At 44.7% G+C, this 72,089-nt stretch overlaps 1 long non-coding RNA gene and 1 pseudogene across 2 annotated transcripts; one reads left to right on the top strand and one right to left on the bottom strand.

Moving 5' to 3' along the window:
* Positions 1–26,153: 26,153 nt before the first annotated feature.
* On the bottom strand, positions 26,154–31,641 carry LOC144341358 (uncharacterized; annotated as a pseudogene). The gene is made up of 4 exons (XR_013418229.1): positions 31,634–31,641; positions 31,344–31,543; positions 30,975–31,258; positions 26,154–30,737 (listed from the first exon to the last, which is right to left on the bottom strand). The product of XR_013418229.1 is annotated as an uncharacterized LOC144341358 (transcript).
* Positions 31,642–49,406: 17,765 nt separating this feature from the next.
* Positions 49,407–63,953, top strand: LOC709820 (uncharacterized). Its single transcript, XR_013418150.1, has 2 exons — positions 49,407–51,650; positions 63,424–63,953. It is a non-coding gene; the product is annotated as an uncharacterized LOC709820 (long non-coding RNA).
* Positions 63,954–72,089: the final 8,136 nt, after the last annotated feature.

Below are 72,089 nucleotides of genomic sequence, written 5' to 3'. Positions count from 1 at the left end.
TCACATCCAGAAGCCAGTGGCGCTCAAGATTGCATTCCAGGAGCCGCCCATGTGAGTCCCTCCAAGGCTTCCAAGTCCCACTTGATTGTTTTCATCGTATCTCTATAACATCAGAGACATTATATCTCACGGTATCTATGAGATCGTCTCCACTTTTATGAGCACATATGCTCCCTGACTTACCATGGGATGAAACTGTTCCAATAAACCCAGCGTAAGCTGAAAATATCCTAAATAGAAAGTGCATTTGACATAATAGTTTCAACTTACAACGGGTTCATCCAGAGGCAGCCCATCTTGGGCCAAACAATGCACTGAGTGTGACTAGTTCACACCATCACAAGGTTGAAAAAAAAAATCAGAAATGTAACAATTGGGAGCCAGGGACCATCTGTATTGGGGCTCCTTTCTTCAGAGACAACAGAAACCTCTTCTTAGACAAGAATCACAATTTATAATCCTCAAAATGTTAAACTTAGTTTAACAATCTAGACGTTCAAACAAAGCCAAAGTAGGCCCACAAGGCCGTTTGTGCCCTTCACTAAGACGCACGATTCTGTAATAACCCTCACCACAGCCCCTCAGGGTGGGTCCCAGAGGCGGTTGAGGCTTGTGGCTACGGACACTAACGAAACCAAAATCAGAGTATGCAGGTGCAGTCAAGTCATATGACTTCTCCACTAGCATATGCACAAATGTTCATCAGCAAATCTCATCTTCGCTTTACCTCCCTCCCATCACCGAAAAAGGAGTCCACCACACACACCCATACACACACACACCACTTCAAAAACATAATTAGTACTTGCATTCAATTCTGGGCATTCGAAGTAGACCTAATGGGTGATTAAATCTCTCCTCCAACCCATTGCTTAGTCTTCTTAGAGGATGAAGGATTTTGCATAACACAAGTCAACATATAAAAGATCTGCTATAGAAACAGACTTTCAAGTGGTCCTCATTAGAGTGATTCAACTAATATACAAAGGACCCAACACACAGCACAGTGTATATTAGAAGAATGATTAATTTGTTCCCCTAAAAATCCTAATATCTACACAGAAAAAATACCCAATACACATTTTATCATTCTTTACCAGTATAGTCATACAAAGGAGTATCACAAAAGCAAAAGAACACATTTGGTTTGACTCACAGTTCTAAGTTTAATATAAAATTGCTAAAACCACCAAGACAAACATGACTATGAAATATTTAACGATCTTCACCTAAATTCAAGTCACCATTCAACCACCAATACCTCTGCTCTCCTTACGGGAACTTTCCAAAAGTAAATTCTGGAATTAACAGGACAAAATTTTCTGGTGATAGAAATTAGGAAGAAATTGGTTGAAGGCCGTTCCTTGGCTGTCAAACTTTTTCTCAATAATATTTTGTAAAATAAAAGCGTCAAACAGATCTTTACATTAACTTACAATCTATCAAGCAATACTGGAGCAAGCTTTAAATATTAGCCACATTCTGTCAGGGCTGACTAACATTAAATCAGTATCAGTCTCATGTCTTGTAGGATCCACAGCTCATCTTCTTAAAACCACTTAAGATTTCATAATTAACTCAATTAAACAATGTAAGTCATCTCCTTGATCTTTGACATGAAGGGGTAATTTTCCCCCAAAATAGTACCTCTTTCCTTGACATGATTTAATCTGTGGTTAGAGTATTTAACAGGATTTCTTTCCTTCTTAGAAAATAAAATATACACCTTTCCAATATGAAAAACTCTAACTGATAATGCCATAGCTTACCCAGGTCAAAAGCATTTTTTTTTAAGTTAAAAAAAGAACCTAACTGCATCTTTGGACCTTATGTGAGGTAGTGTCCAGGGTCACTGGGACCCCTACTTGGCCAGTGTAGCTGGGTACCAATTAAAGACAGAAACCCAAGCATTCACTCAAAGCCCCTTCCCAGCTGTTCATCCTAGTGGAAGAAGCCATGAGTACAAACGAATGCGGCATTCTACGGAGGGCTTTGGGGATAGGCTGCTTGAGAACATCAAAGTGGCTCACGTCCCCCGAGTATAAAGCCAGTGACTGCTCTCAGCTTCCATCCACAGTAGCCAAGGTCTGGAATCACCTGAGTGCCCGTCAACAGGGGATGAAGGGAACGTGGCCCGAACACACACAGGAGCAATACTCCACCACACAGCGGAGAGCCCTGTCATCCGCGGCAGCGTGGATGGAGTTGGAGGACATTACGTTAAGCAAACGAGTCAAGCAAGGAAACGGCGCATGTTCTCACTCATAAGCAGGAGCTGAGAGCAGATCTCATGGAGGCCAAAAGTAGGTGGTCAACAGGGCCCAGCAGAGCCCACTCATAAGTAGGATGGGCAGAGGCTGGTAATGTGCACAAACACACAGCCTAATGGGAACACGAGACCTACTATTGATAAATCAGCAGGGGGATGGCAGTGGGTCATCTACCGTGTATTTCAAAACAGCTAGGAGAGAATAACTTAACATAACCAGCACAAGGAAAAGAAACTATTTAAAGTGAAAGACATCCCAAGTACACAGATTTCATCAATATAGGGGTGAATCAAGGTATCACATGCACTCTGAAAATATGTACATATATTATGTATCAACAGAAACAAAATCCAATGACAGAACCATTTGCGAAGCACGTGCAGGAGAAGAATGGGAAGCCTGACATGCTGTGGCTGTGTGTCCCCACCCAAATCTCATGCTGAACTCTAACCCTATGTTGGAGGTGAGCCCTGGTGGGAGGTGATTGACTCATGGGGGTGGTTTCTAATGGTTTAGCATAATCCCCCAAGTGCTGTCCTCATGATAGTTCTCCTGAGATCTGGTTGTTTGGAGGTGCATGGCACCTTCCCCTTCACTCTCTCTCCCCTTCCAGCCATGTGAAGACATGCCGGCCTCCCCTTCACCTTCCACTCTGATTGTAAGTTTCCCCAGATGTAGAAGCCTGTACAACCCACAGAACTGTATGCCGATTAAACATTTTTTTCCTTATTACCCAGCCTCAGATAGTTCTTTATAGCAGTGGAACAACAGTACAGCCCTCAGGACCAGCAATGTTTTCCTTCCACCCAGCGGCCAACAAGGTCCTACACCGTAGCTGGTTTTCCAAAGCTTTGCCAGAATGCTGAAGCTGTTTTGGGGATACTAACTTTCCCCATCTCTGGCAAACCAGATGGGGCATCCTATTTGGCTCTTACCACCTTTCTCAGAGAAACCCCACCTCTGAAACAGCCTCCACCAGGGGCCTCCTTCAGCAGCAACAAAGCTGAGTGTTCCTTGCACTTCCCTTCTTCTGAACAAGTAAACATCTTAAGCTTGTTTTTCCATCTTCCCAGCTCATTGAAAAAATATCTTATGCTTTCTATTTTCCTAACACACACACATGGAAGAGAAGTGCCGTGAGGGCAGGGGCTCTTGTTTTCCCGGATCTGAGCCTGGCCCTCAAACACTAGCCGAATACTAACACGATATCCAGAGGCAGAAATGCAAATATCCATATGACTTCAAATACCCTAAGGACCTAACAGACCGAGTGGCCCATGTAACTATGGTGTGCTGGGCCATTCAACTGGTGTCCAAATCCCTGTCCAAGTGAGCTCTTTAATTTCGAGACTTTTCAGACAGCTGTGTTGTTGTTGTTGTTGTTGTTCTGTTTTGTTTTTATTAAAGGGATATGTTACAATTATAAGCAAGAATATCCCAGGCCGAGTGTGGTGGCTCGTGCCTGTAATCCCAGCACTTTGGGAGGCCAAGGTGAGCGAATCACCTGAGGTCAGGAGTTCAAGACCAGCCTCCCCAACATGTTGAAACCCCGTCTCTACTAATACAAAAATGAACCGGCCATGGTGGCAGGCACTTATAATCCCAGCTACTCAGGAGGCTGAGGCAGGAGAATGGCGTGAACCAAGAGGTGAGGCTGCAGTGAGCCAAGATCGTGCCACTGCATTCCAGCCTGGGCAACACAGCAAGACTGTCTCAAAAAAATAAAAATAAACCAATACTCCCAGTTAGTTCTTCACCAATGTCAGATACATCAGTTTAAAGAAAAATATGAAAGCATGTTTTTATATTTCAGTGTTGAATTTAACCATATCTTTTAAGAAGATATGAAGATAGAACTTCCTCAAGGATTGGGGGAGAAAAAAGCAGTTAAGAAAATCTTAAAACCTCAGGAGAAAAACAAGTATGGGTTAAGACCTCAAGGCAAAACTTTTTCTTTGCACTTTGATTTCAAAAGAACAGAGATGCCCAAATTATGAACTCTCCCATCTGCATTTTATATTCGTCTGTGTCCTTTGAAAGGCTGGAGATGGGATCCCAGGTTCCAAAGTGCCTGGCCGTGGCTTACATCAGGCGGCATCTTTCACAGCCGTTTACTCCCCTGACTGTGCCTAGAGAGCTCTGTGGCCCAATTTACAAAAAAAAAAAAAAAAAAAAAAAAAAAAAAAAAAAAGTCCTAATTTACTCACGTTCATCACTTTGAGCAGAGTCTCAAGAAATGAGACAAATATTGAGACTCCACAGAAGCAAGTACTCTCTTCCAAAAAGTCAAGTGTCAGGTTCCCATGAGCCAGGCAGCTTGCTTACAGAAAGCACTGGCTGACTTGCTGGTTGAATGTTAAATGCATTTAAAATGTTAAGTGATCAAACGCCCCTCCTAGTGGGTGTGCGCGTTGAGCTGGCTGCAGTAGTGATGCAGACCACGTTCTTTCCTTTGGTTTTGCTTCAAGCAGAGCACCCCACACCCAGGAAGAGGCCGAAGGATGGCATCGAGGTCTAGGACAGATTTAAGGAGAGCTGCAGGCTGACTGCCTCATCTGCAAAGTCTCTCATTTCAGAGAAAATCACTGAACAGAGTTCATAACACGTGAATTTTTAAAATTCATATTTCTAATTTCATCCCATTAGAACTTTTGAACCTCCACCTCCCACCTAGAGAACGTCAGCTCAAGCCGATCACAGCGCAGTGCGATTTTCTATAAATAATGTGCACGCCTGCATCTGAGCTGAGATGTGAATGTCTGGAATGTGCCTGCCAGGCCCAGGAGGAACTGCAGCAAGTGTGGGGACACAAGCCGCTAAGGAATCTGATTTGGAGGGAACTGGAGGCAACTAAAACTAGGTCCACTGGTTTTTCTTGGTAAGGTTTGACCAGGCAAACTGTTATCACTGTTGCTAATTTATGGTAATTGGGATGGGGACTTAACAGTAAGTAATTAGAGCAACTACAGAATTTGCTACTCAATTACAATGGCACAGATTCCTGAGAATGGAAGGACTGTTGCCCAGGAATAGAGTTCAAGAGGTCCTCCCCATGCTCCGAGGAACATGGCATTTCTACGCACCCCTGCTTTGGTCCCTGGCCACCACCATCCTGATCTCGGCCATCTGATGGCATCAGTCCCCAAAGCTGGAAACACCTGACACCTCTTGTCACCCTCCCATCTGCCCTGCCTTCCTCCAGTCCAGGATATTCAGGGATGCCCACATACAGGACCAGGAAACCAGGGTTATCCCAAACCAGTGCCTGCATTCAAAGTCCTCCACGGCAGCACAATCACCAATGCCCAATACTCCCAGAACCTTCCACCTCAAAACGGGAGCACATCTGGATTCAAGCTGACAATGCTGCATTCTCTTTGCCATGTACACATGGAGGCATGTCAGGTTCCACCTAAAGGTATCAGGTTCCACGCTGGTCAGGAGCCCAAACCTAGTCACTCTGCATGATCTCAATTCACCATCCACAGAGAAGCCTGCAGTTTTCCTCTGGTGCACAGTGTGGATGCATTTCCCCTGAAGACTCGGAAACAGGAGCCTGGCCAAGGAGGCCAGTCACCCCAGCCCCTGCAAGGCCCGGAAGTGACCCTCTGCTGTCTGCACACAGTACCCAAGTTTAGCAGTGCTGGCTCTGTGGTGGGATCCATCTGGGCCTGCAGAGGACCCGGGGCACAGGAACCGTGCAGCCTGGCTGCAGCCAGAGGCCTAAGGGATCCCCACGAGGCTCTCCAGCCTAGGTGCCCTCACCACAGGCAGAGCCATGCAAGAGAGTTGCCTGCTGAACTGGAAACGCCCCAATCTGCTCAGCCAACACAGAAAGACAACAGCCACCTACAGCTGCTGAGCCCCGAAACGTGGCCACTGGGCCTGAAGGGATGAATCTGGAATTTAATCTGTGAAGTTCTTTTCAAATGTGTTTAGCTATGTAATCAAATCTTTATTCTAATTAAATTTGAAGGAGCCTCTGGCTATGGGCTCCCCTCTCGGGCTTCACAGCTCCAGGGAGTAAGAATGGGAGAGAGAGAGGCCCAGAGCCTCTCTGCATTCTCCACGTTAATTCAACAAGTCATCATAAGGAAAGGCACTCCAGCAGGAGAGGTGTACACGGGAAGAACTGGGTTGGCCCTGACAAGCATGACCCCCATGGCATCACAGCTGCCTCAGGCAACAGGCAAAAGACAATGATGCCCACCTGGACAGGCCACCGGATGTGATGATGCACCCCCAAGCCCTAGTCCCACAGCAGCCAGAGACCACCCGCTGCTCATCCCGGCTGAAACAGGCAGAGCTACCCGAGCTATCAAAAGCAGGAAGAATTAAGGAAGCGATTCCCACGACACACGTGACACTCCTTGGAGACAGACACAGGCTTCGCTGTGAAAGTGCAGAGGACAGTGGAGTCCCTAAGGCAGGCTGCTTCTTCCAACGATCAGGAAGAAACCAGGTCCATTTCCTTGTAGGAGAATCATTTGTACCGTGATTAGACAGAAGACAGAAGGTGGCTGATGTTATCAAATCATCAAGCACCTCACGGCTGCTTCTCCAAGGAAGGCCTGGAAACTTGCAGCCACCCGCGTAGGGGCCGCAGTGTTTACAATGGAGATACGGGTGACCGAGGTCTGGCTTCCTCAGGGAAGCTACATTTGAACTTTCACCACTGAGGAATCGGTCATTTACAGTCACTCACCCTCAATGCAGAAGAGGGCTCAAGACACTGCACCAGACTTCAACACTCAGGGTTGGGGTTAGGGTCAGGGTCAAATTCACAAGTTTTACAAGATGTATTTACTTGGGATGCCAGAAGAGATGCAGCTTCACACCCCCGACCTCCATGGTTTGCTTAGCCCCTTCACCAGTGGATCTCACCAACAGATGACACATCCACGCCTCATCCATGGCAGCACAGAAAACCACTTGGAAGACAGCCACTCCCACCAAGCTTCCTGATTTTGGTGTTTAAAATCTGCATCATTTAAAATCTGCATCTCATACGTGAGATTACACTCCTCCGAACAACGACATTGCCACTGTCATTTCACCCAAAAGGGCTTTAGGAAGTGACACGCGGTCCAGACGCCAGAGGTCGCCGGCCGCCTTACTCTAGCCTAATTCCTTTGTGCCTGTATGGAGGCTTCACAGATACAGCCCATTAATGACTGTATGAGAAGCTCAGGGCATAGAGGAACTCAGTGCTGAATTTTCTCCATTTATCACCCTTTGTTTTGTCCAGAAGACAGCTGAGAAAGGCGGGGGCAGATCATCTCCTCGAGTGTAATGACTCTAGCCACTTCTCTTCACCCCAGGTCACCACTCAGTCAACACCCTTTTGAGAAACCAAAGCAATTCCGTTCCCTTCACTCTGGGTTCCAAGCACTAAATTCCTCCATTTTATCAATTAGATTATCAAGCAGCCGTTTGTAATCTGGACTGCAATCTGATACGAAATTTAAAGCTAATTTAAGTTGCGGTAATAGCTCCTATTCACATTATAGATAAGGCATGAATGAAAACTTTAATCTGTTCATAGGACCAACTTTGTAAACAAACCAATTATTCAAGCAATGATTGTCTTCAGTTAGATGCAAATTACTTTGCTCATAAAAGATTTTCCAGTAGGAATTTTTAAATCCATGGTCTGTCTTTTCTGAGCCTGTCTCTGCACCTTCCCCTGAGTGCACAGCAGGACTTCTCAGGGCATCCCATCAGCAGACCCACTGAAGAGAATAAGCCCGCAGCCCCCAGCCCAGGAATCAAGTCCGAGCCCCGGCAGCCCCTCGTCCAGCCGGGGCTTCCTCACCAGCACAGCACCCAGAGGTCTTCCAGGTTTAATGCCAGGTGTGCGTGGAAAGTAGAGTGCTGGAAGGAACACAATAGACATTCAACAATGCAAATTCCCCCCTGGAACAGCCCAGCAATCCTCTGTACCTTCCCCCAAAGTACCCATGCTAGGCAGGCGTAGAGTCCAATGGGGGTGCCTAGGAATCGGCATTTAACACTATTCTGATGAATAAAAGTTTGAGAGGTCGGTCAGCGAGAGGCTGTCGTGGCCTCCACTCATTTGCAGGCTCTGAAGAGACACAGATTCAGGTAACAGGCCAGACAGGACAGGACAAGGATGGGGAGGTGGAGGGCAAATTCCATGGACCACCATCCGCCCCGCCATCCCCACTGAGACTCCGTGATTTAAAGAGAGGCAAAGCCAGGGAGAAAAGATGCCCGCACCACACGAGCGACTGAGATTTCACCTAAAGCACGCAGCATGTGGCTGAGGGCCAAGGTTGGGCAAGCCAGGAGCACAGAACGGGGTTCACAGGCCCAGAGGTGTCTCCCACACCCACTCCCCGTGCAGACCTCCCAAGCACTGCCTGTGTCTCCTGCCTGGTTTAGTTCCTCCCCGCCTTCTGTGTTGGTTTCTCAGCCGCCACCCACCACCACACAACCCTCTCTACAAGCTTGGTGGACTGAAAAGAGCGGGGGCGGGTAAGATCTGGGCTCTGGGGCCAACGTCCTGCCTGAGACATTAGTTCCAACCCACCTAGCTGTGATGTGAGCCCCCGAGATTTCTCAAATGTGAGATGGGAAGGTAACTGAACCCACTCACCAGGACGGCTGTGCAGACTGAGATTACATATAGCCACACCTCGGCATCCACCACACGTGGGACCCCAGTCGTGTTGCCCCTGATGGGAATCCCTCTATCTATGCCCCTTCTGCTACCAGAGCCAACTCCCAGCAGTAGCTGTGGAGGGTGCATCCTCTATTCCCACTCCACTCACCTCCCATCGCTCCACGCAGTGACCTGCCACGCAGCGGCCACCAGCAAATCCGGCCCCACTGGATAACCGACCACCAGCCCCCCCCCTCACTTTGGGGCGTCTTCCACTTGCAGTTCCGAAGCAGGCCGAGAAACCGCCCTCAAGGGCAGTCACCTGTTCCTTATTGCATGTAATGACCTGCCACGCAGGACTACCAGCAAACCCAGCTCCACCATCCAGGCTCCTGTGGATTAACCGAACCCCCACCCCCCACCTTGGAGCGTCTTCCACTTGCGGTTCTGAAGGGGGCCGAGAAACCGCTCTCAAGGGCACTCACCTGTTTCTTATTGCACGTAATGACCTGCCAAGCAGGGCCACCAGCAAACCCAGCTTCACCGTCCAGGTTCTGGTGGGTAACTGCCCCCGTCCCCCGCTTCCTCCTGGGGTGTCTGGGAGGCTCAGAAACTGCCCTCCACGGGCACTCATCTGTTCCTTATTGCACTAATACCTCATTTACAGAAATCCACTTTGACTTTCCAGCACTGCAGTTGTGACAATTTAGCAATCCTGCTTGCAAGCTACAAGAGCTTGAGGTCACGTCCACCTCACCAGTATCCCAGAGACCCAGCACTATCCCACTGTGTTTAAAATTCCAAAATACTCCTTCAAAATGCTACTGGCATTTGCTTTGCACATAAAATGTTAAAAACCTTCAAGTGAAACAAATATCTTCAACAGTTTGATACAACGACATGTGAGTTACACATCTGCCAAGTTGTAAAGCCTCATGCATTTACAACATTTTATGTACGGTGAAATGGTTCATTAATATAAATTATGAGAATCTCTAAGAAACAGGTTTTTTCTGGCATTAGATGACCAAAGGAAAACTGGGTTCTGGCTGGCTTGCGGGCCTGTAGAGGCAGACATATCTGCTGACACAACCAAGCTCCTTCCCACTGATGTGGCCTCATCCCAGGCCCCTCACCCGGATGCCTGCAGGCCCCTGGAGGAGCAAGCTGACCTGTCCACATTTCTCAAATGCACAGCTGTTGCTCACACTGCAGATAGAGTTCAAGGCACGAGCAGGCCGCCACGCTAAAAATACCACGCAGCGTCCACGCCAGGTGACGGTGGTTTTCACTCCATCCCAAAGCCCCAGGTATGAGTTTACAGCCATGATTACCACATGGATTTTTGGACCCTCAAGACATACTTTGTTTCCTTTTATGCAACAAAGTTAAAAGACTATCACTCAGATATAGGCTCTGAAACTGTGGAATAATTATTTGGGAACAGAGCCTCTGCCAAATCAGGATTAGCACTTGGGACAACACCCCGTGACCTCGGTCCACACAAACCCATCCAGACCAGAAGCCTCCCGCACTGTAATTTCTGTGGATTTCTGTAAACGAGGTATTACTGCAATAAGGAATAGATGAGTGCCCTTGGAGGGCAGTTTCTGAGCCTCCCAACCACACGGCCACGTTCAGGCTGAAGCCGCACCACCTCCAGAAACATTGTCCCTCGCCGAGGTGTGCCTGGCTTCTCCCTTTTTCCAAAACTTAACAAAACCTGAAAAGGACAGGTCTGTGTAGAAAAACACAAACTACTTGCGATTCCTCTTCCCAGTTCAGGCTGTAGGAAGCTCGTCTCGGCCCTCACCGTGTTCTGACTGAGGCTTGGTTCCCATAAGAAATAAAGTCAGAATTCTAGTCCCTGTCTCCTGGGCAGTGCGGCAGGCATACATACCTTCAGTTATATGAGGAAAGGCGTGGCGAGCCCCCTTCCTTCAGTAAAACTGCACAGTTCCCAGAACCATGATGCCATCCCCCTCACACCACTGTGAACACCTGGACAGAGCACATTTCAATGCGTGCACCTTTGTGGGCTAGTTTTCTATTTCTCCACTAAATCACCCCAAATTTAGCGCCCTAAACACTGACTTATTTTCTCACATTTCTGGAAGCTGGATTCCAAAACAGGTCCCACCAGCTAACGTCGAAGTGTCGGCAAGGCTGGCTCTGGGGAAGCGACCGTCTCCTTGCCTCCCGCAGCCTCTAGAGGCTTCCGCATCCCCTGGTCCATATGGCACCCACTGTCTTCAGGACCCACAGCGGCTCTGGCGGCCCCTCAACTGGAAGACGCAGAAATGTCAGGAGACCGGGATCTAGTGCTAAGGCCAAGCCTCCCCACCCTCCCAGCTCCTCACACACTCCCGTGTGAGCTAATATAGATTCCACTTTAACTAGTGTCACCTGTGTAAGGGGTAAGTGCCCAGCTGTGAACTGCTTAACCTCGCCCACACAAACCCCGAGAATAAACTCACAGGCCATGGACCACTCCACAAGCAATAAGTGACCACCTGCTCAGGGACCTCCATGCCCCAGCAGAGCCCTCCAGTACCTCCTTGTGAGCTCAGAATGGCGGCAGGGGTCTGCAGCGCCACAGGGCCCTGGATAAAAAAGACAGCTCCCATGTCGGGAGGCAACCGCCCGCCTTTGGGTTCCCAGTACTTTAATTGCCCAGGTGGACCAGCCGCGCCGCATGCAACCCCATCACCAGAATAACGGCTGCACGTGGCGAGTGCACGGGTGGCCACCACTCAGCCCAGCTGGCCGCGCTAAGCACATCACCACCGTGACGCCCAATCAGACTCAACTGCTGGAACAGTCCCGGCATCGGCCCCCAACAACATTCTGGATCACAATTCAGAGTAGTGATTGCGATCAGGGCCACACGTGGCTGAATGTTTTTACAGGAGGATGCCACAGCTGGACTGACGCCACAGCTGGATCTGGCTGGACTGAGAGCATTTCCCACTGGACATTCTTACAACACCATTTTATTTGCGCTTTATTAAACTTCTATGGCTTTTTTCTGCTTATCTACTTTATGGGAGTGTTTCTTGTTCTTATGACTGCGGTGATACTTCAAGCTACAACTATCAATGTGTAAATTAGTTTGGAAGTCGCCTTATCATTAAACATTTCACAAGCAAGCAGTCAGAGACACCTAACCCGGAGGCCTCTTTTCTTCTCTGAGCCAAACCTACCTTGGACTCAAAGAAAACGGCACATGGAGAGGGGCTGGATCTCCAGCGCCCATTCCTAGGGAGCCTCCTGGGGAGCAGATATGGAGGGAGAAGCCCTTGGTTATGGCACTGTCGTACTAAAGAAAAGTCTATTTGGGTAATGTAAGCACCAGACTTAAGAGATTAAGCAAACCATGAAAAGAAACCACTAACCACAGCTTCTCCAAAACAGAACTAAACTCCCTTTCGTTTGAATTGGAAAAGCAGAAGTGATGATCAGGATATTAAAAAAAAAAAAAAATGACACAGTGTCTGAACACAGGAGAATAATCAAGGGCCACTGTCTCTTCCTGTGTCAGTGGGAGCCTCGCATTTAAGCTGGATTTAGAAGGTTGCTACTTTGGACTGAAAGGTATCCCCAACCTTAGTTTGTAAGCAAGTGGAGCAGAATGCTTCAATTATTTCAAGGTTTAGCGGTAAAGCTCTGCAACTCTCACAACCATTTTAATTGGTGTGAATTTTAAAGTGACTCAATCTGTTGGCTGGAGTATCTAAAGGCTTAACCAAGGGGTCACGTTGGAAAATTTTTCCAATTGCTTTTGTTTTTCCTACTGAAGATGCATTTGAACGTTCTTGTAGTTTGCAGTTGGCTGGTTCTGATGTTTGGTCCTGAGGAGGCCCAAGTATCCGTAGAGGAAGAATCTGAAACCTCAAGCCACTCGAGTGCTGTCTGGGCAGATGGAGACCCCAACCCGAGGGCCACTGACGGGCTCAGCATGGGCGCAGGGCCGCCTGACGCAACGGGCCACGTATTTGCCGGTTACAAAACAACATAAGCACACACCCCCACGTGTGCATACACGCTCTGAACACATCTGTCCTTGTCAACACCAGCACACACCCCCAGGTGTGCACACACGCTCTGTACACGCTCACGTCTGTCCATGCCAACAACAGCACACACCCCGAGGTGTGCACACACTCTCTGTACACATCTGTCCCTGCCAATGCCAGCACACATCCCCAAGGTGTGCACACACATTCCATACGCGCTCACATCTGTCCCTGCCAACGCCAGCATACACCGCCAAGGTGTGCACACACGCTCTGTAGACACTCACATCCCTCCCTGCCAATATGAGCACACATTCCCGGGGTTCACACAGGCTCTGCACATACTCATGTCTGTCCCTGCAGCCTGAGTCAAACAGTCACAGAGAGGCAGAAGAGGAGGAAGAAGGATGCGATGGGCACTAAGGTCCTGGGCCGGTTCCCCTCCCGACCTCGGGAGAGACCCCTCATGTGATCCTGCCATCACTCACCCTTCCGCCTCCATCCTCCATCCTCCCACAGGGATCAGAGGATGCCCACTGCACAGAGCTGTGATGAGCATGAACAGAAGATGGCAGGAGCTCACGCCAAGGTGCTGAGCACTGGGCCTACGGAGTGCTTCTTTCTGCTGTGGCTGACATCATCAAACAAGAGACTGACACAGCTTCTGCAGAGAATGTCACTTGCTGAGAAACTGAAACGTGTGACCTAGGAGCCTGTGAAGGTCTAAGAACAAACCAACAAACCAAACGGCTTTGTTTGTTTTTCAAACACCATAGCCTGTTTTTTCTTTTTTTTCATGCTCTACCTTGGGTATCATTTAGTTAAATTTCAAAGTAAGACCAATAATTACACAAAGTCACAGGACTGAGCATGGAGCATTGTTTCACTTCATGTCCTCCAGCCTTTAGGACACATTAAGGAAAGACATGATTCCAGGATTCCCATTAGAAAGGCTGCCCTGAGGCACCTGCTGGGGCAGCCAAATTGCAGCTGTTGATGCTGCCCCCAAGCTGCTTGGATGAAGCAGAAGATTCCGGAGGTCTCCTCTCTTCTGCCCCTTGTCCAGGAGAGAAGGTGGGGGGAGAAAAGTGAGAGAAGATAGGAAGAAGGAGGGGGGAAGGAGGGAGAGAGGAGGGGAGAGGGAGGGAGAGAGGAGGGGGGAGGAAAGGATAGGGGGAGGGAGGGAGGAGGGGCATGTTCCATCCACCAAGGCAGCTACACTGCAGAGAGAATGGAGGGTGTGTTGTCTCTCAGGACAGCAAGTTCAAGCTGTTTATAATTGTTAGCGTAAACAGTGACCAGCTGAGGACAGGGCTGTCATTGGAGTTGACGTTTTATTTTCATAGTTGATATTGGGGACCTGGACCTAAAGCACCGTGCCTTGCCCTTTTGCCAGATGGGCCTATGCTTCTCTATACCTGAGTCTATTTGACTAAATACCCGATATTGACTAGGAATTATGACGTGTAGGATACCCCTTACCACAGTAACGTCAAACTCATGTTCTAAATGCAATTCGTTCAGGGACTGGCTTCTAACTCTGGGTGAGAATGTTAAGCTCAGTCCAGTTCAATTCAGTAAGCCTTTATCAAGAAACTCCTAGACCAAGAGCTCTGTTAGACACTGGGTATGGGGTGATGGGGATACGAAGATGTGGAATTAGAACTCGAGAAGCTCAATTGCTTCCATTTAATTCCCTAATGCAATTACTAAGCTTCAACCTGATGGCTGTAATGTTTAAAATCACTTTTTCTTTATTTCAGTTCTACATAACAAAGCATAAATAATCACAGAGGAGTGATTCTGTGTTGGACTATTCAGTGGACAGAGAAGAGCATTCTGACCGGCGTGAGACACTGTTTCCATTCCCAGGGAGCCCGTGAGGTGGCTGCACGGAGAACACGCGTGAAGATTCAGGAGCACGAGCATCAGGTGATGGGAGGGGCACGGAGGCCGCACCAGAAAGATGCCTGCCGAGGGGCCGCTGCAGCCAGGCTGGCCGGGAAGGTCACGGGAGTGGGCGCAGGCATCTCCTTCCAGCCGCACTTGGTTTTCATGAGGACGCGTGCAGGGAAGGGGATGACACCGAAATGCTGTGGCGCTGAGGGGAGGAGGGGAGGGACACAGGGCCGACGGCTGGCCCTCACCACTTCCGTCCCTGCCCCTATGAACGCTGCCAAAATCAGCCCCAACGGGGAGAAATGAGTTGGCTGAAAGAGGTGGACAGACTTGGCTTCCATGGAATTCACAGATTCCAGTCATTAAAAATCCCTTCTGAGTTTTCATCTGGAAAACTTTGCAAATGTACTTAGGGACAAGAGGCAGAGGATGGGCTCAAACCGCAGCCCTTCTCCTTCTCTCTTCATCCACGACCCTCCCTGGGGCCCTGAGTGCAAGAACCCAGAGCTGCACAGCCCAAGGGCACAGCCCCTGACCAGAGGAGGGAGCCGCACGGCAGGGCCTCCAGCACGCGGATGGCAGGATCTGTGCTATGTCAGTCCCAGGGCCCCAAGCAGAGAAGGCCTGGGGCTCCCAGCTGAAGTTTTGCTGTCTACTCTCTCACCAAAGTCGAGAAGGATTGAGTGGGACTACTAACGCGGCACCTGGCGGCTCCTCGGTGGCTGCCGATGTGGTCCTCAGGCTGCGGGTGAGACCCTCTAGGGAAGCCCAGACAGTGGCGAGAATCACAGCCACGAGTGCTCCAGTTGCCCCAAAACTCAAGCATAGCCTGAGGAAGGCAGCGCCCGCTCAGATCCCCGTGCAGGCTTGTGTGGCACACTGGTGAGGCACACGGCACCAGAACATGGCACTTTAAGTGGCTTTGTGGGGTGTAGGAACACAAAGTGTGGTCTGGAGTGGCTCAGAAGTCACTCCCACCAGCCTGCGGGACCCGGACGGCCCCTTTGGACGTGGCTGTAGTCTCTCCAGGGCGGGCTCCAAAGTCCCAAGGATGAGGTGAGCGTCGGTCTTGCTCTGAGGAAGGCCCCTGACAAGTATCCTGAACATGCAGGTACACAGCTGGCTGACTCATCTGAAGGGACCTGCTGAGCTACGAGCCAGGGACGGCTAGAGAGAACTCAACTAAAACACGAACCCTGCCCAGGCGCCCACCTGGGGCACCCACGAGAAAACTACGGAAGCTGTGAAGACGGAGGTGTGCACGGGGCTGGGAGAATCCTGGGAGGAGCCGCACTGGGGACCAGGAGGGACGGAGGGCTGGGCCCCACAAACAATCGAGGGAGGCGCTCGGTGCCCTGTAGACCCCTCTGCACCCACAGCTGCAGGCCTGGCTGGCAACACGACCTTGTCTGCAGGGGCCCAGGAGCACGTGTGTTTGGCAGGAGCTGCCCTCCTGGAGCCGCACTACGGGTACCGTCATTTTAGAGGCAGGTACCTGATATCAACGATGACAATCAACCATGCCAACCTGAATTACAGCCATGTCCTCAGCGGGTCACTCTTTATGCTGACAATCACAAAGAGCTTGAACTCGCTGTCCCAAGAGGCAACAAGCCCTTCATTATCACGGCAGCAAGCCTCTGTGCAGCCCTCCACCCACGCCGTTTCCTGTCGGGGCAACATGAAGTCCCATGACGGTGACTCAGAGCCAGCCCAGTAGTTTCAGTGCAGGAAAAATCACAAAAACTCAAACACATCCTAAACGTGGGCAGTTGGTAGGAGCCAGTTCCTAAATTCAGCCTGTTCGGAGGCTTTCTGGGCTAGCACAGCTCTGATCACAGGCTTGAGCTTTCTGCTCCCAGTAAAGGGCGGCGAGGAAGCCAGGCTCTGCCATTCTGCAGGCTCCCCTACGTGGAGCCTGCCCTGTGGCCTCGGTGGCCTGTGCCAGACAGCTTGACCGTCACCCGCAGTGAACACTCGGCACAGCGCAGCAGGCTTGGGGAAGAACAGAAAGTGACCTCTAAGCCCGCAGAAGATGCTAAGCCACGCATGACCTCACGTGTACTGCGTGTCAATCGCCACCGAAGCAGGAACAAGCTCTTAATAGTTCCAGTAAATGCAAAGGCCGCCCTGGAAAACTGCGTGAACCTTTCTGACTACTCACAGGTAGGTAGCTACTGCCTGAGACACAAAGGTAAAGAATTAACCTGAAACTGCATATTATAAAACTTATTTTTAAATGATGGCGCTTAATTGAAAAGACTCCCAAAGAATACTGCATTAGAAAGCGACAGAGTGAAACCGTGAGGCTGACCACAGGAGTCCCTGGAAATTTCACCAAATGTTGTGTCAAAACTGGGAAACAGAAGAACTGCACCTAATGAAACATTCGATTAATCACTCGAGTCCTCCCCACATACGAAGCTATGTAAAAAGTGTTCCCAGAAGGTAAAGTGAGCAGGAGGGCTGTGAACACACAAAGAGAGAGCCACTTCGTCCACGGACCACAACAAAAGAAACGCTAATGAGTGCTGACGACACGCTGGAGTCCAGGGCTCTGGGTGCAGCTGGGACGGGGACACTCAGGGTCCTACTGTCCAGATGGGAAACCAGGGTGGAAACACCAGGGAGCCTGTCCCAGGGTGCAGAGCTAGTGAACAGTGGTTCATACTGCGACAATCCCAGCTGCCAGGCTCTGGGGCTCCTCGGGACAGAATCCTGTTGACTTCACTCTGGGGTGCGAGAGGCAGCAGCATCCCCTAAAGGCACCTGGAGAAGTGGTGTTACCCTCCATCCCCTGTCCCCGGCGTTACCCACCATGCCCCTGTCTCCAGCGTTACCCTCCGTCCCCCTGTCCCTGGTGTTACCCTACGTCCTCTGTCCCCAGTGTTGCTCACCATCCTTCTCACCTCCAGGCCCCTCTCCCTGTCCTCCCTCATTTTCCTGTTCAGCCAGAGCATATCACATGTCTCTTCCCTTTTCAAGAGGCTCAGCTGCACCCAGAGGCATTCCAGCCTATTCGGGATGGGGCACACACCCTGGGGAAATGCCAGCACAGGGCCGGAAGGGACTGAGACCCTCTCACTGTCGCCCAGGAAGGATGGAACAGCCCACAGTCACACTGATTGTCAGGCAGGATGAAAACTTCTGTGTCCGAAATGTTCTTTTCACTGGAACGGTTCGGACCATTCGTGAACGAATCAGTTAAATACCAGCAAGTGCCATTCCCACTTATTCTCTGGCTACAGTTTTCCACCCACCAGCAACCACACTCCTAGGAATTATCCCTAACGCAGAATCAGCGCCTTGTGCCTTTAGGAAAACCTCTTTCTCTCCAGCTTTGTCCTCCTTCCACAAAAGGTGCCTCTGACTGCCTCACTCGCCGTACCAGGATTTTACTCAGCTACGGAGGAAAATCTGCTTGGGGGTCAGAGGTGGGTGGTCCCTGCATGGGCAGCAGGTCTGTGACATCCTCCGAGGAGCCTGGCCCAGGCCTGCCTCACACGCCAGGACTCTGCCTTCTGGCTCTCGGGCCCCCGAAGCTGCTTTCCCTCCAGGTGTCATGCCCCGGGCAAGAAGGCCGGACAAGGGCCCAGGGCTGCTGTGGGTCGGGAAAGCCTCCTGACACCTCCCACTCCAGGAACCCCATCAGCATCCCAGCATCTGGACCTGTGTCACCAGCCGCTCCGCCGTGCAAGAGAATTGGATTTTCAGCTGGGTGTGCTGCTTCCCTAAACAAAGCAGGGTGTTGTTACTCAGGAAAAAGGAAAAAATTGGCATCTTCTTGGCAACCCCGCGACATCCAGCCACCGGTTCTCACCACCCCAGAGATGTCCATCCAGGGCAGATAGTGTCTTCAACCAAGCGCCACTGACCCAGAAGTACAGTAATTAGTACACTTTCACCAGAATCACCCACTCCTTCACCTTTACACCCAAGAAAAACATGTTTGCCAGGCAAATTAGATGTCCAGGAGGTGTAAGGAAACCCCAAGCCTGCTTTAAGCCTCAGACTTTTGAGACCGTTGAGGGCTGTGCGCACAAGAGCAAGGCTGCACCCGAAAGCTCTGCTCCTGCCGGACATCATGGACAGACCACATGGCTTAGCCACATGGACCCTTCCAGGACTTCACGAGAGGGACCTCCGTGGTACATGCAATGATGTGCACTTCGTTCAGCCTCGAACAGACCACGCCCTCGTTACAGGGTCGGTGGTCCATCTCCTGCCTCAGCCCCCCACCTCACCGAGGGTCTGTGTCTGCATCTGAAAGAACTTTGCTGTTTTACCTGGGTACCAAAATGCGGCATCGCGATGTTTAAAGGTCTTTAAATATCAACACTCCAGGTGCAGTCCTTGTCACTTTAATGCTGTCACTCGATGCAGGCCTCACTCACAACTCTGAGGTAGCTCATACCTTCCCTACCTAACCAAGGAAGAAACGAAGGCATGGAAGGTGCAGCTCCTAAGGAGCAGATTAGGATTCAAACCAGTGATCTTCGTCACATGCTGACCTACCTCTCAGGGTGAGATAAGGTTGAAAATTAACCAGGTAGAACAGCGTTCCATAAATCAGCTGGAAATGGTCCTTGTGGATGGGCCTGTGGTTACTCCCTGAAGAACAAGACCATTAGCCCAAAAATCCACCTGTGTCACACTCAAATGTTTACATATACAATTATTTTTAAAAAAACCCAATCAAGCATCTTCACAGTCATTTAGAGCCATAAAGATTGTCTGCTTCGCTGACAATCAACGCAAGACCTCTGTTGGCAAAGGGCACGGTGCCAGGTCCAGAGAAGGTGGGACAGAGACACAAGCAGGAACCTCTCCATCCCTGGGAGCCTCGCTCTGATGGGTCCGTGAGGACACGGTACAGACCGCGTGGCACAGGCAGACGGCAGGCCAGGAGAAGGGGCTGCATTGCCGGGAGGCAGTGCTTTGAGCTCTAATGGATGGAACACTGCTAACCAGTGAAGGTGGAGAGAGGGCACCCGTCTGAGAGCATGTAGAGGCAGCAAAGCACAGCCAGCCTCGGGGAACCAGAAGCCACAGGGACATCAGGTTGGGTGCTGCTGTCTGCCGGCCACCGGCTGGGGGACTGTACTGGGCCTGGAGGGACATCCCTGACACTCCCCACCAGATGCCAGGGGCACCCAGAGCCCCAGGTGAGAACCACGGATCCCATGGCGAATGAGGCCAGCCTGTGAAAAGTGGGGCTGGGACAGCTCTGTACAGCTTAATAGGAAAGTTGGGTTCTATTTTGTGGGGTTTTGGTCACGCCGATGGCTAGTCACGGCTGTCCGTCAGGAAGTGATTTGAGGACAGACTAGAGAAGGGGCTGCCAAGACCAGCGGAGCATTCACTGCCTGGGTCCAAGGAAAAGGAAATAAAGGCTGGCGATGTCACAGTGGGGGGGAGCACAGAGCGTAGGAACTGGTGGAGACACAGGGCTGGCCCCGCACAGGGCTTTGAGCAGCTACCCGGGGGTCGTCCTATCAATTGTCCTCATGGCCCCAAGAGGCTGCTGTGAGGATCCATCTCCTGAGGACAGAACTGCTCCAGAGCCACACAGCGAGGATCCACAGAACCAAGATCCGGGCCAGCTCCAAAGAGGGTGAACTTGACCCCTCAGCCATGGTCCTAAGACAGGGATCGGAGCCCCTGGACACACAGACACAGGAACTGCAGGAAGGGGAAACGGATGCCCCGGACCAGTGGCAGGACCCAGGGTTTCAGCCCTCCAGGGCCACTGGGACCAGCCACTGCACAGGTGGACACACGGTGTTTTAACCCGCGCTGGGGGAAGGAGCCCTCACTCTCAGGGTGGAGACCGCAGCTCGATCGGGCCAGCCTCCCTGCTGGGCACAGCCTGAGCCACACAGGATGCTGAGGTGCCCCAACGTTGGGGTGCTCAGAGCCACTCAGCTGAGATCGTGGTGCTTTCTGTAACCACCCTCGTTTCTTTATGGCATAGATCTGGACTCCATCCTTTGCAATGTGTGGGGTTCTAGGAAGAGGCTGGCCAGCCGGGGAAGTGTCCTGGGCTCTGTCCCAGTGATGACGAACTTGGCTCCCCACAAGGGCGGCCTGTTCACCACAGTGACCCCCGGGGACCACGCCCGCACCCACCTTGCTGAGGATAATTCACTTCTCATCCGTGAAAGAATAAAGCTAGACTAACTCAATTTCACGCTCACTTCCAACTTTAACAACTTGTGTTAGGAAATCAAAGACAAGGACTCTGACCACGTCACAAACCCAGGAAGCAAAATCCGAGACTAACGGAATGATGCCACCTTCGCAGTTCCGAGCTTTACTAGTTGTTTTTCTTTTCTGGTCTGTTTTTCTCTTTTGGTTTAAATAATTAAAGACTCTTGTTGACAAGAAAAAAAATTCTCTATGAAACTAAAAAAAGTGGTTCTAATTAAACATTTAAATATTCTTCCATATGCTTTATAAACAGTTGAAATTACAGCTCTACTTACTGTTAAGTACTTTAGCAAATGAAAGGTTAATTATACAGACTGGCAATTATAAAAAATAAGGCTACATATTCATGGTATCATGAATAATTAATAAGAACCGTTTGATTTCATTCAGACCAGGGATTCTGTGCTAATAGGCTCTCAGCTGTCTTGAAATAATGGTGAAATTTTAAAATTAATTTTGTACTTAAACATGTCCCCAAAGTGAAGCACAGCGGCTAACATCCATCATGGTGCCCTGCAGAGCGACCCACCCTACTATGGCCGACACCCTGATTCCCGAGGGCTGCATCCCGGGGCTGTACTAGTGCAGAGAATGTTCAGGAAACAGACCAGGTGGCAGGAGGGGGTCTTGTCCTCAAGGAACCTCATGAGTCTTGCTAGGGGGACAAACAGCGAGAGAATGAAACCACCAGCCACGGAATCCCGACAGCGATGCTCAGGCCTCGGCATGCATACCCCCTTGCTGGCACCTCCCTGAGACCCGTCTGGCACAGGCAGTGGCAGGTTCCGGCCCTTGGAGCGCAGGGATGGCAGCGCAGGGCCATCAAAGCGGGTGGCATGCCGACAGCGGCTTCTCCGCAAGAGCTCCTGGCTCTCGGGGAGCTGAGGGCTCCTCAATGGGAATTTCTGGCTGAGCTCCAGGGGAAAGCGGGTGGGAGGCCCGTCTCCTCTGCCCCCATCTCCTCTGCCCCAACCCTGGAAGAGGGTCAGATATCAATGCTAACTCTTGTGCTGACTCAATTAATTCAAACAATTCAGAAAACAAACTTGCTTTAAGTATTAATTTCCTAAAAAGAACTAACATGAGTTCAAATAATTCACATAATTAAAATGATTTTAATTGTTAATTTAATTAAAACATCTCCATTTTCACAGCATCATGTACCTTGGTACTTTCTCCTTATTGCATTTCCCATCTTCCAGGGCAGGTTTCCTTCCACCCAGGGCAGCAGCGACTCTGGTGTCTCGGGTATTCCCAGGCTTCCGTCAGCCCCTGGGGGGCTTACAGTTCTGCAGCGGTCTCCATCCTCATTAATCTGCATAAGATCATCCGTCCGCAGGGATGTCCTGTGGCCCCGTGGCCACATCTGACGCGCAGCTAAACGCTGGGCGTGTCGCCTGGTGACAGCAGATGACACAACTGTGGGCAAGGTAGCACCTCTGGGCGCCGACACTCTGGATGAGTTTTTTACAAGACCATTCTTTAATGGGTGAACCCTGACAGGAAACACTAAACATTGTTTTTAACTATTTTTATATCGAGACAAATCTTTGTCAAACGTTCACTCAATGTTAAATGTCACTCCTCCAGCCAACCCCTTTAAGAATACCTAAAACTTAAGACTGGAATGACGCTTTCAAACACATACTCTACTCATGTATTCCCGGGAGCAGAGAGCAGCTTAATGTTTTCACGATACACAGGCATGAAGTTTGGCGAAGGCATTTTAATATGTTTACCTGAATATTTTAATTAAATCAAAAGATCATTTTCACTCTAATACTCTACTTAGAATGTAATTTTCCATTAAATAAACAGTCAATGTTCAGTAACCCACGTGCTGATAAACTTTTGAAAACTTTAGAAAGTATTAAGTATAATCAAAGATTACCTTTAATTTTCGAGCTGGTAAGAGCCTGTGTCAGGGAACAGAGTTGAGATTGAAGAGATAAAAGCACGATTATTTTCTTAAAGAAAAGCGAAATTCGTAAAAGAGACCACGTGATTATATAAAGAAACACAGAATCCGTTTTCAGAAATGGCAAACATTGACCACAGAACACCAGCGTTGCCCGTGATGAGAGAAACAGTTAAAAGGAAGAATTCACGGTAGCCCAGCATAGATCAGGTGTGGGAGGACAGAGAGGTGATGAAATGCTCCTCCTTCTAACTTTCCAGAAAGGCACAAATGGCCAGCACTGTAACTGAGGACCACGCAGGCACCAGTGTGAACTCAGATTCCATGGCCAGCACTGTAACTGGAGACCACATGGGCAACGGTGTGAACTCAGACCCCACGGCCCACACCGTAACTGGAGACCACATGGGCACCAGTGTGAACTCAGACCCGACGGCACCTGCCTGGGCTACTCCAGCCAGCACCAGAACCTGTTCTGCAGCTGAACTGGAAGCTGATTCTGGAAGGAACTGAGGAACATGAGGACGAGATCCTTCTACCTCAAAAGGGATCAATTTTTTAACGATTTATCCTCTGGTAAAGGGCAGAGGCTGGAGATCGAGTTGATAACAATTATGTCTACTAGATGAACACTTTGTAAAAATCCCTGAATGGTGGGATTCAAAGAGCTTCTGCATGAGTGAAGAGCCATCCACATGCTGAAAGAATGGTACATGCCAACTGCTTGGAGACAGACCTCCTAAAACTAAGACCCTTCCAAAACTTGCTGTATGTAACTCTTTAGCTGGCTGTTCATTTGTAATATTTAAAATGTCCTTTGTAATAAATCAGCTAAGCAAACTGTTTTCCTGGGTTCTGTGAGCTGCTAAACCCTAGCAAATCTAACATAAAAAGGAGTTCTTGCCGGGCATGGTGGCTCATGTCTGTAATCCCAGCACTTTGGGAGGCCAAGGCGGGAGGATCACCTGAGGTCAGAAGTTCAAAATCAGCCTGGCCAACATGGTGAAACCCCCTCTCTACTAAAAATATAAAAGTTAGCTGGGCGTGGTGGCAGGCACCTGTAATCCCAGCTATTTGGGAAGCTGAGGTACAAGAATCGCTTGAAACTGGGAGGTGGAGGGTGCAGCGAGCCGAGATCACACCACTGCACTCCAGTCTGGGTGACAGAGCAAGAGTCTGCCTTGCGGGGGGTGGCGGGGAAGGAGTTCTTAGGAACCTCCAATTTTTAGCAAAGTCAGACAGAGGTTCTTCACTTTTTAAAAGATTCTTTTTCTTTTTGCTCTTCTGATTGAATAATTTCAAATAACCGGTCTTTGAGTTCACTGGTTATTCCTTCTGCTTGATCAAGTCAGCTCTTGAAACCCTGTATTGATCTAGTTCAGTTACTGTGTTCTTCAGCCCCAGAATCTACATTTCTTTTATTATGGTTTCTCTTTGTTGATATACTCACGTTGTTCATGTATTCTTTTCCAGATTTTACTTGTCTGTCAGTGTTGTCTCACAGCTCATTGAGCTCCTTTAAGGCAATTTATCTTTAATTCTTATCAGGAAATTCAGAAACCTCCATTTCTTTTTCTTTCTTTTTTTTTTTTTTTAGCGGAGTTTCACTCTTGTTGTCCAGGCTGTAGTGCAATAGCACAATACCAGCTCTCTGCAACCTCCATCTCCTGGGTTCAAGCAATTCTCCTGCTTCAGCCTCCTGAGTAGCTGGGATTACAGGTACCCATCACCATGCCCAGCTAATTTTTTTTTCTTGTATTTTTAGTGGAGCTGGGGTTTCACCATGTTGGCAAAGCTGATTTTGAACTCCTGGCCTCAAGTGATCTGCCTACCTCGTCCTCCCAATGTGCTTTGATTACAAGTGTGAGCCACTGCACCCAGCCAAAAACCTGTATTTCTTTATGGTCAATTATTGTAGATTTATTTTGTTCCTTCAGTAGGGTCACATCTCCTTGATTTTTCAAGGTTGTTCAATATCTCCCAGTCTCACAGAGCTGTGCCAGTTGCCATAAGACACCCTGTATTTCTCCTTAGAGCTGTGCAATGATAGCCTGGGATGCTAAATGCATACTTCATTACTCTCCTTTCCTCCACTAGTCTCACATATTCCTCTGGGGGAGAAGTCTAAGGGGTCTGTGCCTTCTACCAGTCTCACAGAACCATGGGGGTCAACATAAACCTCCATACAAGCCTCCTCAAAATTCTCTACCTTGGCTTAGGAGTATGGGAGTCACACTGCAGACAATGGAGGCATAAGAAAGACATCAAAGACCCCTGTGAGCTTCTAAATCTCTACAGGCATCAGTAAAGATGGGTGCTAGACTGTGAGGCATGCCAATCCTCATGGGCAATCTCAGGATTCTCTAAGTCCTCCAAGGAGCCCAGCAATGGCTTATGTGGGCCTGGGCCACCCTTGCCAGCAGGGAGTAGTACTAAGGATGAGATCCACCAATGGCCACTGCTGAGTTATGCCAAATGAGATGTCCAGACCTCACAGTGCCTAGGAGGACAGATGGCAGAAGCTCAGCCAGGCCACGGAGATTAAAACAGTGCTAGGGGCTTAATGTATGTTTTTAGTGGGTCTGCTACATGTCGAGTTTGGATCTGGAGTCCAGCCTATAATCCTAGCAAAAATTAAACACCAAATATGATATTCAAAAAAGTGTATGTGGCTAAAAACATATGTTGGAAATACACATGACTAGAAACGTCTGGATTCAAAGAGAAATTGCTAATTCCATAAATATGATAGAGGAATTTAATAACAAGATCACACTTACATAAATAATAAATATCAACTCTATATTTATCTGAGTTGTAAAGACTTTTTTTCCCCATCTCAGTACACTAGTGGGTATATGTCATCAGTAAAATCAAAGGAGTATTCCAATTACATTCATGATATTAGTAAGTCTGATAAATAAAAGTAGCCAGAACCATAGAATTGGGGCTACAGCTGTGATCTTCAAGGAAAGTAAAACTTTAAAAACACTCATAAACCAAGATAAAGAAAAATAAAACAGTAGTTACTTGACTTTCCAAATTGTTACAAATGCAGTACATAATAATAAAAGTTAAAAAGTTAAAAGAATTTAATAAATAATAAAATAATGTAATGAATGAACAGATTTGACAGAAATCAATAGTTTAAAAGTTTTGAGAGCAAGATCATGAAACCAAAAAGACTCATGGTGGAAAGAAAAAACACAGGTAAATAAAAGAGACTGTATTTATTTAAAAGTAGTAATTCAAAATCTAAGAAATCAGAACAATTGTATTCTAACATGAATACATGATACATTGATTAATTTCCATGAAAATAGAGTTAAAACTTTCCCTCAGTAATCAGCAGAAAAAATCTGATTAGCTAATTTTAATGTTTAAGTTATACATCAGAGTTCATGTCAAATCACTTCTACCTCCTTTGTAATGTAAATGCTTTTGAAGGAGAAAAATAAGCCTGTCCTCATTAGTTTATTATGCTAATCAAAATGAACATAAATGCAACAATAACTAGAATTTTAACCAACAATTTTCATTAATTATATTTGCAAAAATCATTAATACACTTTTAGCCATTTGGCTATTTATTTTGGTCACCTGGCCATCACTGGTATGGTTAAATAATACCAGAGCATTGTAAAGTGGAGTTAATTGCAATAATAAAAGGATAATTCCATACTAGAAAACGTATTACTTTCACATATTAATTTTAAAGATTAAAAACAATCACATCAACTGATGTTTGAAAAAACACTTTCAAATAATTTAAATCTTTAAAAATAATTTAAAATATTTAAAAATCATATCGAATTGTGAGGACTAATTATTCTTAATCAATAAAATCTAAACTATATATTGAAGAGTTAACAAAAGAACCATTTCCACTTAAGGTAAGGCTGGAATAAGGAGGCTGGCTGGGGCTGATGCCATTCACCACTGCACATGATGCCTGAGGTGGGACCAAAACAAGACGGAAAAGGAGAGGGACTACAAAAATGGAGTCAAAGACATGAGACTGTAATTATTCTCAGATGATGTGACTGTAAACTTGAAAAAGTAGAATCCATTCTAATTATCAATACTAATAAGAACATTTAAAAAGTGGGCAAAACTATTCTGAATAAGCTGAAATCAGTATTTCCTGTTTAGTAACATTAATCTTTAAACAAAGCAAACACACAAAATCAGTCTCTATTTACAATAGCAAAATATTATGAGGAACATTTGAAATAAATTTGTAGGCCCATGTAAAGAAATTTTAAAACTTAATGAGGACATTAAAATGACATGAATATAGCCTGAAAATAATATTATTAGATTGGAGGACACACTGACATAAAACCCCGGTGACTGCAGACTCAGGGCAAGCTAGACTTAAAAGTCACATGTAGTCTTTCACATGTAAAAAATGAGAATTAGTCTAAAAGCCAATTTTGTCTAAATTTTGATTTTTGGTGAGGATATAGTCAAAATAGTTGTGAAAAGAAAAAAATAAAGATGTCAAATTTCATGTAAATCTATGTTAGTTGGAAATTTAAAATAAGTCATGTAAATATTCATAATATTAAACAATATCATAAGTGGACTCAATAAAACATAATATTTTATCATATAAAATAGGTCCTGCCTTCCTGAGGAAAACATAAAGTCAAACGGCATGAAGGAAGGATTTTGGTTTCGCTACAGAAACATAATAAGACACCTAAGTGTGTATTTGTGTGTGTGTACATACAATTAAACTACAAAATATAAAATAGCATCTAAAATACATCAAAAATGAGTCACGCAGAAAAATTCATTTTACACATACATCTATAAAATAATAAAATGTATTCAGCCTCACAATTACTTTGTGAACTGGAAATAATAATGAATTGTCATTTTATCCAAATCTACAAAAAACATACATACAGTATCAAGTTCTGGTTAAAGTAGTAGATGAACTTTATGTGGTAGTTAAGAGTATCTACAGTTTGTGGGCTGCATCTTGCTATATTACAATATAAAATGTACCATTTATTTACTCTGCGATCAAACCCCCAAGTTACCCAAGTGGAGGAACCCTCAGACATTTGCAGATAAGTCAGTGTGCTAGTAAGCAGCGTTCTTTACAAATCTATGAACATCAAGGTCTCCTTGGAACAGACGTGCTGTGAACAATTTCTAAAATACCCTCCTGTTAGACACTTACGTTGATTCCATTCTTAAAGCAATTACTGAATAAACAAACTCCATCGTGTGGATGAAATGCTACTTCAATTTGTCATAGCTATCATTTTCTAAAGTCTTCCTTCTAATCCAAATCATTAATATTTTGAGGCTAGATCAATACTGATTCATTGTTTTAAGCTTCAAATGCATTATACAATTGGGCAGAACAAATTTCCTCTCATTAATCTTCTTTTCCAGGATTTGTCAGGTATTCCCAACATTAATTCACTACTAATATGCACAGTGTTTCTAATCATGGTCAACAAGATCTGACAGTGCACCATCCCTAAACGATCCATACTTGCCTCACTGACATTATGTGGCCCACTTCCACACCATGTCTGGGTGTGAAGGCCTTCCCATATGATCTCCCGAATGGAACTTCACAAGTTAGAAATCACTGGGTCACAGTGTGATACTGTGAAGATGGGATGAAGTTAAGGGAAGGCTATGAGTGAGTTAGGAAATGTGTTAGGCAGGGTCAGATATTACGAAATCCTAAAAACAACATTTAAGGAGGGAGATGACAAAACAATCAGTGAATAATATGACTTTTTCCAGTGAAAATGTCATATCTGATTGTTCTCCATTTTTCTTCTCTGAGCTTCTTTCTAAGGCAAGATGTGTCTTGAGAAGTCCCTGCTGAATGTTAGGAACATGCATTTCAGGACTTCCCATCGACATACCCTCTTTCTTTACCACAACCACATATATGGGGGCATAACTCAACATGTGAAAAAGACAGTCTTCTGCTTTTCACTGAACCTCCAGGAATTCGGGACAATAAACTTCTACCTGGAGACCAACAGGTGAGTTTTTCTGCCCCTTCCTTCATAACACCCTTCTTCCCTAGTAAAGTCCACACACATCCTTACATGGCAGCTGTGGGTATATGAACTGGTCTGATCCCTTTTAGTCACAGAGCCTGAAGTATCTGCTAGTACCTGCTGAACACAGTGTCATGGGTGTGAATGGGCAATGCTTTTTCTTTCTCTGGTTCCTGCTGAAGTCTCTGCTACTACCTGCTGAGCACAGGGTCATGGGTGAGAATGGGCAATGCTTTTTCTTTCTCCGGTTCCTGAGCTTCCCAAGCTCTCTCTCACTTCTGGATCCTGAATACCCAAATCTTATTGCCCTTTCTCCTCCAAGCTTCCTTCCCGGAACCAACAGCTCCTCCTCATTAGAAAGACACCTTTGTTCTGTGCTTACTTTAAAAAGTCTTGCTCTTTCCCTATCCACTGCCTTATGTCACTATGTGTATGTCTTGGGGCAGGTGGAAAGGTGAACAGAAGCCAGTAGACAGTAACCAGCACCAGCTTAACAGGAATGACATGATCTGGATGCGACAGTGGCAGTTTTCCCTTAACATCCCTGCCCCCTAAAGATTTGAGATCAAATTTCACACTCTTAAGTAACAGCAATTTGTCTTTCACGGTTTTAATCATATTGACTAAAAGCATTTGTCTTTTCCAGAACATCACATTAAGTCATCCAAAAATATAAAAATTAAAAAGATGTAATTATTGGCAATAAAAAACGTAAAAGGTGAGCTTTCGAAATATTTTTGAGCAATTTATTCATTATGAACACATGGAATCTGTTGGAACAAAGTTCTAGGACAATTCAGCCCATCCTTCAATAATTGCAGAAAACAGCACAAAGAAAACTTGATATTTATACTTAGTTGGAAATTTTATCCTACAGTCATTAAATACAGAGATCATATAAAGGAATAGAGGAAGATGTTGAAAACTAAACTAACTCAAATCATCAATATTCTTACAAAGTGCACACTAAATTAATGTAAAAGTATTTACCAAACAAAAAGTATTTTCAATACATAATTAAGACTGAAAAGTATTGAGGCCTCATAAACTGAACCTGATACAACAAATTTCAAAGGGAAACTAATTTGGAAATCAGAAAATCATCTAAGGAATTTGAGAATTAGGCTTCTGTTGCCCCCTCTGCTACTGACAGTCAGGGCCCCCTCACTGTATTCTGTCCTCCACATCTCTGCTGATTGCCGTTTTGTCTATTTCCATTTACCCCACTACTACTTGCTCAGGTCACTCTCCTTCATTCTCAGTGTTTGTTCAAATTCCTCACACCCATCCACTTCCCATCTAAATTTCCCTCCCCTTTTGTCCCTCGCTGGCCCTACCTCCCTCTTCTCTTGTTTTCTCCTCACGATCCTGCCCCACCTCGACATCCACAGCGATACAGTGAAGAAGCCCCTGCCAAGGAAGAGCCCACTTCTCAGTGGGGCACCGGGAAGGTCACCGCTAGTGGGAGGTGACTGTCAGAAGGACGCGGGCTGTCACAGGATTGGGCAGGTCCCTTACCCCAGGCCCGGACTCAGCTTCCTGTCTGAAGCGGTCACCCCGAAGCGGGGGGTTTGCGGAGACGTAGGGCCTGGCGGAGGGAAGGATGGGGAGACATCTCAGGGAGGACTGGCGTCTGCCAAATCCCAGGGCTGCCCTGAGCTGCCAAGAGGGGCAAGGGTGGGGACGACGGGAGACAAGCCATGTGCCGAATGGGGACCTGACGCGGCGCGCGATAGGATGGGCGGACGGTGAAGAGAACTAGGGTAGAAGGGCTGGACGGGGCGACCTCAGTGACGGAACCGGACACAGACGCAGATCTGGCAGCTGAGCGACAGGCTTCGGAGCATTTCAGGGCGTCGCGGGGCTCCCCGCCTACAGTGAGGCTGTTGCCGAGCCTGTGACGTCCGCGGAGACCCACAGACCCCGGGTATGGAGGATGGCGCAGGAAGGGGACTGCGTGGCTGGGTTTGGCCACAAAAAGCGGAGGGCACTCACCCGAGCGGACCTTGGCTCCGGAGAATCCGTTTCCGGGTCAACAAAAAACGCCGCGCGAAGGGCGGGGCCAGTACGTGCCGGGCGGGGAGGGGTGAGGCAGACAAAAAGGCGGGGCCGGGCCGGGGCGGGGTCTCGGGCCGAGGCAGGGCGCATTCTGAGCTCCCGCACGCGCTGCTTGCTTTTCCGACCCTGCCAGTTTTTCCCCTGGGCTGAAAGCGCGTGTCTGCGTCCGGTTCTGTTTGAGTGCGTTCGGTGCACCGTGGGGGCGCGCTGCTTCCAACTTCCTGTTAGGTAAGAGGCGCGTGAGCCTCTTGTGCCGGGGGCGGTGCTGCTGCCTAGTCGGCGCCCGGCGGGGACGCGAGTCCGTACGTGCCGGCGGGAGCGAGAGGCGGGTGGGCACCCTCGCGATCCCGCACTCCGCCTCTGGGTAGCAGCCTCCCCGGCCCCACACGTTGTGACGCGCGCTCGGGCTCCGCGTTAGCGTGGAGTCAGAGGCGTAGCAGTCGTCGGGCCCAGGGCCGGAGGGGCCTGGACCGGGCAGGGTCTTGCCCTGGACACCGCGCCGGCCGCTGCTCCGCACGGGTTCATTGCGTTCCTATTTTCAACCTGTCCTGCACCAGGGTCTTGCCCTGGACACCGCGCCGGCCGCTGCTCCGCACGGGTTCATTGCGTTCCTATTTTCAACCTGTCCTGCACCGCATCTGAGATGATTTATAAATTCGGTACCTTTGGGACAGGCGTGGATGATCTCCCATAATTTGCTTCCGTTATTAATTTCTAAATGTATTGTAATACCACTATCTAAAAGTATTTTTTATTTGAAATATATTTTTATATATATACATGCATATATTTATTTCTGAAACTTGTTTCCAGTACGTATAATGAGGCTTGTAAAGTGGATACTGTTCAGGAGATAGGTGGATTTTGCTTTTAAGTAGTAAAGACTTAGTTGGTGACTATTACTGGGGCTATTTGTTAAAGATGTCTTTTTTTTTTTTAATGAACATTAAAAGCAGTAAGATTGGATTTCTGGGTTTCATTATCTTGATTTATATCTTAATTTGTGAAAAATGTAAGTTAACTCATTTTTATTTCCTTTGCAGAAACTGAAGTTTGTGCTACCGGTGATTATTTCCAAAAAAGGCACACTTCTGGTTTTCCCAGAACTAATGCTATCTTTTCCATCTTTTGAGTTTACTTGATATTAATGTTTGACCTCAAATCATGTTACATTTTGGAAGAAAACTTTCTCTTAGCCAATGGAACATAAACCACCCTGGAGTTCATATAAAGGAGGCGTTAAATGCCTCTGACAGTGTCATGTGTTAAAACTCATGACCAAACCCAAGGTCACATAGTTTTCTGTGTTTTATTCTAGAATTTGTATAGTTTTGTCACCGAAAAAGGGATCTTGTCCCAGACCCCAAGAATAGGTTTTTGGATCTCACATTGGAAAGAATTTATGGCGAATCACAGAGTATAGTGAAGTTAAGGTAGTTTATTAGCGACTACTCAACTACATAGCAGGGCGTCCTCAGAAAGCAAGAGGAGGAATGCACCTGTTTTAAAAAAATTATTTTTTGAGGCGGAGTTTCACTCCTGTCACAATGGCATGATCTCGGCTCACTGCAGCCTCTGCTTCCTTGGTTCAAGGTTTCTCCTGCCTCAGCCTCCCAAGTAGCTGGGATTACAGGCGCGTGCCAACACATCGGGCTAATTTTTTGTATTTTTGGTAGAAACTGGGTTTCACATGTTGGTCAGGCTGGTCTGGAACTCCTGGTCTCAAGTGATCTTCCCGCTTCAGCCTCCCAAAGTGCTGGGATAACAGGCATGTGCCACCGCGCCCGGGCTTAATGTTTGTTTATATAGGTTATTATAAATAGTGTTGTCTTTTATAAAGGCTTGTGATCAGTTTGTGACAGGCTATTAATATTGTTACTTGTCTATGTTACTGTGGATTTTAACAAGAATTTATGAGTGTATTATTACCTTTAAAGTAAAACTTATTTTTAAACTAAGAATGCTTTTTTGTTCTTAAAGTCCTGGTACATTTTTATAAGTTTTATGTCTTTATTTATTAACTTGTTCCCGCAACCATAAATATTTTATAACCAAAAGTACTCAACCCCCTAAATATATAATCCAACAAATTTAACTTGTGTGTGTGTGAGGCAGGGTCTCACTCTGTCGCCTAGGCTGGAGTGGAGTGGTGTGATCATGGTGGGCTAACTGCAGCCTCAAACTCCTGAGCTCAAGCAATCCTCCCGCCTCAGCGTCCCGGGTAGCCGGGACTACAGGTACGTGCCACCATGCCAGCTAATTTGTGTGTTTTTTGTAGACATAGGGTTCTCACAATTTGCCCAAGCTAGTCTTGAACTCCTGATCTCAAGTGATCTGCCCGCCTTGGCCTTCCAGAGTGCTGGGATTACAGATATGAGCCACTGCGCCCTGCCCAGATTTAACTTTTTTAAAACCTTTATTTAAAATAAAGTCACTGTGGTTAAGAGGCCTCTGACAGTTTCGCGTTTTAAGTCTGAGGACTATGTTGAGTAAATTTTTGCATAAGTTGTAAAATGTGCATTCATGTTGATTTTATTTCCTATGGTTTCCAATTAATTGTGCCTTCTGCATTTTTAGAAATTCACGGGCTAGTGGGCTCTGTGTCAGTTTGCATTTCTAGAACGATAGCGCCAAACACTCCATGCTGTCTTTAAGTGGTGCAGCGGGATGTGTAGCAGCGGGCACGGGGCTGCCGACAGCGCAGTGAGCTCTAGGGCGCTGCAGTGCCCCCGGCCGCCAGCAGAGTGCGCGCGAGCCCGGCTTTTCTGAGCCCTGAGGCGGCCGCGTGCTACCTCCTCGCCTGAGTCCTGCGAGAGCGGGAGCCGCGTTCTCCTCAGCACATACTGGGATACGCCCCTCGCTTTTGGACACCTCGAGCTCGCGTCCGTGGTGAATAAAATCCTGCCTTTTTCAGCCTTGGCAGCTGAGGGGCAGAGACCCTTCCTGTGGAAAATTAGAAACCAAAAGCCCCTGTGAATCCAGCACACTTGAGGTTCGTTCTCTGCACCCAAGGCGAGGCGGCCACGGAGCCAAGCCACGGTCTCGGAACAGAAATGTAGCCTCAGGAAAGCAACTGGAACACCCACCACAGTGATAATAACCCCCGTAGTACTAATAACACTCCATCTGTGATGCTGGTGTTAGCACCCGTTGTATACAGAGATCACACCGTCAGGGTAACGTGACAGCTGCTGTCCAGATCCGACCCTAGGAATGCGGATGTGTCCCTCAGAGCGCACGTAACGCCCAGAATGCGGGGATGAAATCGTGTGCCTAACGTCACACCTGTCACACTTATATAACCCCCGGAACACGCATCTGTCCCTCCGAGCACACACGTAACCACTGGAATGCCCGTGACACTGTCAGACTAATGCCACACCCGTCACACTCATATAACCCCAGGAACATGCATGTATCCCTGAGAGCTTACGTCCTGTCCAGGATGCGGCCATGGCCTTTGCAGCCCACAGGAGAGCGTCTGCAGCTCCCAGGATGGGACCCTCTGGCTCTTGCTGGGGCGCTGGGTTGACAACCTCTGCCGGACTGGGTTTGGGCTAGATTTGGCCTGTCATGAAACTTCATGTTGTTGTCTGTGCCTTACTGACGTGGTATTGACACAGTTGATTTAAGAAGCAGTTTACTTCCCAATGATGTCATACTTCTGGGAAACTTGCAACAACAGTTAGTATGCCTTCTCTTTTCTCTCCAGTTCCCCAGTGGTTATTGCTGTGCCATATTTGCAGCTTCACAAAGAATACCTCCCTGTGTTTCACCAAAAGCAGGAACAGTCCTCCAGATGATCCCCACATAACCCCCAAATTAGGAAATATACGGTCTCTATGTGAAAGTCCAGTCCGCAGACCTATTTCACTTCATTGCCTGCCCCAGCTGGCAGAAAAATGTGTTTTCATGTGGGCCCAATTTCTTTTTCGGGAACTGTTCATGAGACTCAGTTTTCTGGGGGTTTTTTTGGTTGTTTTTTTTAAGACAGAGACTCACTCTGTCATCCAGGCTGGCATGCAGTGGTGCCATCTTGGCTCATTGCAACCTCCGCCTCCCTTGTTCCAAGAGATTCTCCTGCCTCAGCTTCTGGAGTAGCTGTAATTACAGGCATCTACCACCACGCCCGGCTAATTTTTTGTATTTTTAGTAAAGATGTGATTTCACCATGTTGGCCAGGCTGGTCTTTAACTCCTGACCTCAGGTGATCCACTCGCCTCAGCATCCCAGAGTGCTGGGATTACAGGTGTGAACCACCGCATCTGGGCGACTCTCAGTTTTCACAGCCTTGACAGATGTAAAGAGCAGAGATGACTCTAAGCTGGGTCTGCCCAGCGTTTCGTCCTAAACAGGTGCAGATCCTGCATTCCTGGTAGGAACACCCTGGCCTGATGCCATGTTCTCCTCACTGTGGCCCACATGGAGGAGCACCTAACCACTGGCGATCTCACTTGGTAATGGCAAATATTCATTTACAATCACAAATTTCATCCTGTCAAGCTCTGGATTTAAGTTTGCCAATGATTTCCTCTGGCCTTAGAACCATGGCCTCCAGACCCTGAGTTCTCCTGCCTGCTGTCCTCTCCCATCCAGTCTGCTACAGCTGCCTGCAGTCCCTCTCATGGGGACATGGGCTTCCAGATGTCTTGGGGATTTTGTGTGGGTTCCCCCAATCCATTCACCCACTGCCCACCCTAGTTTTTTAAGGCTTTGTTGAGATAAGTCCTTCAAGTCACAGCAGTTACGATATCTAAAAGTAGAAAAGTTAATAATGTGAATTTCTAAAGACAAAGCATTATTTATTAGATCATCTGTGAGATGACCCTCTTTTTTTTTTTTTTTTTTTTTTTTTTTTTTTTTTTTTGGAGATGGAGTCCCCCTGTGTTACCCAGGCTGGAGTGCAGTGGCGTGATCTTGGCTCACCACAACCTCCACCTCCTGGGTTCAAGCGATTCTCATGCCTCAGTCTCCTTAGTAGCTGGGACTACACGCACCTGCCACCACAGCTGGCTAATTTTTGCATTTGTAGTGGAGACAGGGTTTCACCATGTTGGCAAGGCTGGTCTTGAACTCCTGACCTCCAGTGATCTGCCTGCCTTGGCCTCCTAAAGTGCTGGGATTACAGGCATGAGCCACCATGCTCAGCCACCCTCAATTTATAAATTAAGGAAATACTAGTTCCCTGGAACCAAAATTCATGTTTGAAATAATTAGGAAAGAAAAATAAAATCTCAGTGCTGAAGGAAAGGCAAATCGCACAGTTGATTGTCGAAATTGCAGAAGAAGACTGGGCACAGTGGCTCACTCCTGTAATCCCAGCACTTTGGGAGACTGAGGTGGGCGGATCACCTGAGGTCAGGAGTTCGAGACCAGCCTGGACAAGTTGGTGAAATCCCGTCTCTACTAAAAATACAAAAATTAGCCTGGTGTGGTGGCACACACCTGTAGTCCTGGCTACTTGGGAGGCTGAGGCAGGAGAATCTCTTGAACCTGGAAGGTGGAGGTTGTATTGAGCTGAAATCGTGGCACTGCATTACAGCCTGGTTCACAGAGTGAGACTCTGTTTCAAAAAAAAAATTTTTTTTCAGAAGAATTTACTGGACAGACTATTACCTTGCTATATTCTCTAGCCCTGTGTTAGCAGTTGCAAGGTATTTTAGGTTTAAACACTTATATTTTTCTTTTCTTTTTCTTTCTTTTTTTTTTTTGAGACAGAGTCTCACTCTGTTGCCCAGGCTGGAGTGCAGTGGCACTATTTCTGCTCACTGCAAGCTCTGCCACTTCCCAGGTTCACGCCATTCTTCTGCCTCAGCCTCCCGAGAAGCTGGGACTACAGGCGCCGACCACCACGTCTGGCTAATTTTTTTGTATTTTTAGTAGACACGGGGTTTCACCAAGTTTGCGAGGATGGTCTCGATCTCCTGACCTCGTGATCCGCCCGCCTCGGCCTCCCAAAGTGCTGGCATTACAAGCGTAAGCCACCACACCTGGCCTTAACACTTATATTTTATATAGTCATTTGGTATAGTTATCAAAAAGTCCTGTCCACATCATGACGACCTATATGAAATTTGGAAACCTCTTCATCAATACAATGGAAAATTGGTAAAGTAAGTGTAGATATTTAAGCGGATGAATTATTAATATTTAAGTATTGAAATGGAATGTAATAATGTCATAGTTCTGGCATGGGACTTGGGGGGCTTCCTCTGTTGCCTCTTGCTGGATGGCAAATTCTTGGCCTGTGGAGACTGAAGGATAAACTGTCACCTTCGTTGGAAACCCTAGTCCAGAATGAAAGTCCTCATTTCAGGATATACCATTTCCTCCCATGTATTTTCTATTTTGAGACGAGTCTTGCTCTGTCACCCAGGCTGGAGTGAAGTAGCCTGATATCGGCTCACTGCAACATCTGTCGCCTGGGTTCAAGCAATTCTCCTGCCTCAGCTTCCTGAGTAGCTGGGGTTACAGGTGTGCGCCACCACACTGGCTAATTTTTGTGTGTGTATGTGTGTGTGTGTGTATATATATATATATATATATATATATTTTTTTTTTTTTTTTTTTTTTTTTTTTGGAGGCAGAGTTTTGCTTTTGTTGCCAAGGCTAGAGTGCGATGGTGCCATCTTGGCTCACCATAACCTCTGCTTCCCAGGTTCAAGCGATTCTCCTGCCTAGGCCTCCCGAGTAGCTGAGATTACAGGCATGCACCACCAAGCCCAGCCAATTTTGTATTTTCAGTAGAGATGGGGTTAGTCCATGTTGGTCAGGCTAGTCTCGAATCCCAACCTGAAGTGCCCCGCCTGCCTTAGCCACCCAAAGTGCTGGGATTACAGGTGTGAGCCACAGAGCCTGGCGCTAATTTTTGTATTTTTACTAGAGAAAAGATTTCACCATATTGGCCAGGCTAGTCTCCAACTCCTGACCTCAAGTAATCCATCTGCCTTAGCCACCCAAAGTGCTGGGATTACAGGTGTGAGCCATCATACCTGGACCTTTCTTTTTTTTTTTTTTTTTTTTTTTTTTGAGACAGCGTCTTGCACTGTTGCCCAGGCTGGAGTGTAGTGGTGCGATCTCAGCTTACTGCAACCTCCACATTCTGGGCTCAAGCAGTCCTCCCACCTCAGCCTCCCTAGTACCTGGGACTGCAGCTGTGTGCCACCATGTCCAGCTAATTTTTGTATTAGTAGAGACGGGGTTTTGCCATGTCATCCTGACTGGTCTTGAACTCCTGGACTCAAGTGATCCACCTGCTTCAGCCTCCCAAAGTGCTGGGATTACAGGCATGAGCCACCTTGCCCGGCCTATTTTTAACTTTTTGATGAAATACCAAACTCTGTTACAAATAGGCTGCACCATTTTATATTCCGCATACCGTATTTAATGGTTGTGATTTTTCTCCGACTTTGCCAACCCTTGTTATTTTACATTTATTGGATTATAGCCTTTCTAGTGTGAGTGAAGGAATATCTGGTTGTGGTTTCAAGTTTAGATGGCCATAATGATAATGATATTGATCATCTTTTCATGTGCTTCTTTGCCATTTGCATGTCTTTTTGGCAAAGTGTGTGTTCAACTCTTTCTCCATTTGTAATTTGGTTGTTCTTGTTGCTGAGTTATATAAATTTTATATATATAGTAGTTAACAGACCGTTGTTGGACATATAATGGGCAAATATTTTCTTCTTTTCTGTGGGTTGTCTTTTCTCTTCCTCTTTTTTTTTTTTTTTTTTTTTTTTTTTTTTTTTTTTAGGAGACCAAGTCTTGCTCTGTTTCCCAGGCTGGAGTGCAGTAGTGCACTCTTGGCTCATCATAACCTCTGCCTCCTGGGTTCATGCGAGTAGCTGCGATTACAGGCATGGGACACCATGCCTGGCTAATTTTTGTGTTTTTGGTGGAGGTGGGGTTTCTCCATGTTGTTCATACTGTTCTCAAACTCATGATCTCAGATGATCCGCCTGCCTCTGCCTCCCAAAGTGCTGGGATTACAGGATTGAGACACCATGCCCGGCCTTTATTTATTTGTTTGTTTATTTATTTATTTATTTATTTTATTTTTGAGACAGGGTCTTGCGCTGTTGCCCAGGCTGGAGTAGTGGTGTTGCCTCGGCTTACTGCAACCTCCACATTCTGGGCTCAAGTGGTCCTCCCGCCTCAGCCTCCCTAGTAGCTGGGACTACAGGTGTGTGGCACCATGCCTGGCTAATTTTTGTATTTTTAGTAGAGACGGGGTTTTGTTATGTCCGTCTGCTGGTCTTGAACTCCTGCACTCAAGTGATCTGCCTGTTTCAGCCTCCCAAAGTGCTGAGATTACAGGCATGAGCCACCATGCCCATTGTGTTTTTAACTTTGTGAGGACATAACAAACTATGTTACAAATAGGCTGCACCATTTTATATTCTACATATAGTATTTAATGGTTTTGATTTCTCTCCAACCTTGCCAACACTTGTTACTTTACATTTGTTGGATTGTAACCTTTCTAGTGTGTGTGAAAGAGTATTTGGTTGTGGTTTCAGTTTGGATGGCCATAATGATAATGATATTGATCATCTTTTCATGTGCTTGTTTTTCATTTGCATGTCTTTTTGGCAAAGTGTGTGTTCAACTCTGTCTCCATTTGTAATTTGGTTGTCCTTGTGGTTGAGTTATACAAATTTTTTATATACTGTAGTCAACAGACCGTTGTTGGATATATAATGCGCAGATATTTTCTTGTTTTCTGTGGGTTGTCTTTTCACTTTCTTTTTTTTTTTTGGAGACCGAATCTTGCTTTGTTCCCCAGGCTGGAGTGCAGTGGTGCACTCTTGGCTCACCACAACCTCCGCCTCCTGGGTTCAAATGATTCTTCTGCCTCAGCCTCCCGAGTAGCTGGGATTACAGGCATGTGCCACTACGCCCAGCTAATTTTGTATTTTTAGTCGAGATGGGGTTTGCTTTTCTTGGTCAGGCTGGTCTTGAACTCCCGTCCTCAGTTAATCCTTCTGCCTCAGCCTCCAGAAGAGCTGGAATTACAGGCGTGAGCCACCGCTCCCGGCCCTAATTTTTGTATTTTTAGTAGAGACAAAGTTTCGAAATGTCGGCCAGGCTGGTCTCCAACTCCTGACCTCAAGTGTTCCATCTGCCTCAGTCTCCCAAATTGCTGGGATTATAGGCGTGAGCCATCATACCCATTCTTTTTTTTTTTTAAGATAGGGTCTTGCACTGTTGCCCAGATTGAAGTGTAGTGGTGTGATCTCAGCTTACTACAACCTCTACGTTCTGGAGTCAAGCAGTCCTTCCGCCTCAGTCTCCCTAGTAGCTGGGACTGCAGCTGTGTGCAACCATTCCTGGCTAATTTTTGTACTATTAGTAGAGATGGGGTTTTGCTCTGTCATCCTGGCTGGTCTTGAACTCCTGGACTCAAGTGATCCTCCTGCCTCTGCCTCCCAAAGTGCTCGGATTGCAGGCGTGAACCACAGTGCACAGCCAACTTACTTGATAATGTCTTCTGATGCATAGTTGTTAATTTTGAGGAAATTATTTCTTTTGTGGCTAGTGCTTTTGGTTTCAGATCTGTAACACCTTTGCCAAATCCAAGGTCATGAAGATATATCTCTGTTTTCTTCTAGAGTTTCTATTTGTAACTCTTATATGTAGGGCTTTGAACCATTTTTAGTTACTTTTTCTGTGTTGTGAGGTAAGTGTACAGTTTGTTACCTCTGACTCTAGGTAGTCAGATGCTAGCAGCGTTTGTTGAATTTAGTGGTCTTGGCTCGTGTCAAAACTCAGTTGGCCGTAGAGGTATAGTTTTATTTCTGGACTGGACATTCAGTTCCATTGATTTATATTTGTCTCCTTATGCCAGTATTATGTTGTCTTGATTACTATTCCTTTGCAGTAATATTTGACAATGAGAAATGTGAGCCACTAAGTGGGCTTTTCGTTTTCAGGAGTGTTTTGTCTATTCAAGATCACTTGATATTTATACAAAGGGTTACGGTCAGGGGTCAGGGTTACAGTTGTTAGGTTTAGGGTTGCTAACATTAGGTTTGTTAGTGTTGTTAGGGTTAGGGTTGTTAGATTTAGGGTTGTTAGGATTTTAGGGTCATGGTTTTAGAGATGGGGTTGGGTTAGTGTTAGCATTAGGGTTGTGGTTGGGTTTGGGGTTGGATTTAGGGTTTGGGTTGGGGTTCTGTTAAGTTTAGGGCTAGAGTTAGGGTTAGGGTTTAGGGTTAGGGTTTAGGTTTAGGGTTAGGGTTAGGGTTTAGTGGTAGGGGTTAGGGTTAGGGTTTAACAGTAGGGGTGAGGGTTTGGTTCAGGGGTTAGAGTCAAAAGAAAAATCTTGAAAATCGTAAAAATCTCCAAAAATATTGGTGAGAAAAAAGTTTTAGCCCTCATATGAAGAAGATAAAAACTTGTTCCATTTTTTCCAGAAACACAGTTATAATACAAATATAAAATGGGGTAAAGACAAAACCCAAGTCTTCTATATAAGCTGGTGAATTTTGTATTATTATTATCACATTAGTCAGGGTTCCCCAGAAAGGCACAATCCGTCGGATTTATGTAGATAGACAGATGAGAGAAGATTCATTAGGGAAACTGGTTCACATAATTATTGAGGCTGAGAAAGTCCACAATAGGCTGTCTCCAAGTTGGGGAACTAGGAAAGCTGGTAGCATTGCTCAGTCCATGTCCAAAGGGCTCAGAATCAGTTCAGCCAATGGTGTAACTCTCATTCTGAGGCCAAAGGCCTGAGACCCTGAAGTTCTGATGTCAAAGACAAGAGAAGGATGTTTCAGCTTCAGAAGGAGATAATTCACCTTTCCTCTTCCTTTTTGTTCTATCTGGGCTCTCAAGCAATTGGATGGTGCCTTTATTAGTCCATTTTTGTACTGCTATGAAGAAGTACCTGAGGCTGAGCAATTTATAAAGAACAAAGAGGTTTAATGGGCTGACAGTTCCACATGGCTGGATGGGCCTCACAATCATGACGGAAGGGGAAGCAAAGATGTCTTTCTTCACATGGCAACAGCAAGAAGTGCTAAGTCAAAGGGGAAAAGCCCCTTATAAAACCATCAGATCATGAGAACAGCATGGCAGTAACCACCACCATGATTCAATCGTCCCCCAGCGGGTCCCTCCCACAACATGTAAGGATTATGGGAGCTACAATTCAAGATGAGATCTGGGTGGGTACACAGTCAAACCATATCAGTGCCCATCCACATTGGGTCAGAGTGGATCTTCCTTATCTCAGTGTCTTCCAGAAACACCCTCACACTTATGCCCAGAAACTGTGCTTTACCAGCTATGTTAGTATCTCTTAATCCAATGAAGCAGACATCTAAAATTAACCATCAGAATATTTATGCCTGATTCGTGGCTAAAATTTCAGGATGAAAGCTATGAGATCTCTATTTGTGTTTGTATGTCTATTAATGTATGTTTTGTATATTTGATTTTTCTTAACTCTGTATAGCATTGCAAATTTCATTTATAAAATCCTCTAAAAGTGCTCTATTCTAACTTGGCTTGGAAAAAAATCATTTATAAATAAATATTCCCAAACTCCTAGAAATATAGGAACCGATCCAAATGTTTTTCAGGTTAATGTGATTTGGATAAAACTTAAATAAAATAAATTTAATATTTTTTGTGTAATAAAACAACTATGTCTTCAGAGTTATCACTATTAAATATAAAACAAACAATTTTTTTTTTTCCTTGAGATGTAGTCTCTCTCTGTCACCCAGGCTGGAGTGCAGTGGTGCGATCTTGGCTCACTGCAAGCTCCGCCTCCCAGATTTATGCCATTCTCCTGCCTCAGCCTCCCGAGTAACTGGGGCTACAGGTGCTCACCACTACATCCAGCTAATTTTTTTTGTATTTTTTTTAGTAGAGACAGGGTTCCACAGTGTTAGCCAGTATGGTCTTGATCTCCTGACCTTGTGATCCACCTGCCTCAGCCTCCCAAAGTGCTGGGATTACAAGAGCGAGCCACCGTGCCTGGCCCCTATAACAACTCTTGATGTCTGAGTGGGTTCCCACACAGTCATCTGTTGTAAGACTTTCTGATTTCTTTTTTTCCTTTGGTCATTATGAATAGGGCTTCTGTACATAATTGCATGGTAGCTTTTGTTTGGAAATAATATCAAAGTAGCGGTCAAAATACTTTACGAATATGATTTTTGGATTGTAAGGTGAGACTTGTTTAGCTTTGGGAAAAACTGCCCAACTACTAATAGGGGAGGAAAAATAATTTTCTCTCTACCTTTACGGAATTCTTAGATGGGACCCTCTGTAACAAATTACAGATTAAAATGAGAAAAAAGTAGACGAGTTTAAAAACATGTATACCTTATGGATACATGGGAGATACTCAGGGAAAAATGAGTAAATCCCCAGTAGGTGGCTTTCAATTCAAGTGTAAATGCTATCTTCAACTTAAAGAAAGAAGATTTGAGGCTCAGTAGTGGGGACATAGCAAGCAAAAGCACAGTAGACAAGGGTAAGTTTTCTTATACAGACTTAACTCCATGCGTTCTCTGTTGATAAGACTCTTTTAATGATTTAGTTATCCTCTTCTTGGTTAGTGCTGAGAGAGAGAGAGAGAGAGAGATCTTTTAAACGGGGATTTCCTTTATAGATGTAAATTTTCCTTACACAAGGGTAACTTCTCTGTTTTCAGAACTTCCTTTTTTAGCATTTTTTCAAAGTAATCAGCTCAGAATAATTCTTATGCCAAAAGGGACATATTTTGGGGTGGCATATTCTGGTCTTACACACTGTCTTCTACCAGCAATGAAAAGAGTTCTTGTTTTTCCTCCAGCAATTTGTCATTTTTTTTAGAGTTTAGCAGTTCTAACAGATACAGACCAACTGTGCTATCTCATTGTGGTTTTCAGTTATCTACTATGTTGAGCATCTTTTTGTATGTTTACTTACCATCTGTAGATCGTCTTTGGTGAGGTGTCCAGATCTGTGTGCATTTTTAATTGGGCTGTTTAACTTACTGTTTAGTTTTAAGAATTTTGTATGTATTTTGAATACAAATTCTTTCTCAGATCTGTATTTTGCAAATTTTTTTTCAATATGTGGCTTGTCTTTTTGTTCCCTTAACAAGGTCTTTCCCAGAGTATAAACTTTAAATATTAATAAATCCACATTGTCATTTCTTCTGTGTATATAAACCTTTTGTGTCATTTGTTAAAATTCATTACCAAATCCAAAGGCACATAGCTTTTCTTCCATAGTTTCTTCTAGAAATTGTATAGTTTTGCATTTTTAGTATAAGGATGATTTTGAGTGATTATTTGTGTAAGTTGTAAAGTTTTCATCTACGTGCATATCATTTCCTATGGTTTCCCATTAATCTTTCCCTCACTATTTTTGGGAAAGACACAGGATAGTGGGCTCTGTTGGAGCACATAGATAGCTAGACATGAACAGGAGGGGGAGCTCCTGGAAAAGGGAAAGTCTGGGAAGGCTCACCTAGAGGGACCACCAAAAATTCACATATTAGTGGCATCTCTAATGCTGGAGTGGATGGGCACTTGTCAATTGTGGGTTGGAGGGAGAAGAGGTACCTATGCATAAAGAAACACCCTACAACTCCTCTTAAGATGCCCCAGTCATCATTCACTCTGCAGTAATAATGTCACAATACTGCTGGATACATGCTGATAAGGACAAAGGGGACATTCTTAAAAGAAACCTGGCACCATAAGTACAGATTAGGGCAGAGAAGGACATTCAAAAGAGATAGGCACAGTAGATACAAATGTGACTGCTGTCAGCCTGCCTGGGATGGCGGGAAGGAGCCTGGTGCCAGAGTGAGTTCGGATTGATCACCACACATGTGCCTCAACCAACAGTGAGGAGGTCCCACAAGCCTAAGTGGAGCAAGTTGGGGACCTAAGGCAGTAGCAGGAAAACCAGACAAAGAAAACAGGTGGAGACTTGAGACAGAGGCAGGAATGTGAAGAAGTCCAAAATAAAATTCCCTGCACAGGACTCTTAGGCTTCTTTCCTGCACGATCAGCCTACTCCTTCCTATTTTTCTACAATAAGCTCTTCACACTGTATTTTTTTCAATGAAGTTATCTGCCATCTTTGTATTGCCTCTTGGTGAAAATACTTCTTCCAAGTTAGACAAGAACTGGGACATCAGCTCTCCCCAGTAATAGCTCCGTTTCAGTTTGAATTTCCAGAACTGATGGCGCTTAATAACTGGCGCTCCAGCGTTAAGTGGTGCAGAAGGTGGCCAGTAGGGGGCGCCAGCCATCACACCTGGAGCAAGAGGGCCCTGCATAGTCCCCATCTGCCTGCAGGTGTTGTGCTGCGACGACACTGCCAGCAAGAGGGCCCGGCAGTGTCCCCAGCTGCCAGCAGGGGGCATACGACGACTACATTGTGAGCAAGTGGATCCTGCAGTGTACTTAGCTGCCAGCAGGTGGCGCACGGGCACCACACCATGAGCAAGAGGACCCTGCAGCGTCCTGGTTGGCAGCAGGGGGCGTGCTGCCACCACACTGTGAGCAAGAGGATTCTGTAGTACCCCCAGCGGCCAGAAGGGGGCGTGCCCCCACTACAAGGCAAGCAAGAGGGCCCGGCAGTGTCCCCAGCTGCCAGCTGCGGAGCCAGCCGCCACTTCACTTGGAGCAAGAGGGCCGGGCAGTGTCCCCAGCTGCCAGCATCGGGAGTGCTGCCACTACACTGTGAGCAAGAGAGCCCTGCAACGTCCCCAACTGCCAGCAGGTGGCGTGCCATCACTATACTGCGAGCAAGAGGGCCCTGCAGTGCCCCGGCGCCAGCAGGGGGCGCTGGCCACCACTGCAAGAAAGAGGGCCCTGCAGTTGCTGTAGTCGCCAGCAAGGGGCGCACTGGCACAGCACTGTGAGCAAGAGGGCCCTGTAGTGCGCGGCTGCAAGCAGAGGTCACCGGAGCCCGGCTTTTCAGATTACTGATGTTTCGCCCGTCTCCGCCGCTCCCCTCGCAGCATGCGTCTCTGCGCCTGCGCCGCGACCCTCCCCCCTCCCCCCCCACCGCGCAGGCGTGCGACTCTGCGCTTGCGCCGCGCTGGCCTGCGACTCTGCGCCGGCCTGCGCCGCGCCTGGCGCGCGACTCTGGGCCTGCGCCGCGCCAGCCTGCGACTCTGCGCCTGCGCCGGCCTGCGCAACGCCTGGCGTGCGACTCTGTGCCTGCGCCTCGCCGGCCTCTGACTCTGCGCCTGCGTCGGCCTGCGCCCGCGCCTGGCGTGCGACTCTGCGCCAGCGCCGTTGCTGTACGTTTGTGAGGGCGGAGCTGAATTCTCCTCAGCCCAGACACTGACAGCATCGCGAGGGCGGAGCTGTGTTCTCCTCTGCACAGACCTCGGGGGTACCGTGAAGACAGAGCAGCGTTCTACCCTGCCCAGACCCTGGCGTGGGGGGCACCGCGAGGGCGGAGCTGCGTTGTGCTCAGCACAGACGTTGGCGGCACCGCCTCGCTTTGGGACAACTCGGGGCCGCATCCACAGTGAATAAAATACTTCCTGTTTCTAGCCCTGAATAACGAAGGTCAGAGACTACTTAGAATGGTTCAGTGTGGAAAACGGGAAACCGAAATCCCCTCTGAATCCTGCGCACAGAGGTTCTCTCCACCCAAGGGTTAGGGTTAGGATTTTAGGGTTAGGGTTTTAGGGCTAGGGCGAGGGCGAGGGCGAGGGTGAGGGTTAGAGGGTTAGAGGTTAGGGGTTAGGGTCAGGGTCAGTTTCGGAGTCGGGGTCGGGTTAGGGGTTAGGGTTGGGGTTGGGTTAGGGTTAGGGTTTGGTTCCATGTTAGGATTAAGATTCGAGTTAGGGTTCGGGTTCTGTTTTGGGTTAGGTTTAGGGTTAGGGTTCGTGTTCGGGTTAGGGTTCAAGCCGTTCTCTTGCCTCAGCCTCCCGAGTAGCTGGGGTTATAGGCACCCACCACCATGCCCAGCTAATTTTTTTATTTTTGGTAGCGACAGGGTTTCACCATGTTTCCCAGGCTTCTCTCGAACTCCTGACATCAAGTAATCCACCTGCCTCCGCCTCCCAAAGTGCTGGGATTACAGGCATGAGCCACTGTGCCCAGCCTTCACTTTCTTCTCTGAGTCAGAGATCTCTAGCAAGATAGCCTTTTCACAACTTTTATTGCAACGGAAGTATTTCAGAACTTTGTCAGGTTAAACTGTTAAGGGTATGTCTGTTTTTCTATGATACACTGAATTTAGGAATATATGACTCAGTAATGAAAGTTGATCTGGCATCACCCTTGGCATTTGAGTTCCTAGATGGAGAAGGGTCTGTTTTTCTGGCATGATCATATCTTACAGGATGCAGCACCCCAAGAGGACCCTAGCAATTGGGAGAATTTTGTTTACATGACACTAAACCACAAATAACCTTAAATTCTAAATAAAAGTTCCAAGGGTAATTTGTATAAGGGTCTTGTTTTTTGTTTTTTGTTTTCAGATGGAGTCTCACTCTGTCACCCAGGCTGAAGTGCTGTGGCATGATCTTGGCTCACTGCAACCTCCACCTCCCGAGTTCAAGTGATTCTCCTGCCTTAGCCTCCAAAGTAACTGAAATTATAGGTGCCTGCCACTATGCCCAGCTAATTTTTTGTATTTTTAGTAGAGACGGGGTTTCACCATGTTGGCCAGGTTGGTCTCAAACTCCTGACCTCGTGATTTGCCCGTCCCAGCCTCCCAAAGTGCTGGGATTACAGGCGTGAGCCACTGCACCCAGCCAGTGCCTTGTTTTTAAAGAAAATAAATTATATGACAGGTTTGTTTCATATACATCTATATATATAAACTATACTCGTGAACATTTTACTCAACATTTAAAAATCTTTAAGACCTTTCAATACATAAATCTTACATAACAAAATCTAGCAAAAGTGTATAAAATCTAAACACATTTCTAAAAGAAAGGGTGAGGCTTTCAGGGTGGCTACGCTGTGTTGGATATGGGCAGTGTTCTCTCTCTCCTGTGGTTCTGCTTATATGGCAGTTCCAGCTCACAAGACCCCTCGGAGCCTGTCTGTTGGCCTGCATCCTGTGGCATTTGGCAAGTGAGATCTGTTTAATATAAGGTGTCCATAAAGCCAAGATTATGATATCTAAAAATAATCAACACTAATTCCCCAGAAATTTTGTCTTTTTTGACCAAGCCACTGGTGCAATGTGGAGTCACTGCATTATATGCAAAAAGAATAATGCCCTCACTCCAGAGTCTGAACCAGAACTGACCCTTGGTGGTGATTCCCCCTTTATTCTAGGAGGTGTTAACATTAGCTATGGCAATGTAAAAACGGTGTTTCTGGACCTCCCGGGTTCACGCCATTCCCCTACCTCAGCCTCCCGAGTAGCTGGGACTACAGGCGCCCGCCACCTCGTCCGGCTGGTTTTTTTGTATTTTTTTAGTAGAGACGGGGTTTCACCGTGTTAGCCAGGATGGTCTCGATCTCCTGACCTCGTGATCCGCCCGTCTTGGCCTCCCAAAGTGCTAGGATTACAGGCTTGAGCCACCGCGCCTGGCCTTGCTTATTTCTTTTATAATAACTAAGTCATATAAATTGAGCTCACAAAAATATTTATATTAATAAAATTATAATTTATCATTTGTAATGTTTGAGTTTTTCTTGTACATTTTTATATAGCAAGAAAAAGTTTTTACTTTTAAAAATGGTTTTTAAAAAATCAGAGCAAGCCTAAACCCCTTCATTTTATAAATACAATAACCTGAGGCTCTTCATTGCTGGTGACTCACACAGGCCCACACTCAGCATTGCTGGATGTCAGCTCAGGATCCAGAATGCATTTGAACAATTCATGCTAAATTAATAAATGCACTTTAATATAGGCCCATATTAATCCCAAAATAACTAAACCTGTGGAATTTGTAAAATAAGATGTTTATGAATGAGGACATGGCATTTTGACTTAGTTCTGATTCCCCCCTTTCTGAAAGCAGAATCTACAGTCTATTTTCCCATTGCTAGATTTCAGAGGAGAGCCTGGTGTCACTTACAGCAGACATTGCAGATGCCTCAGCATTTCGGATGAAGATGGTAAAGACCTTCTTTGTTTCAAAAAAACCTTTTTTTCCAGGGGAGAAAACACAGGTTGGATCTAAACTCAATCCTCCTGTTGAAATATTTTAATGACACTGAAAGAGGTTGTTGCATTTGGCAGGTGCAGGTGGAGCTGTGCAGTCCTGCACTGAAGCCCTGCAGTCCTGACTTCTGAGTGGAGCTAGAGGAGAATTATATTAATGTGTTTGCACTACTTGCTCAATTGTAAAGCATAACAAATATATTTAAGGCATGTTTTTAAAATGAGAATAAAATAGTTTAACAATGTTTATACACCTATTTTAGTTATTACATTCTCTAATCTATTTTTATCCTCACAACCATGGAAGCGCTCCACCATCTCCATTTCAGAAAGTAGACAGTAACTGAACAACACTATCTTCTTTTAAAAAACATTTATTTCATTATGAAAGTCTATGGTTTATGTAATTAATACCTTTTTGTGGTCTGCATTCAATGGGTGTGGGCACCTGCACACTGTCGTGGGTCCACTATTGTGAAATCGCACACAGTGGTCTCACTGCCCTAAACAGCCAAGGCTCTCTGCCCATCCATCCTTTCCTCTTCCCAACCCCTGTCAACCACTGATTATTTTGCTATCTATGTAATTTTCCCTTTTCCAAAATGTCACATAATGCCCACAGCAATGAATGCGAGTTTCTTTTGCTCCACATCCTCACCAGCATTTGCTGTTTTTGGTCTTGTGGATTTTGGCCATTCTAATAGGTATGTAGTGGTATCTTACTGTTGTCTTAATTGGCAATTCCTAATAAGACATTATACAGAGCATCTTTTCATATACTTAATTTCCATCTGCATAAATGTTCAGCTTTTACCCATTTTTAATTGGGTTGTTTGTTTTCTTATTGAGTTTTAAGAGTTCTTTGCATATTTCAGATATGAATCCTTAGATATAGTTTGCAAATATTTTCTCACAGTCTCTGGTTTGTCTTTTTATTCTCTTAACAGTATCTTTCACAAAACTAAAGTTTTTTTATGTTAAAGTTCAAGTTCCCAATATTTTTCTTCGTGAATAATGCTTTTGGTGTTGTATCTAAAAGAATCACCAAATCCGAGGTTATCTAGAGTTTTTCCTTATGTTATCTTCTAGGAGTTTGAAAATTTTGCATTTCATATATTGATCTAATCTCTACTTTGCATTAACTTTTGTAAAAGGTGTAACGTCTGTTTATAGATTCTTTTTTTTTTTTTTTTTTTTTGCACATGGATGTCCATTTGTTCCAGCATCATTTGTTAAAAAGACTCTCCTCTCTCCATTGAATTGCCTTTGCTCCTTTGTCAGAGATCAGCTGGCTGTATTTCAGTCTGTTTCTGGGCTCTCTGTTTTGTTTCTCTGACATATGTGTATATGTCTTCTGTTTTGCCTTCAGTTTAAAAAAATGTAATTGCTACCTCAATTTGCTTATGAATTCTCATTTGTAAACAGAAGAGCGTAAATTAATGCCTGAGTATATTTTAGGGTAGATGTTGCCTTGAATACAATGAGCAGAATGAGTTATAATTTTAAAGTGAATATAAAAATTTGACCATAGTGGTAACAGATTTGCGAACTAGTGATATCAATGACAGAGTCCATTGCAATATTGCTTCATCCTTTGGCTCAGCTCTGCTTCACACCAGGTAACTACCAATCCCTTTTGTGATTAGTTTAAGGATTTCTGTGGGGTGGAAAGTAGAAATACGATATCAGTGGAGGGAGAGAAGGCAGTTTCCCAGACTGGGAGCAGTCAGATCTCCAGTGGGTCCCAACACTGCTCTGTGGCAATATCTATAGGGTGATGGAAACAGAGACAGGGTGCAAATGAGGTGGGTGCTGGCCCTACGGTTCCCAGTGTTTCCTGGTTCCCATGGTCTATAAGACGTCTGAAATGAGACCTTCCGGGCTTTGGGGGGCCCCTGTGGAATTGGAAAATGAGGAAGTGAGCAGTGACAATCTAGACTGATTATTAGAGGTACGTCTCTCATTTTTCAGTAACCAAGGAGCCTTTGATTAGTAGTGAAATTGTGGCACCCCAACAATGGTGGAGTGGAATATCCTGCTACTCTGGAGGGGTGATGGCTCAGGGTCAAGACTGAACTAATTAGAAAAAGAAATGCACTCCAGGAATATCAAGTCCAAAACGAAGCTCTTCAAACCATCTGGGAAGAGAAAACAGCATGACAAGGAAAGGTATGTTTGTCTGATCCCAGGAATCAATATAAACATCCATGATAACCCCACCTATTTTTTAAATATATGATTTGGATGAAACAAGAGAAAGAGACTGATTGTTGCTGAGTCCCTGCTGCAGTCCCGACACAGCTGGAGATGCCCTGCTCCCCTGCTCCCCTGCTCCCCCGCTCCCCCGCTCCCCCGCTCCCCCGCTCTCCTGCTCTCCTGCTCTCTTTATTTTGTTGATGCTCATGAGGACCCTGATGTCTGAGGAAGAAGGTTCCCGTCCAGCTCTGCCCCTGGTGTGTCACGTGCCGGCCTTGTCAACGCACAGGAGAACCTGACAGGGTGAGTGTTATAACCCCAATCATAGAAAAGGAAACGTCTCTAAAGTCTTTAGCATCTTGCCCGAGTTCGGACACTTAGCAGAGGCCTGAGTTTAGATGCAGCCCCGTCTTGCTCTTTGACAGCCTCAGCACCACGTGCCCTGGGTGACCCACGCAGAGTCACTGACAACCCTCTTGGTTGGCTCATGGCACAGCGTGGAGCGAAATGGCCCACTGACTTTTCCAGACACTTTGACAATTCGTGATATAGTTTATGCGGTCACTCCCAGTGAGTTCTATTGTTCAGTTTAATAGAATACCTAATTCTGTGTTTATTATGAATAAAGGGAGATTTCTTGTGGTTTTTAAGAATATGAAGGATATCTATTTTGTATACAAGTTGGAAGTTCCAATACTATAGGAAGCATAAGTGCAGGTTATAATGATGGGTCTTTTATAAGACTGAATTCACATCAAACAGAATCAGTAACTCCGGCTGTATGAAGGGGGTGAGACATTAAACATTTAATGAAAAGAATTCCTTTCTTAGGTTACAGCAAGGACTAAATATGTCTAATTATCATTCCCGCTAAGAAGATGTATTGTGATATTTGCAGTTAATCACTCATTCAGTTCCAAGGGTATTTATTAATTGTCTGCTCTGGGCATAACAACAATTGGAAGCAGTATGTTCACATGAAAAAAAACTTACCTGAGGCTCTAAGTCACAACTTTCCATGACCAGCACACATTTCTGATTTGAAATACATATCTAAAGCTTCAAATGCATAAATAGATATCCCAATCTAGAACTAAGTTAGTAGTTGCTTAGAATTAATTGTTTAAATTATCCTGGGAACCAGAAAGATATGTCTACATGAAACAATAAAGGTTATATTAGAATTAATAAACTTTAGAAGACCATTTTAATCTTAATATATAAGCATACTACCTAGGCACACTGTTTAAATACATCTGCAACCTACTATTTTTAGATTTAGGTAAATCATTAATCCTTAAATTTGGAAGATTCCAGTGTTAGAGCTCTAGACTATGAAACTTGGAAGTTTTTCTAAAATTTTTGAGTTTTTATCCAGAAATACATATTTTCCTGGCACTGAGAACTGCAAGAAATTTCACTTGGAGTCTCCAAATAGTCAGCCATGTGTGATGTCAACATCAGTGTAATAGATACTATCACAAACATCCTGTGACTTTTATTTTTTTTATATACTTTAAGTTCTGGGATACATGAGCAGAACGTGCAGGTTTGTTACACAGGTATACACGTGCCATGGTGGTTTGCTACACCTGTCAACCTGTCATCTATGTTAGGTATTTCTCCTAATGCCATCCTTCCCCTAGGCCCCGACCCTGCAACAGGCCCCCGTGTGTGATGTTCCCCTCCCTGTGTCCATGTGTTCTCATTGTTCACCTCCCACTTATGAGTGAGAACATGTGGTGTTTGCTTTTCTGTTCCTGTGTTAGTTTGCCAAGAATGATGGTTTCCAGCTTCATCATGTCCCTGAAAAGGACATGAACTCATCCTTTTTTATGACTGCATAGTATTCCATGATGTATATGTGCCACATTTTCTTTATTCAATCTATCATTGATGGGCATTTGGGTTGGTTCCCAGTCTTTGCTATTGTGAATAGTGCTGCAGTAAACATACGTGTGCATGTGTCTTTATAGTAGAATGATTTATAACCCTTTGGGTATATACCCAGTAATGGGATTGCTGGAGCAAATGGTATTTCTGGTTCTAGATCCTTGAGGAATTGCCACACTGTCTTCCACAATGGTTGAACTAATTTACAGTCTCACCAACAGTGTAAAAGTGTTCCTATTTCTCCACATCCTCTCCAGCATCTGTTGTTTCCTGACTTTTTAACGATCGCCATTCTAACTAACATGAGTTGGTATCTCATGGTGGTTTTGATTTGCATTTCTCTAATGACCAGTAATGATGAGCCTTTGTTCATATGTTTCTTGGCCACATAAATGTCTTCTTTTGAGAAGTGTCTGTTCATATCCTTCACCCACTTCTTGATGGGTTTTTTTTCTCCTTGTAAATTTGTTTAAGTTCCTTGTAGATTGTGGATATTAGCCCTTTGTCTGATGGATAGATTGCAAACATTTTCTCCCATTCTGTAGGTTGCCTGTTCACTCTGATGAGAGTTTCTTTTGCTGTGCACAAGCTCTTTCGTTTAATTAGATCCCATTTGTAAATTTTGGCTTTTGTTGTCGTTGCTTTTGGCGTTTTAGTCATGAAGTCTTTGGCCATGCCTATGTCCTGAATGATATTGCCTAGGTTTTCTTCTAGGGTTTTTATGGTTTTAGGTCTTATGTTTAAGTCTTTAATCCATCTTGAGTTAATTTTTGTATAAGGTGTAAGGAAGGGGTCTAGTTTCAGTTTTCTGCATATGGCTAGCCAGTTTTCCCAACACCATTTATTAAATAGGAAATCCTTTCCCCATTGCTTGTTTTTGTCAGGGTAGTCAGGCATCCTAAACTTTAAAATTTAAGAACTTACATTTTTTTTAAAGTAACTGGCAACTGACAATCATTTAAAAATCCATAACCTAAAAAAATAATAATTCCTCCTAAGTTTTCAACCAAGAGAAGTGAAAATCTGTTGACACAAAGGTCTGAATATAAGTATTCATAACAACTTTCTTCTTAATAGCCAAATATTTTTAAAATAGTCTATCACTGAAGAGTAGATAAGCTGTAATATATTCCTACAACGGTTACTGCCCAACATAAGAATGACATATACACTGGAAATCACATGGACGTATCTCAAAGGCATTAGAATACATGAAAGAAACTAGGTATAAGAGAATATTCTATATGATTCCATTTATATCAAATACTTCTTTTTTGAGATAACATCTCACTCCGTCACCAAGGCTGGAGTGCAGTGATGTGATCACAGATCACCGCAGCCTTGACCTCCCAGGCTCAGGTGATTCTTCAGCCTCCTGAGTATCTGGGACCAAAGGGGTTGGGACCAAAGGGGTGTGCCACCACACCTGGCTAATTTGTGTGTGTGTGTGTGTGTGTGTGTGTGTGTGTGTGTGTGTGTGTGTGTTTTAAGAGATGGGGTTTTGCCATGTTGCCCAGGCTGGTCTCAACTTCCTGGGCTCAAGTGATCCCCGCTTCTCAATCTAGTGCTAGGATTACAGACCTGAGTTATTGCATGTGGCCTGTATCATATTCTAAGACAAACAAAACTAGAGTGAAAGAAAGCAGCTGCCGGAAGCTGTGGTGTGGGGCAGGGGTCACTGACTACAGCAGCATGCAAGAGAATTTTGGGGGTAATGAAATGTATTTTAATGGTACTGTTGTGTACATGACTATATGTATATTTGTCAAAATGCATTGATTTGTACACTTAAAATTACTAAATTTTGTTATATGTAAATTAAACTCAATTAGATAATAAAAAATAAACTTTTGATCCTGAAAAAATACCTACCTACATACAAACTACCTCTGAAACAAACTACTTTTTCAGAATTTCTAATTTAAATATTCAGAAATATGAATGATGATGATGAATTTTAACAAGGCTTACATAATTCAATTCTGTTTTGGATCATGTCTGAGAAGCATATTAGCTGCTGGACTTATTTGGATTTCCTTACCTCCTTTGCATATGAAAAAATAAGAGGTTGAGACAGAAACAAGATATGTAATTTATGTACAATGAAACTTTCTACTGCCCAGGAGATGAGGCTTTCTATTGTCCAATGAATTGTGCCTGGCAGCACAATTCACTGCTTCACAATTCATCGTTCTTTTTACCCTCAGAGCATCCTTGAAATGATTGACTCAACCATGAGAGAAACACTGTAAAAATTCTCAGATGCAAAGTCACAGTACCAGCTTCACAGAACACCTGCAGGTGCAAGTAACTAAAAATACAGCTCAATTTTACTTTAAATACAAGGGAATTTATTGACTCAGGTGGGTAGTTCAGAAGGAGGCCAGGCTTCAGTGTGAATCTGAGCACAGAAGCTCATGGATGCTACCAGGACTCAGTCTCTTCCCAATTTTCTGCTCTGCCTTCAGTGAAGTCAGAATAATTCTGCATGTGGCAAAATCTCCAGGAACAATTTCTGAGGTTGCATTCTTCACCAAAGAGGGAGCATGAACAAGCACACCCTTGTTCCTAACAACCTAGCGCAACTTGTATTTGACTCTAATTGGAACAACTCAGACCCCGCCCATCCCAAAGTCCATTAGGGGGACCAAGGGAGTGCTTTGTGGCACCTGGCATGAGCCTCAGTTATGCACTCACTTTGGAACCAGTAACTGTGACACAGGGTGAGACAGTGCTGGTTAAGTCAACCGGGACCCACCCCATGTTTCAAACCACGTGACTGAATAATTCAGGGCTCTGTTAGGAAGGAGAAAGGGGGATGCTTCTTAAATAGCACCCACCACTCAACTACAATTTAATTTGACAGGAACCCGGAGGCCCTGCCATAGAAATCTCTCACAGTTGCTTGGAATGAGAGCACTCAATACAAAAATCCTATGGTAGCAACCCTATGGCCTCAAGGGCGCCACGTAGTTGGTGTGGAGGGTGGGGCAAGGAGGGTGGGGAAGGGCTCAGGGTCTTCTGAAGATGAAGCCAAAGAACAGATGGCACTGACTTAGCAGAGTGGAAAATGTTTAACCCCAAGAGATTCCTACAGAGGCAGCTAAGCCACACCACAGACTCCTAGAAGGGCTTGTGTTAGGGTTCCCAAGTGTCTAGGTAAGCTGAGGAGATGGTGAGGCAGACACAGAGGGTCGGTTCAAAGCACATTGGGAAGACTGATCCCAAGACCCCTCAGTCCACACTGGCAGTCAAATGCTCCTCCCTGACATCAGAAAAAGAAACAATTTATTTTCTTCAGATACTGAAACAGAACTTTTCTAAGCTCCAGGACACTGGATAATGCTGCTTATGCAAAGACAGTATTTAGTGAAAGCCAATTTACTGAGCAGGGAGATCAGCGGATTCTTTCTCCCTCTTGGCTCCCAGAAGGCTGGGATCAGCTTGTAGTCTTAGGAGATTGGCGATCTCTTTTTGGAGAGGATCTGCAGATACCAACATTTTCAGGGTTTCCTCAGGTCCAGGATTGCCAGGCTCCTGTGGACTCTTCCTTTGGGGAAGCAAAAGAAGACTCCATCTGTACACACAGAATGCATTAATTATATTTTCTTATTTTCTGTTTTCTTGATGCTCTAGCATCTAGTCTATACTGGGAAAAGATTGTCTTTCCCAGGACCAGCCAATTAAACTACCAATTCAGAACCCATACTCCTAACCACCTACTTTATCTAGCTCTGATACTGTAGGAGACAATACCGCCCTTCCTTAATCACCACAGGGTGAGGTACTAGACAACTAGAAATGGCCCCTATGCCCCAGAGCCTGCTGAAGCTATTAACGCTGGGCAGCCTAAGCCTGCCTGCCCTGCCTGCCCTTGCTGTCCCACAGAGACTACAGCAGAGGATCCTGCCCGTGCCTTCCCCTCTCCTGCCTCTGCCTGGGGCGTCCCTGTGCCTTCTATTTCTAGGGATCTATGAGTTTGAATGGGACAGTCACTTCCATGTCTCCAGGTCTTAACATCCCTGGTTAAAACAAATTCTGAGTACATTTTAAAACATAAGGCTTCCAATGTAATCTTTAAAACCCTTATATGGACAATTTTAAACATATATGTAAATAAACATGAATATAACCAACCCCTGTATATCTATAACCCTTCAGAACAACAAGAAACACATGGGCAATTCTGTTGTATTATGGCTAAAAGGTAGCCATGGACACGAAATGAAGACAAGAAGTCTTTGGAATAAGTGATCCCATCACAATGAATCAATTTTCCATTGGAACATATTTTTACAAAGTCACTGTTTTGAAAATATTTAGCCATGAATTGAAACAGAGTCTGTAAGGTTTTTTTTCCCGGTCTAAGGCGAACAGCATTTTAGAGAATGAACCAGGACACAACTACAGCACAAGAAAAAAGTATGATAATTAAGTTTACACATATGTGTGACTACTCTAACAGAAAACATGTAAAGAGCATTTGTTTTGATTTATATATCAATCTGTACTGTTTAATTTTTTGTGTCATAAATGCTCTTATTTAAAAAAACAGGACTAGTTAACAGTGTCAATTACTAGTAATTCGTGGTATAAATAATTAAACAAAGAAGTATTCAAAAATTATAACTGTTTTCAATAAAGTTTTATTTTACATCATTTTTTTTTACTTACTCAGAAATTGCCCCCCCAAAAATGCAGAGATTTCCCATGTAGCTGCAACCTAGTTTCATCTCTTATTAACATCTTCTATCAGTGTGTCTCACATGGCTTATTAATATCTTACATAATTTGTCATAGTTAATGAACCAATACTGATAGACTATTATTAACTAAAGTTCATATTTCATTTGGATGCCCTTGGTTCTGTCTTACTCTGACCCAGGATCCCATCCAGGATCACGCATGACATGTGGTCATCACGTCCCTGTGGGCTCTTCCTGGCTGTGACAGTATGTCAGGCTTTCCATGTCATGATGACCTTGATAGTACTGAGGAGGATTGGTCAGGAATTTTGTAGAATGTCCCCCATTGTCACTGCATGTTCTCAAGGTGAACTGTCACCTTTTATGTTCACTTGAATCATTTGGAAGAGCTACTGTTTGTCAGGTTTCTCCACTGTGAAGTTATTTTTCCTCCTTGCCCATACTGCATGTGTTCTTTTGGAGCAAGTCACTGTGCAGAGCCCACACTTACGGAGTGAGGAGTTGGCTCCACATTATTGATGGCTGAGTGTCTACATCAATTACTTGGAATTCTTTTGCAAAGGAGATTTCTATGCAACTCTGTTTTCTTATTCACCTGTGTATACAAATACAGACACCTAGATAATTACTTTCAGCTTTAATTATTATTCAACACTACAATTCATTCCTGTGTTGGCCATCAGTAGCTGTTTTTATTGGCTATTATTTTTCTTTGATATATTTTAATTTTTTTTAGTGCTTACTTTCTGATACTTCAAGATTATCCCGACTCCTATATTTACTGTCCCAGTTCTAGTATCAGACATTTCTTCAAAGAGCCTCATTCCTTTCAGAATGGTAGGAAAACTTACATCTGGCTGCCGAATGAGCACATTGTTGAATGAGCACTTGTTCCTCATTAGCAATGCTAGGAAGTATATGTGTGTGTGTAACCTACCTATACACACCTAATTATAAAGTTTTCTATGTAGAACTGTGTGTATCTATATTAAACTAAACATAAGTTTACGTTCATGTCTCCACCTCTGATCTAATAGCACATGAATCATTCTAGCCTTCTCCCCTTGCTAATTTGTAACCTCCCACTTCAACAGTGAGAAACCTGGTTACTACCATCTGCGACTTATGTAAGTCATTGTTTTATTCCAGATACAGATACTGTGGTTTTACAATTGTTCACAATTGCTTCTGTTGGAAAGAATTTTATAAAATAGAATCCAGTGATGAAGTATAGTTTGTTTGCCTTCAGCATACGGATTCTATTAATTTTCAAAGGGACTTAGGTCAACACCATTTTCCCTACACCTTCAGTGAGTTTTTTCCTACATTTGTGTCTTAGTCTGTTTTGTGCTTCTGTAACAGAATACCTGAGGCTGGGTAATTTATAAATAAAAAAGGTCCTTTTGGCTCACAATACTGGTGGCTGGAATGTCTGAGATTGGGCAGTTGCATCTGGTGGAGTCTCAGTCTTTTTCCCCTCATGGTGGAAAGTGGAAGGGGAGCAAGGGGTGCACCAGAGATCACATAGCAAAAACGAAAGCAAGAGGGAAGCCAAGGAACCCAGACTCTTGTTAACTACCTACTCCTGCAGGAATTAATCCATTCCTGTGAGAGCAGAACTCACTCATCCCCATGGAGAACATTAATCTATTCATGAAGGATCCGTCCCCATGACCCAAACACTTTCCACTAGGCCCCACTGCCCCACACTGCCACATTGGGGGTCAAATTTCAACACAAGTTTTTGCAGGGACAAACCACATCCAAACCACAGTAATTTGTAGCATAGTTAAATTATTTTTCACATGATGTATTCTGTCCTGGGATACTCCACATCCTGAGTAATTTTATTTAATTTGAATAGAGTTTGATTTACCCATTTGGTTGTAAAATTCTGCATATTTTGACCAGTGCATTGTGGTAGGTATCCCACTATTAAAGTATCATATGAAATGCTTGAAACCCCCACCCCATGGAGCCAATGGTTTCCCATCTGTGTAGTTTGCTTTCTGCAGTGTCTCACTAAATGAGGTCACACTGTGTGTATTCTCCTCAGACTGTCTTCTTCCACTTAGCAATGTGCATACAAGATTCACTCATGTCTTTGTGTGAGTTGATAGCTTGTTCCTTTCTATGGCTAAATAGTATTCCATTGCATGAATGTACCACAGTTTGGTTATGCATTTTGGGGAGCAAAACCTACCTCTTCTAACTTTGTTCCAGGGTTGGAGACCTTCAAATTAACTGACAATAGATACATTAGTAGGAGAGACAATACTTGGCTTCTTATTCCACAAGTATTATTGTGGGACAAAATTCATCAGATGGCAGGATCCAGTTTACAAAGAGGTAAAAATAGCCCAAAAACAAGAAACAAGACTAGAATCTGATAACCCACAATAACTATAGCTTTCCTTAAAAAAAAATTTTTTTTCAAGACGGGGTCTGGCTCTGTCACCCAGGCTGGAGTGCAAAGGTGCAACAATCTCGGCTCACTGTAACCTCTACCTCCTTGGTGCAAGTGATCCTCCCTCCTCAGCCTCCTGATTAGCTGGGACTACAGGCACATATCATCGTGCCCATCTAATTTTTATATTTTTGGTAGAGACGGGGTTTCCAACATGTTGCCTAGGCTGATCTAGAACTCCTGGCCTCCCAAAGTGCTGGAATTATAGGCATGTGCCCCCATGCCCGGCCAAGTTATAGTTTTCCATTGAAACATAAAGTTATTCTCTGTAGTAACCATCATTTTTGACCATAATCAAAGTAAGACTATTCTTGTTTTAAATTTAAGTATAGTTTTGTTAGATTTTTCTTGATTATTTACGTAAGTGCAGCAAGAACAGGAGACGACCACATAGGTGCTTTCAAGTTTCTTTGCTGGAAGTTTTCATACAGAATCTCAGATTTGACTTTTAAAGGCCTCATTCAGGCTAAAAGCCAAGCTAAGAACATACTATCAAATTTCAGCTGCAGTCCTTATAGCTTTGTGTGAATTCCTCTTTTCTTGAGTCCCCCCAAATATCCCTAAATTCCTGGGCCTACCAGGAAATGACCTTCTTTACTAACCTGTAAGGCTGTGAACCCTGTAATGTAAGTATCAGGCTGACTTTTCTCAGAGTGCTGTTGGGAACGAAGTTTTTGGTGTTCTAAAAAAAAAAAAAAAAGAATTAACATGGGAACAAATAATCTCTTAGCAAGGCGAGCTTTACTTTCTGCAGAAAGGGTGCTACTCAATAGCTGTCCAGCCACAAGAGCACACCGAACAAAGGAGACAGAGTTACTTATAACCTGATGTGTCTACCCTACTGCTGTGTCCAGTTACCATTGGCTGGAATAGGACCTCACATTTTACACTTTACCCAATTGGCTATTAGTTTAAAACTTTCTTAATTAGGTAAGGGGAATAGAACAAAGAAAGAAAAGGAAGTTGCCAGGGATAGTTAAGGAAGCATCTCCAAATAAGGAATGGCATACAGTATGGGCTGGGGCTTGTCTAGTTCTGTCCAGGCATGCCAGAGCAAGCTAGGACAACTGATTTGGAACACACACACACACACACACACACACACACACACAAATAGTGGATAGCAATCTTATAGTAAGAAATTGTGACTTTTTACAATCTTTGAAGAAGAACTTTCCCATTTCTCACAGTGCTTTGTAAGCATTGTCTCCATAATAGTCAACCTTACTTCCTTAAAATTGCTGGTCATAACTGATCTTAGGTACACTTCTAAAATATGATGTTCCAGTAAAAATCTTGATAATATAACCAAATTTTCCAATTATGTCCTGTTATAAGGTGAACAGATTCTTACTGGACTTTTGCTAATAACTATATCATCATGAAAAAAAGAGTATTCAGTAAGAATTTCAAAATTCTGGAGAGATTAGGCAGGGAAAAAAATGTAAACGCTTCATTTCTGTTTACAAAAGTATAATCTACCAAATTGTTGTAAGTTACAGTTAAATTAAGAGAAAGAGATTTCTTAAATTCAGAAACTAGAACATTAAAGAACCAGCAATGCTCTAAAAAGCTATAATATTATAATCAGTTTTCATCAGTTCATTCAGTGCCACGTAATCAATTCCAGTCTTGCTGGATCTTGGGTTAGCAGTCTCATGACCCCTTCAATTTCTCCACCAGGCTTCTGGAGATCTTCACTGAGTCAAGTGTATGGTCTTAAAGTTATTTAAGCAATATCATCAGAAGTCTTTAACCAGAGTACCTGTCATACTCTTTTCCATGAGTATCAGAGGGAGTCCTGTATCGGAGATGAACATTCTGACCTGTAGCTGATCGCAGGAGCTTTCAGGAGAGCATCAGGGGGAAATAATATCTAAATGACAAAGAGTATGAAATGGCTGTGATTATACCACAGTTGACAAGGATATTTGATTTTTTCTGTGGCATGCAACATTTATTTATTTATTTATTTATTTATTTATTTAGAAACAGAGTCTCGCTCTGTCACCCAGGCTTGAGTACAATGGCGTGATCTCAGCACACTGCAAGCTCCGCCTCCCAGGTTCACGCCATGCTCCTCCCTCAGCCTCCCGAGTAGCTGTGACTACAGGTGTCCACCACCACGCCCAGCTAATTTTTTGTATTTTTAGTAGAGATGGGGTTTCACCATGTTAGCCAGGATGGTCTTGATCTCCTGACCTTGTGATCCACCCACCTCGGCCTCCCAAAGTGCTGGGATTACAGGCATAAGCCACTGCACCCGGCACAACATTTAAAATAATAATTGGAATTATGACTCATAACTCTATACTGGCACATAGCATGGATAAGGAGGACATTGACAAATTTCCAGGAATTTTATATAATTTCTGAAAACAACATTTTACTGATACAAATATAACACAGGGAAGGTTAGATATCTCTTTTTATTTGTATTTTTTGTAAGGTATTCCTTATAAAAAATACATCCTACTTTACTTGTGAATCATGCCCTACTTTTCTTGCATGCTTTGCATAGAGTTGTTTCTAGTTATTCTATTGCTTCTAGTAGTTTTATTTACACATATGGATTATAATTTTAATACTTAGTAATCTTTTATTTTCCAGAGAAAACTAACAAGTAAACAGTTATAAACTGTCATATATTAGCATTCCATAGTAGGTTAGAAAATGTATGAGTATACCATCTCCCAACATCTACATGGATGTGTTTCCTCATCGTACAATTTCTCATTGTGGTAGACAAAAACATGTTTATTAATGGTCCAAAATATCTTTAGTCTTTCTGTAAAAATAAGAAGCGAAAATTATATAAACTTTAATTATTTATGTTCAGTAATGTTTTAGTATTGTATCTTATTTATAAATGGTCTAGATATTTAATGCAAATCTTTTACTTAGCTTAACTTTAAGATTAAAAATTACCAAAAGTATTTTGGAAACTACTATTAAGCAGATTTACAGTAAACAAATTATTTTTGAAATAATGTTTTTCGCTTTTCACAAGATGGCACCGAAAGTGAAGAAGGAAGTTCCTGCCCCTCCTAAAGCCAAAGCCAAAGCCAAAGCTTTAAAGGCCAAGAAGGCAGTGTTGAAAGGTGTCCACAGCAACATACAGAAAAGAAGATCCGCATGTCATTCACCTTGAGGTGGCCCAAGACACTGCGACTCCGGAGGCAGCCCACATATCCTCGGAAGATCACCCCCAGGAGAAACAAGCTTGACCACTATGCTATCATCAAGTTTCCGCTGACCACTGAGTCGGCCATGAAGAAGATAGAAGAAAACAACATACTTGTGTTCATTGTGGATGTTAAAGCCAACAAGCACCAGATTAAACAGGCTGTGAAGAAGCTCTGGGACATGGATGTGGCCACAGTCAACATCCTGATTCGACCTGATAAAGAGAAGAAGGCATATGTTCGACTCGCTCCTGATTATGATGCTTTGGATGTTGCAACAAAATTGGGATCATCTAAACCGAGTCCAACTGACTAACTCTAAATATATGTATATCTTTTCACCATAAAAAAGAAATAATGTTTTTCATAAGAATGACAACTTAATTAGAATCAAATTTAAAAGCTTTAAGATTTTACGTTTCTAGTAAGTATAATATTAGCTTATTTGAGTAGAACTCAAGCAGAACAGGAATTTATGTTTGTTTTATATTCGATAGTGGTAACTTTGAAGACATAGTTGTTTTATTACACCAAAAATATTATATTAACCTTATTTAACTAAGTTTTATCCAAATCGTGTTAACTTAAAAAACATTTGACCAGTTCCTATATTTCTAGGAGTTTGGTGAATATTTATTTATAAATGCTTATGTTTTCGCAAGCCAAGTTAGAATAGAACACTTTTAAAGAATTTTATAAATGAATTTTGCAACCCTAACCTGAGTTAAGAAAATATCACATATACATAACACACATTAATAGACATACAAACACAAATAGAGATTTCATAGCTTTCATCCTGAAATTTCAGGCATGAATCAGGCATAAATATTCTGATGGTTAATTTTAGACATCTACTTGATTGGATTAAGAGACACACAGCTGGTAAAACACAATTTCTGGGCATATGTGTGAGGGTATTTCTGGAAGACACTGAGATAACCCTGACCCAATGTAGATGGGCACAGATATGGTTTTGCTGTGTCCCCACTCAGATCTCATCTTGAATTGTAGTTCTTATAATTCCTACATGTCGTGGGAGGGACCCAGTTGGAGGTGATTGAATCATGGTGGTGGTTACTGCCATGCTGTTCTCATGATAGTGAGTGAGTTCTCATGATCTGATGTTTTTATAAGGAGCTTTTCCCATTTGGCTCAGCACTTCTCCTTGTTGCTGCCATGTGAAGAAGGACGTCTTTGCTTCCCCTTCCACCATGGTTGTGAGGCCCCTCCAGCCATGTGGAACTGTCAGTGCATTAAACCTCTTTGTTCTTTATAAATTGCTCAGACTCGGGTATTTCTTCATAGCAGTGTATAAATGGATGAATACAGGCACCATCCAATTGGTTGAGAACCCAGATAGAACAAAAAGGAAGAGGAAAGGGGAATTATCTCCTTCTGAAATGGAAACATCCTTCTTCTCCTGCCCTTGACATCAGAACTTTAGGGTCTCAGGCCTTTGGCCTCAGAATGAGAGTTACACCATTGGCTTCCCTCATTCTGAGTCCTTTTGACCTGGACTGAGCCATGCTACGCTTTCCTAGTTCTCCAACTTGGTGATAGGCTATCGTGGAACTTCTCAGCCTCCATAATTATGTGAACCAATTCCCCTAATGAGTCTTCTCTCATCTATCTATCTACATATATCACATTGATTCTGTCTTTCTGGAGAACCCTGACTAATGTGATTACAATAATACAAAATTTACTAGTTTATACACAAGACTTGGTTTTTGTCTTTGCCCCATTTTTTATTTGTATTATAACTGTGTTTCTGGAAAACAGAACAAGTTTTTACCTTCTTCATATGAGGGCTAAAGCTTTTTTCTCGCTAATAATTTTGGAGATTTGTAAGATTTTCTTTTGTTTTGACATACAATCTTACAGAGGCTGAGAAATAACTTTTTTTTCTGTTTTATTTTTCAGCCCCAGGTGTTTGCTTTTGCAGATTCTTGAGCATGTTGAGAGCCTCCAAGGCATGGAGCAGGGTGCCTAAAGTTTCAGTGATTGTAGGGAGTTGAGAGACTCAAATGGGAAGAGAAAGATCTAAAAGGAGGCAGTTTGGAAGATAAAAATTTTCTCAAAGGAGCCATTTAAGTTCTAAATAATTCTTATTCTTAGTAAAGTCATGCAAACAGGAAAGGAAGTAGACAGAATTAGCTCCATATTGGTGGAACACATAGTCAGCAGAGGTTTGAGAAGGGAGAATTTAGTCAACTGAGAAGTTCCCATGAAAAGAGCAAGATCAAGATCACAGAGACACCATGAAACAAAAAGCCAGGAATAACTTCCAACCCAAGAGGAGAACACAGAGGCCTCAAAACCAAAGCTAGGATAAGAAACTTGTATCCCAAGAGTTACCTTCCAGACAAAGAAGCCTGAGATTCCAACCCAGCTTCACAGAGTACTCACTCAAAATGTTACTGAAACTGTAGGCTTTTCAATGACTTAGCCATGCATGCAAAAGGCATTCCTTAAGGTGGTACAGAAGATGGAGCCCCCCTATCCAAAGATAGCCAAGGAGAAAGAAAGACCCCTGTTGGCAGAGCCAGTGGGCAAAGGCAACAGAAAAGGAGACAAGAATCCTAATGGAATGAGATTCTTTCAGATTTAGGATCATACAAACTCCTGAGAATTGGCAGGTTGACAGCCATAAATGGGCTACCAACATTTCTACTCATTGGATTACAAGTTCTTCAGCATCCAAAATGATTAACAAAATGACAATTTCATAAATTTGGAAAGGAGACATTTCTTTATTTTTACGGTTTTTTTTTTTTTTTTTTTTTTTAGAGTTTCACTCTTGTTACCGAGGCTGGAGTGCAATGGTGCGATCTCGGCTCACTGCAACCTCCACCTTCTGGGTTCAAGCGATTCTCCTGCCTCAGCCTCCCAATTAGCTGGGATTACAGATGCCCACCACCAAGCCTGACTAATTTTTTGTATTTTTAGTAGAGACAGGGTTTCATCATGTTGGCCAGGCTGGTCTCAAACGCCTGACCTCAGGTGATCCACCTGCCTTGGCCTCCCAAAGTGCTGGGATCACAGGCATGAGCCACCACACCCAATGAGAGATTTATTTCCTATAAAGAGTTGCAGCCTGCAGGATTGTCCTTCTCACAGACTGGGAAGCATAGCCTCCAGCCAGAAGCCAGAAACAGATGCTTCAAGGGAGATGTAAAGGAAATAGTAATTTATGCTGAGTGGAATTGGCAAAAACATATATTTAATAAACTCTAGGAGGAGTCATGAATATTTATGAAAGGAGAAATGCATGCTTGTGCAATTGAGTTTCTTGCTTCTTCATGGGTCCCATGTACAAAAGATGGCAGTGTTAGCACGATCCCAGGGTAGAGTTTTCAGCCCTCTGACATTAAAAGGTGAAGCAGAGGACATGAAAACTCGCTCTGTGCATCCTCTGTACACAGGCCAGAACCTCTCCATCATGGGTGGTCTCTTATTAGGCAAGAAAGGAGAGGTTGATATCAGTGGTGGCACCTTTGAAAGGGCTGGTTTCTGTTTAATCCTTAGGGAAGAAAGCCTCATCATGGTTAGCAAACGAGGGGGAATAACGCGGTGTATCTGACCCCCATCATCCCATCCTGGCCAAGCTGAGAACTCAGTTTTGAAAGTTACTCTGGGGTTCCCTCAGCCAAGAGTTGGTCTGTTCAGTCAGTTGGGAGCTTAGGATTTCATTTTCATTTATCAATGCTAATGGGAAAGAGTACACTGTCTTCATGGCAGCTGAATTTGCAAGAAACTCCTTGGATGGAGTTAATGGCAGCTGTATTTTTCTGGGAGCTCTGCTTTAATTGGATAAAGTAAGTTCTGGTAAGATTTCTTCCTTTATCTTCAGTATCTCAAATGTTTTCGTTTAAATAATCTTTATAAGAACTCTTGATGTCTGAGTGGATTCCCACACAGTCATCTACTATAAGACTTTCTGATTCTTTTTTTCCTTTGGTCATTATGAATAGAGCTTCTGTAAATAACTGCATGGTAGCTTTTATTTAGAAATAACATCAAAGTAGTTGTCAAAATACTTAGGAATGTGATTTTTGGATTGTAAGGTGAGAGTTGTTTAGCTTTGGAAAAAACTGCCCAACTTGTAATAGGGGAGGACAAACAATTTTCTGTGTTTTTGGAATTCTTAGATAGGACCCTCTGTAACAAACAACAGATTAAAATGAGAAAAACAGAAAAGTTTTAAAAACATGTATACCTTATTGATAAAACTCTTTAGTGATTTAGTTACCCTTCTTGGTGCTGAGAGAGAGAGGTAGCTTTTAAATGGGGATTTCCTTTATAGATGTAAATTTTCCTTACACAAGGGTAACTTCTACTCTGTTTTCAGAACTTCCTTTGTTGGCTTTTTTTTTTTTTTTTTCAAAATAATCAGCTTGGAATAATTCTTAAGCCAAAGGGACATATTTTTGGGTGGCATATTCTGGTTTCCTGCCATTATATTTTAGGGTGGCATATTTTGGTCTTATACACAGTGTCCCACCAGCAATGAAAAGAGTTCTTGTTTTTCCTCCAGCAATTTGTCATTTTTTAAAGAGTTTAGCAGTTGTAAGAGGTATAGACCAGCTGTGCTATCTCATTGTGGTTTTCAGTTATGTACTATGTTGAGCATCTTTTGGTATGTTTACTTGCCTTCTGTAGATCATCTTTGGTGAGGTGTTCGTTCAGATCTGTGTGCATTTTTAATTGGGCTGTTTAACTTATTGTTCAGTTTTAAGAATTTTGTATGTATTTTGAATACAAAGTCTTTCTCAGATCTGTATTTTGCAAATATTTTCTTTCAATATGTGACATGTCTTTTTGTTCCCTTCACAAGGTATTTTCCAGAGTATAAACTTTAAATATTTATAAATATTAAGAAATTCACATTGTCGTTTCTTCTGGGTATATCAACCTTTTTTGCCATTTGTTAAAATTCATTACCAAACCCAAAGGCACATAGCTTTTCTTCTATAGTTTCTTCTAGAAATTGTATAGTCTTGCATTTTTAGTGTAAGGATGATTATGAGTGATTATTTGTGTAAGTTGTAAAGTTTTCATCTACATGTATATCATTTTCTATGGTTTCCAATTCATTGTTCCTTCACTATTTTTGGGAAAGACACAGGATAGTAGGCTCTGTTAGAGTAGATAGACAGCTAGACATGAACAGGAGGTTGAGCTCCTGGAAAAGGGAAAGTCTGGGAAGGCTCACCTAGAGGGACCACCAAAAATTCACATATTAGTAGCATCTCTAATGCTGGAGTGGATGGGCAGTTGTCAGTTGTGGGTAGGAGGGAGAAGAGGTACCTATGCAGAAAGAAACACCCTACAACTCCTCTTAAGATGCCCCAGTCATCATTCACTCTGCAGTAAAAATGTCACAATATTGCTAGCTACATGCTGATAAGGACAAAGGGGACATTCACCACCAGCGACGGGGCTCCCAGAAGCCGGGGGGGCGGGCCGGGGGTGGCGGCTGGGAGCCCGATCACGGGGGGTGCCTGCACCCCCGGCAATGGGGCTCCCAGAAGCCGGGGGGTGGGCCGGGGGTGGCGGCTGGGAGCCCGATCGGGGGGCATGCCTGCACCCCCGGCGACGGGGCTCCCAGAAGCCGGGGGGGCGGGCTGGGGGTGGCGGCTGGGAGCCTGATAGGGGGTCATGCCTGCACCCCCGGCGACGGGGCTCCCAGAAGCCAGGGGGGCTGGCTGGGGGTGGCTGCTGGGAACCTGATCTGGATATTTGGAAGAGTATCACAAGGGGTTGTCCAGTGTCTGTGATACTGAGATTAATATCAGTCTCTCGGCCTTGGAATATTGAGAAGGATGAAACAGGGTGAATGTCCACCCTGTGCCACATTGCGAGTAATATCAGCCTGTCCCCTCCATGGATATTAGGAACAATATCCCAGACTGGGTGTACGCCTCCTGCTGTACAGAGTGCAATATCATCCTCTCCCTCCCAGGATAGTAATTACAATATCACTGGGCGGGAGCACACAGCCTGCGAATTATTATCATCCTCTCCCCCTCCGCATACTAGGAACAGTATCTCAGAAGAGCTGTACCCTCAGTGCCATATTCGGACTAACAGCATAGGCTTCTTCCGTGAATATTAGGAGCAATATTACCGGGTAGCTATCCATTCATTGCTATGTTTGGAGTCATGTGATACTCTACCCCGCTTTATATTAGGATCAGCATCACGTGGTGAGCGTACACCTACTGTGATATTAAAACTAAAATCCGGCCGGGCACGGTGGCTCAAGCCTGTAATCCCAGCACTTTGGGAGGCCGAGATGGGCGGATCACGAGGTCAGGAGATCGAGACCATCCTGGCTAACATGGGGAAACCCCGTCTCTACTAAAAAATACAAAAAACTAGACAGGCGAGGTGGCGGGCGCCTGTAGTCCCAGCTACTCGGGAGGCTGCTGAGGCAGGAGAATGTCGTGAACCCGGGAGGTGGAGCTTGAAGTGAGCTGAGATCCGGCCACTGCACTCCAACCTGGCTGACAGAGCGAGACTCCATCTCAAAAAAAAAAAAAAAAAAAAAAAAACAAAAACTAAAATCCTGCTTTCCGTCCCTGGATATTAAGAACAGCATCACAAGTAGGTTTACACTTCCTGTGGAATTAGGAACAATAATATGATTATTAATCATCAATGATCGATTTTAATAATTATGAATGATACTAAAAATTTATAGGATACCATTATTAATTACGGATAATGATTTTAAATACATGATTATGCATGCTTTCAATTAATTATTAATATTAATGTCATCAAATAATATTAGTTCCTAATACTAATTATTATTTGATTCCCAGCATCACTGGGTATTGATTTAAGTCACATTAATTGCTAATATAATATTCTTATTAATAGTGATACTACTAATAATTATTGTTACAAATCATTAACATTTTAAACCAGTATTAATTTTTACTCTCTTTATTGTGATCATTAATATCAATAATTATTATTAATATTAATATAATTACTAATATTAATGATTAATAGACTTGTTCCTGATATCCACCGGGGAGAGGACGATGTTAATTTCTATATCACAGACGGTGTACACCCCCCATAATAGTGTTTCGAACTTCTGCTTGGGAGAGGAGGATATGACAATCAGTACCACTGGAAGTAGAAACAACCCTGGGATACTGTTATGGATATTCAGGGAGGAAGAGGCTGATATGACTCCTAATACAGAGGGGGTTACTCCCTCTGAGGATGTGCACACTGGGGGTGTACAATCGTCTGAGAAGGAGATGAAAATTTTCAGATGGGGAGATGATATTACTCACAATATCAGAAAGAGGCTGTGAGTCCACAAGGCTCCCAGAAGCCAGGGGGGTGGGCCGGGGGTGGCAGCTGGGAGCCCGATTGCGGGGGGGTGCCTGCACCCTCGGCGATGGGGCTCCCAGAAGCTAGGGGGCGGGCCGGGGTTGGCGGCTGGGAGCCCGATCTTGGGGAGTGCCTGACCCCCCGGCGATGGGGCTCCCAGAAGCCAGGGGGGCGGCCAGGTGGTGGCGGCTGGATCGAACCAGTTTTGACCAGATCAAACCAGATCAGACCTGATGGAACCGATTTTGACCGGATCAAACCGATTTTGACCGTATCAGACTGGATCAAACCGGATCGAACCGGATCAGACCGGTTCAAGCCGCTTGTGACCAGATCAGACCGTATCAAACCAGATTAGACCGGTTCAAACCGGATCAAACCGGATGAGACCGGATCAATCCGGATCAGACCGGATGGAACCGCTTTTGACCGGATCAGACAGGATCAAATCGGATCATACCGGATAAAAGCGGATCAAACCGGATCAGACCGGTTCAGACCGGATCAGACTGGATCAGACCGGGTCAGACCGGATCAGACCGGATCAGACTGGATCAGACCGGGCCAGACAGGATCAGAATGGATCAAACTGGATCAGACCGGATCAAACCGCATCAGACCGAATCACACGGGTTCAAACCGGTTTTGACCGGCTTAGACCGGATCGGACCGAATCAAACCGGATCGAACCGGTTCAGACCAGATTAAACCGGATCTGACCGGATGAAACAGGTTTTGAGCGGATCAGACCGGATCACACCGGATACAAGCGGATCAAACCGGATCAGACTGGTTCAGACCGGAGCAGAATGGATCAGACCGGGTGAGACCAGTTCGAAACGGATCAAACCGGATCAGACCGGTACAAACCGGATCATACCGGATCAAACCAGACCAGACCAGTTCAAACCGGTTTTGACCAGATCAAAACGGATCAGACCGGTTCAAGCCGGAGCAAACCGGATCAGACCGGATCAAACTGGATCAGACCAGTTAAAACCGGTTTTGACCGGCTCAGACCGGATCAGACCGGATCAAACCGCATCAAACCGGTTTTCACTGGCTCAGACCGGATCAGACTGGATCAAACCGCATCAGACCGGTTCAAGCCGGTTGTGACCGCCTCAGACCG

This window comes from Macaca mulatta, chromosome 6, assembly GCF_049350105.2.
Source record: "Macaca mulatta isolate MMU2019108-1 chromosome 6, T2T-MMU8v2.0, whole genome shotgun sequence".
Classification (NCBI taxonomy): domain Eukaryota; kingdom Metazoa; phylum Chordata; class Mammalia; order Primates; family Cercopithecidae; genus Macaca; species Macaca mulatta.
The sequence above is the reverse complement of the archived record's forward strand: the minus strand, read 5'-3'. Positions and strand labels throughout refer to the sequence as shown.